The following is a 60,948-nucleotide window of genomic DNA, read 5'->3' as shown; positions in this document are numbered from 1 at the left end:
TATCACTGTCATGTATGGTGTGGAAAACAATCGGTGCATTGAAACCAATTCAATATTTGAACGAAACATTCTAAAGAAGCCTACACCAATTTATGAAGAAAAAAAAAACTGTTTGAAAGTCGTTGATAGCAAATTAGTGGATTTATGATTTCGATTATTCATAATGAAATTTTTGATGAAACCAATTTCTTATACATAATGATTTGTAGCAGTGATAAAATAGTGGAACGGTTCTAATTCTTTTAGATTGAAGGCACGCATGTTTGTATCAAATTCAATCTCTCCATGTTATTTGCCGTCGGAATCAGGAAGAAGATGTGAAAAGAACATACCATAAGGATTATTAAAAATCAATTATAGCCATTAATTATTATTAAGATGAAAGGTTTAGATTTGGAATAAGTCTTTAGACTTATTCTTGGAGTCAATATATCCCTCCCCTTATACGTATAAAGTTAATTGAAAAAAGAAGAGAACAGAAATAAAGGTTTTTTGATGGGCTAATTGAGTATTGTCTAAATTAAATCTGCAGTTTCGTTTGATTTTGATTGATTAATTTTTTTTTTATATATAAAAGGTCAGTCAATCAAAATCTTCACTTAAATCTATGTGATATAGGTCTCCAAGATTTTCAATTTGATAAAAAGATCCTCCCATGAATTCCAAATTTTGAGAGATTGAGAAACCTTAACTTGGTAAGTGAGTCTATGTGTTCAGAAATGTAGATACAAACTAATTATATCTCATGATCAAATACTCCAAAATTGGCAAGGCTTGAATTCTACATGATTACACCTGGCATTCTAGCAAGTCTTGTCCACAAAGATCAATTCTCTCTACATGACATGTTTTCTTGTTGCTCTCATATGCAAGAATCTTTGTCTTTACCACTCCATTTATACAACATGTCAAAGTATCAACAATGCATGAACGCAGGATTGCTGGATGCTCCATTCACACACAAACACACAACACAATAGTTGATGCTGGCATGCACAAACGTATTGACGCATGCGCCTAGGTGCAGTGGCGGTTTCACCACCCGGGCACGTGCTCGGGCTCCGGCCCAAATTTTTTATGTAAATTCCTCTGAATTCTTATATAAACCCCTATAAATTTGACAATTTTTTTAGATTTTTTGATTATTTACTTGCAATTTCTTATGTAAACACTTATAAATGTGTTGCAAATTTCTTTTGCTCAGGCTTAAGAAAACACACATTCTAACACAAAATATTTATTTGCAGTTGATTTTTTTTTTTTGCAGTTTCTGAAGTCTACACACAAAGTTTCCCCTGAGTATATTATTTTTGTTTGAAATATGTATTCTCTCTTGCCCAAAAGACACTCCTCTCTCACAAAATATACATGATTGCACCTAACTGCAAGGAACTCAAGTGCAGTAAATCCAAATCCAAAGTTTCCCATTCAATTATATTTTTTTTAGATAAAAAATACAAAGTAGTAGTTGAAAAATTGATGATGTCAACGTATCCTGTGCGAAATCAAGGATTTCTAGAGAAGTAAAAGTATTTTTAAGGGAAGAGAAGTGGAAAAATTAGAATGAGACTGAAATATAGATACATTACCACATTATCCATAAGACCAAATTAAACTAACTTAAAATCTCTTTTTTCTTGAGTAAAAAGAAGTTTTTTTTTTTTTTTTTTTTTATAAAGCAAAATTATGAACTTGCATCAAAGTGTCAATAGACATCCAATTAGGTTGGCATCAGCATATTCAAAAATTTATTAATAAAACCCAAGGCAAAAGAAATAAAAGACAAGGAAAAAAAAGAGCTATGGAATTGGGCAAATCGAGGTGATCCCTAGAAAATATGTCTCCTCATCCGTCGAATCCTATCCAAATCTAAATATCGTCAATCGAAAATGCAACACCCTTAATACTCCAAAAGAGAAACTTCATGAGTAATGTTTGATATGTTCACCCTTGTATCAGATATTATATTTGATGTTTTCAATATTGAGAACAAACGACGAGGAGAGCCAAAATTTTGAAATTATCATGTCAAGGCAAGATTTTTTAAAGAAGCGAGTGTAGAACGCCACTATAAATTATTATGTGTGGGAATAAAATTAGAGTCATCAAATTTTAAAGTTAAAGTTTCTTTCAAAAAAAAGTTTTAAAGTTAAAGTTTCTTTCAAAAAAAAGTTTTAAAGTTTAAAATATCAGAATATTCACAACATGGAAAGAGATTTCTCCTAAACATACGTTCTTTTAAGATCAAAATACTGAAACTCTGAAATTTCGAAGTTGAAATGTGTCTAGATTCATATATCATAAATGTGTTAGTTTCCTATGTTGAAAAACAAAATATTTCCAATCAGACTATCAATTTTTTTACTTAGAACTAAATAGTCTAGTTCTAAAAGATTTTCAATTTGACACTGAAGCCTGGAATCAAATCAGAATTTGATAGATTAAGATATCCTAACTTGTTAAGTGAGCCTGTTTGTTTAGAGATTTATCTACCAAAAATAATAATTCTACCTCATTGCTTCTAGTTAGGTAGAGACAACCAACGTCACCCCAGAAACTCCGGAAATTTCCTCTTATATCCTTTCTATTAGCCCTTTTGTGCAGTCTTTATCTGCCACTTAATACTTTCATTCTCATGTTTTAATTAATTGTATAATGTGTTGGAAATAAAGTAAAAGTATAGGGTAACTAACTAATGTGGGGAGTTAACTTAATATTATTTACAAGATTTGAGGTTTTTTCATAATATTTTTTGCAAAAATAAGTGTCATCAATTATATAATTTAGCTTCAATTTGGCACTTATTATGGAGTAGTGTTATTTGAACAACTCTTTTAGTACAACTTTTGTGACAACCTTGTTATTTTTTCTTCTCATTGATCAATAACAATGTAGAGAGAAAAAGGAAGAGAGAGAATAAAAAGATAATGTGAGTATGAGAGAGAAAATTGTACAAAAATTATACAAAAATGATTGTACAAATATCATTTCTCCTTATTATGTGACAAAAGTGCGTTAGAGCATTTCTAATGACAAGTTTATAAGGAACTTGAATTTGCTTCCATAACTAATATTAAGTGGCTCCTATAATTAATTACACATCACACTTATGCAACTCGGGCATATTTTACTCTAATGATAAAAAAAAAATTAAGCAATTTTTATGAAACACACAATTTTAATGATTTTTTTTTGTTTGCATCTAACTTTATGAAACTCGCTTTTAATGATTTTTCTTATGTGTCTTTATAATATGGTAGCTTATCAACCTACTTCAATCATCTCTTAGCTACCCATACTACCACATCATGGTTCCTCCAATGAGGAGAAAGAAAAAAAAGGTTTAATCTTTTTATGAAACTTGCTTAAACACCACCATTATAGATGTTGTTGGAGAGACTTAATGACACTGCTCAAGAAATAATGAATTGGTTAAATAAAAAATAAGTAATGGAAAAAATTTCAAATTCAAATAACAACTCATCTAAGAACTCATACGAAAAAAATAAAATGAGTGAAAAATAAAACGAGTATGACACGGTGCTCATAGCAATAGACCGTGACACCCAAGAGTGCTTAGATGAGATGGAACGAGTCTCTTCTAGCTTAACCAAGGTCTTGGGTTCGAATCCAGCCTTGGGCATGCAGCAACGTTAAAACCCTTAGGGAGAGCTTGTCGTCCATTTGGGTTCCACAATGCTCAAGGGATTAGTTTCCGCAGTTGCGCGCGGAGGATACCCGATTTACACCCAAAAAAAATAGCAATAGACCGTGACATTATTGCAAACCAAGTGACTATGGAGTATGGACTCAAATATTTAATGAGTTTCATCAAAAGACGAGTTGTTTAGGATAACTCGGTTTTGATTTATTGATAGAATAATTATTGATGAGACTATACTTATCTCACAATCAAACTTCAGATTACAAGAGCTCATTTCTCACGAATCTAAGGGTTAACACCAGTGATGTTTCCATATGTTGAAGTTGAGAAAAATTACTATAGTTTTCAGCCCTTTGGGTAAAAAAAATTTGTTCCATCTCGAATTAGTGGTGTTAAGGCGCCAACAAAGTTGAAATGTCGGAATCTAAGGACGACCTTGCACAATATTGGTCTTCTAAGTCAAGTCACGTGTATTCTTTATATTTTTGAATGAGAATTTTCAAAAATGTTTAGAACATTATATGAAGTCCTCCAAAACAATTTAATTAATCGCTTGTTAACAAAAATTTAAACTTTTGCAAGAGTGTATTCTATTATGTATGAAGAAAAAAAAAACAGTTAAAAAATTTGAAAGATACATGTGTGTTGACTTAAAAACGTACTTCAAAAGTGTGTTTACGAAATTTGAAAATTTTATAGAGATATTTAACCCTAAAATTTAGAACATGTGTAAAAGCTTAACCATATATGTCATGGGTTCGGATTATCTTTAAAAATGTAACAATGTTAAATATCTTAAGAGATATAGTTAGCCTATCCAAATGTAGGTAATTAATGAAACAATTTATATGGAGGTTATCGTCATTACCTCTACAAATTTTTACAGCAGTATTTTTAGCTTTTCAAAGGGTAAATGTATATATGTTGACCTCTTTTTACCAAAATTAGGAATACATGTTTTTATCCCATCCTTCAACACCTAAATTCAAGCAAACATTTTCGGATTCCTTCCTCCAAACCAAAGAAAGCAAAAGCTTGCTATTTCTTCTCCCACTTCTAATTTTTCCCTCAGGACTTTGCAGGCAGAGGAAACCCTCTCAGTCTTCACTCTTCGTTCAAATTCCAGAATCCTCAAAACAAAAAAATATTCACAAATTATAGGAACAAAATCGCACAATAATACACATTACACACATATTTGAATGTTTGTTTGTCATGGGAAGGAGAGTACCTCTTGGTAACATCTCATTAATACACCCATTTCTTCATTTCTCATTGTTTGCAGCAAGTTTTGCTGCAACCATTGCCATAATCACAACTATATGTAGTTTTCGATTCCGAAGAAAATCGGAACCAGACCCACCAAAAGCTGAACCATTAGAAACAACAAACGATTTGAATAAATCTAGCCCACCATCAACCAATGTAGATACTAAGGAATCTGTATCATCAAAACATGAACATGAACATGAAAATTCTCCTCCTATTGAAAAACCAGAAACAGAGAACAATGAGTTTATGATAAAGGAGTTACCTCTTCCACCTGCAATGTTGCATCCTAAGGAATCATTTTCTTCAAATAATATGAAAAGGGTAACTTCTGAACGAAGGACTTCTTTTAGTTTAAGCATTAAAATGCCAACTTTGCCAAGGAATTTGTCAATTGCGAAAAATTGGGATCATCTAAAGGAGGAGAAATTTAAACCATTGGTGAAAACAGAAGAATCTGTTTGGATGAAAACAATTATATTAGGTGATAAATGTGTTCCTGATGAAGAAGATGACCCTGTCATTTTTGAAGGGAAGGGGAAGAAAATATCAGCTTATCATCCTAAAACCATTAGCTCAATGTCAATGTCGATTTCTAGACAGAATTCTTTTCATGATTCTGATGCATTGTGTGCATCACAATCCCATACACAAGAAGACAAAATCAATAACATTTAACATTTTCTTTTCTTTTCTTTTTCTTGTGTTTGTTAGTTAGTGCATATGAAGCACGGATACAAACATGGATTTGAACATAATGCGGACATTGACACGCCGACATCCATAATAGTTTGAGAAAATCACATAATTTAATGTAATTATATGTGTCTGTGTCAAACACCAACACATGTTCGACATTGAGATCCACCTAATCTGAAGAGTGTGCTTGATTATTTTGTCACCATGAACAGATAGTAGGTCACAATTTTTCTGCATGTTGGACAAAATAAGAAAGTAGATTTGGTAGTATTTTATGGTGCATGCAGAGAATTTAATTCTCTGCCTTGGTAGTGAAATAATTGTTGATTTATTCTCTGCTGTTTAAGGAATGCATTAACGCGTAGCGTTAATTAAGGAAGTGAAAGCAAAATTTGTATGATTGTATCTACTATCTTGTAACATGAAAAGGTAGCAAAGCCAGAATACACGCCGCTTGAAACGTGTAGAAATAAAGTGTACATGATCATAGATTTCAAAGGGCCATTTATTTTGGTAGTGACATTTCATATTTGTTTTCTAGAGAACTATTTAAGGAATCTAATCTAATAGTAGTACGTAATTACAAGAATCACAATAATGGAGATGAAAAACATCAGTAGAGTTTAGAGTTTGTTTGAAGAAGGTAAAGAAAATTAAGAAAAATTAGCGATTTTTCATTCATTTGAAAAAAGTAATACAAAAAAATTATCCTTTTTTTTTAATAAAAATAATTTATTCTTAAATTTTGTTAGACAATTTTTATAAGGTTTCCTAGAAAACATTTTGTTGGACAATTTTTATAAGGTTTAAAAGTTTCATGATTGCTAAAAAAAATAAAAAATTCATGATAAAAGTATAAATAAATTTATAATATTCGACGCAAAGTGATAAAAAAAATATATGAACTTTATAAGATTTAATTTAAACCACTGGGTTGAATACAACAAAATATGCTAGAGTCCTACATAAATCAATGTTTGAATCTCGAATAGAGTTATTCATATTTAGTGATCAATAATAATATCAAATAGAATTATCTCTACTAAATAGAACATATGGAAATAAAAATAATTGGGTGAAATTTGAAATTTCAAAAAATTCAGGAAATAATTTTAAAATATAAAAAATTAGAAACAAGTATGTATATTTTTTTAGAAAAGGAACCGATATGAAAATTTACAGAGACCAATGTCGTAGATTTTAAAAAATTTATAGAGACCAGTTTACAATTTTTTTAAAATATATACGATAGAAATAAATTTGTAAAATTTGAATTAAAAAGTGACTAAAGTGTAAATTTTATAAACAAAGAGAAGTCAATTTGCATAATTTTAAACAATTATATGGATCAATTTAAAATCCAGATTACTCTGATGAATTTCAAATTCTTGATTTTTCGATGGTCTTAAAAACTGCTTAAATTTATTGGTTAAATCACAGATCCTGGTCTGCTATTTGAAAGAGATCTAAATCTTTCACCACTTAAATTAATAATCTATTATTGGTGTTGTGGTATCATAATTCATAAGGAAAAAGATAGGTAGACATCCTTTTTCATACACTTTTTATGTACACCCCCATGTATTATGGGTATTTGAGTAATTTTACATCATATCATCATCCTTTTTCATCTCTTCTTTCAATATTTTTGCCACGTGTCACAAATATATGTGGATGTAAAAAGGTGTATGCCACCTAAGATGATTCATGAATAAGAGTTCAATTCATAATTAATAACAAACAACACATTTTTTTTAAGTGAGATGTCTAAGATTTGATCCATGTATTCTTTAAGTTCACGGGAACATAATTCAAAGAGTTGTTCAAAACCAAAATGATGTCCAAGTAATTTTAATCTTTATTTCATATAATTGTTTCTTTAGAGACCAATCCAAACTGCAAGACAAAACATTGTACTTTTAAATAAATATAGCTAAATTACACTAGAAATCTTTTAACTTATTTAATTGTAAAGAATTGATCATTTAATTTTTTTTCGTACCGCTTAAGTCTTTTAAATTAATTGATTGTAATAAGTTAGTTTTTTAAATTCTTTCTGTACCAATTATGCCCTTTTTAAGTTATTTAAATGTAATGATTCCGGGGGATTTCAAATCTTAAAAATATAAGTCATCTGAATCTTAAAAATTTCGATTAAATAACTACGAAAATACTTAAAGGATTAGTTTGTTACAATTAGATAATTTAAATGATGTAAGTGACTTAAATGATATAAGTAGTACGAAGAAACTTAAAGAGAGCATGTTGTTATAACTTAAAATGTAATTTAGTCAACAATGGTCCAAATATTTTTTTTTAACAAAAGAAAAACGATATTCATTCATTTAAATTGAGAGTACAGAAGATACAATAACATGTTCAACATCGCTAAAAACGTAAAGGGTGAATTTGCGAACAAACTCACAACGCCTGCCTAAATTAATAGCATATAAAGGCAAAATGCCTACAGATAATATGATAAATTCTAAGTCACCGAAATGCACATGCTTCTGGATTTGCAACGTCGACGTCCAAATCATTGATTAAATTTATAATTGATTGAAGTTGATCTTTCAATAGGAACCAAACGAACACCACAACAAGATACGAAATCAAACGTCACAAGACGAACAACACAACGCCACACTCAGACGACGAAATCACAAAATAAAAATTTGATACGCGTGAAAATCATTTATTTAAATCAAAAGAAATAAGAAAAAGATGTTGATGAATGATTTTAGATAAAAAAAAATTGACATAAAACAATCCATCCGCGATGAAAGAAGAAATAGGAAGAAAAGAAGTTTGAATTTCTCTCGCTGAAGGAAGAACTAGGGCAGGCTCAAATCTCAATGGTCCAAATATTATTTAAAAATTGAAAAATACAAAAAAAAAAAAAGTCTCCGAGTCAATGGTATGTGTGTTCAATTCACATGATTTCAACAATAAAGCCATAATTTTCCAGTTGAATGAACGTGGACAAATGAGAAAACATGTGATGTGAGGTATGAGCCGAAAGCGAAGAAACAGGCCCATCGTTAACTCCCACGTCAGAAAGATACGCCATAATTGCCAACAAACCCAAATACTACTACTACAAAACGTAACGCATCTAGTCAAATCTCAAATCAAAATCAAAATCATAATAACAAACTAAACCTAAAACCAAAGTTAGGAGAACGGGTTCTCTTCTTTCTCCCCCAACCCGTTCTCCTCCCTTAAACGCCACCGTTTTGAAATCGGTGATTTTGTGTTGTTGATGAATCTAATTTTCTCTTATTCGAATTGGCTTGTAAACATAGCTAATTCTTCGGATACGCCGTTCTCTTTCTCTAGAAGTAGATGGGATAACGAGTTTTCTGAGCTTCAAAGTGGATAGATTGGTTTAAATCAAAATATAAAATAAATAAATAATCATAATGGATTCTTCTCAAGATTCTAGGTTGGCTGGTTTGGTGAAAAATGCTTCTATTAAGAGAGATGAATCTAGTTTCGATCGTGTTCCTGTTTATGTTAAGGAGTTAATTGCTGGTGGATTTGCTGGTGCCCTTGCTAAGACTTCTGTTGCACCTCTCGAACGGGTTAAGATACTGTGGCAGGTATATGTTTATGTTTATGTTTATGTTTATGTTTGTTTTTTATCTGATTGTTTCGATGATCTCCAGTGGAATTGATTTCGTCTTCAAAATTGTTCACCTATCATCAAACATACATTCGACTCACATTTACTTTGAATCAATTTCGTTACCGCAAAACCAATCACGCTCATTAACGAAACACTGCAAAATTATTTAAAAAGATCTTCATCCTGTATATATTCATTGGACTTGTGCTAGAAAATGGATTGATGGATTTCAATTTTCGTAAATGGAATTTCTCAGGAAAAGGAGTTAGGATTTAGGCTTGTATGAATAGCGAGAGAATGAGAGGATGTATGTTACCATGCTATGGTTCTATCAGTTTCTGCTCCTTGATTTGTACGGCTTTTGCTCGATTTTTTTTTTTTTTTTTTTTTTTTTGAAGTTCTTGATTTTGCAATCCTTGTAAATTTCCACTCTTTGAGTGAACTTTCAAAGCTTATTGCCTCCTTTCCGGTTTGAAACTTCCGGCAGAGACTTTTTCAAAACAAAAAAAAAAATATAACTGATAACTCTGGCTTTTAATGTTTATTTCTCTATTGTTTGATGTTACATAATACATAATCAATGGCGGTGTTTCTTTCCTTGTTCCTTAGTTACTCCAACCATTGTAGTCAAGTATGACTATAGCTTAGTAGAATTTTGAACTAATCGCTATTGTTCTGTGATATGTTATTTAGTACAAAGTGCTGTTAAGTAGTGGCTACAGCAGTGCTATGGCACTGTAGTGCAGCAGAAGTCGAAAAAAAATCATGATTTTAATGCGATCGACAATAGTGGCTCCAAGACTATTTTTTAAATGGGTGTATGTTCCTCTTTACGGCCTTCAATAGTGAGATAACTCAGAGAAGATTTGATTGCTATTGCTATTGTTGATGAATGTTCCTCTTTAACCTTCATTTTATTCTTGTTTTTTATTTTATAATTTTACAGACAAGGACGGGAGGATTCCATACTCTTGGTGTGTGCCAATCTGTGAATAAGTTGCTAAAGCATGAAGGTTTTCTAGGATTATATAAGTAAGACTCAAGTTATATCATATGATTTTTCTTTTTGCTTTACAATTCATGTGTGCGTGTTAACCTATGCTTATGTGGTGGTTGCAGAGGAAATGGAGCTAGTGTTATCCGGATTGTTCCATACGCAGCCTTGCATTTTATGACATATGAGCGGTACAAAAGTTGGATCCTGAACAATTATCCCATGTTAGGAACGGGTCCCTCTATCGATCTTTTAGCTGGCTCGGCAGCAGGGGGAACTTCAGTTTTATGTACATACCCCTTAGATCTTGCCCGTACCAAACTTGCTTATCAGGTAAAGATTTCCTTTAACCATATTTCAATCCTAAAAACCTGCAATAGTAATGAAAACCTTTTGTTTCTGATTTTCATTTAAACTTTTGGAACTCTTACCAAATTGCGATTCTAGCACTATTAGTTGTGTGTAAGAAATTGGTCATTTTCCATTTTATGAACGTATGAGGTGAACCTGTATAATGTTCAATTATATACATATATACTTTGGTGGTGAGGGGGCGGGATACTTTCTGAGGGAAGAATTACATGCAATTTTGAATCAGATTATAATTCATGTTTTTGTTTACAATTTTATAGGTGGTGGACACCAAAGGATGTATCAAAGATGGTATTAAAGCAGTTCATTCTCAACCTGTAGGTCCTGTACATAATGGCATTAAAGGTGTACTTAAAAGTGCCTATAAAGAAGCTGGGGTTCGTGGACTTTATAGAGGTGTAGGTATGTATGTCCCAGAATCTACCAATACAACCTTTATTTTTGGCAATCATAATTGGTTTTTGTTGGAATTCTAGTTTGCGGAACATGTCTTTCCATATAGCTCCTGTCTTGAAGTTGTAGGTTACTAAATAAAAGGAAGAGAGAAAATAATAAGAACCTGGAATATTATTTATATTGACTCGATAGTAGGTTGATACAAAAGACTAAACCCTAATCCCTGTTTATAAGGATACATAGGTTCAACCCTAAATGAATTCCTAGGAAATAACTTAAGATACTCGAATATAATTTCAAAGATATTATGAGATATTTTGTTATATCCTAACTAAAGCATGCCTTAGCTATCATTTCTTGCATTTTACTATAGTATCCAATGTTTTGAATACATTCATTGTAAAGTGTAAACCTCACCTTTCACTTTCATCAGGTCCAACCCTTACTGGAATTCTTCCATATGCTGGTTTAAAGTTCTATACGTATGAGAAGTTGAAAATGCATGTTCCTGAAGAACATCAGAAGTCCATTCTGATGCGCCTTTCTTGTGGAGCTCTTGCTGGATTGTTTGGGCAGACTTTAACATACCCTTTGGATGTTGTTAAGAGACAAATGCAGGTTGGGAGCCTGCAAAATGGAGCTAATGGAGATGCCGCATACAAAAATACATTTGATGGGCTTAGGAAGATTGTTCGAAATCAAGGGTGGAGGCAGTTGTTTGCAGGCGTAAGCATTAACTACATAAGGGTAATGCTCACCTTATCATATAATCTTATACTATTGTTAGCATTGTTTATTACTTTTCATGTTTCAAGTTTGAGTTTAAAGGAGATACACTGGAAGTGTAAGCCAGCTTTATACATGTGTCCAATAAGAATCTATCATTCTGACATGTCTGTCCAATCTTGTAATGAAATCTTAAACTAATGTTATGATGTGGCACAATATAAGATTCTCATTGGATGTTAGTGTAAAACTGATTTACTTGGACAATGTATGCTCCCTAATCTCTTCAAGTTTTGGTATTTGTTTAAACTTTTGATAAGCAAATCAAATGTCGCCTAAAGTACACTTTCTAGGTTCTGTGGAAAAAATGTCAGTGTCATTTGTCTTGTTCACTAAATTTGGGATACTATCAATCATCAAATTTCTATATAACACACTGCTCTGTTGTTTGGGAGTGCAAAGTAGTTTATCAATCATATAATTGATTTTCATAAGATGGCTTGAATAAATTGGATTGGAATTGGATGTCATTGTATTACAGAACAGTGGTAGATAGATAGGAGTGAACATTTCATAAATATGGCAAGTTAACTGGTACCAAATAGTAGATGTTATATGCAGAGATTCAAGAAAGCTTGGTCCTTTAAACCATATGACTAATGAGCCAAGGAATTGAAATTAATGGTTTGAGTGAATAGTGACAGTTTCTTTGTCAAACTTCGGAAACTGGATAAATGATGCATTGGTTATAGAAGCATTTAAATTTTGAAAAGCATGTCCATGTTATATATCATTTGGACCCGTTTACTTTGTAAAATTATTTTCTCTTTTCATTTTAGAAAATTTGAGTTCATTTTAACTTGCCAGTAAGAAGATGAGAAACTCTCGAAGTGAACGACTGTCTTCCTTTTGTTTTGTCTGGTTCCTGAAATTTTCTATTGTAAATTTGAAAGTTAGAAGATTCCTAATCATTTCCTTGGAGGCAACTATGTATTAGTTTGGCTCTGAAGTGGTGGTTCCATTCTTAACATTCCTTGCTCTGTTTCCAGATTGTTCCATCAGCTGCAATTAGTTTCACCACATATGACATGATGAAGGCTTGGCTTGGTGTACCACCTCAACAAAGGTCTAAATCAGTTTCTTCAGGATAATTTTTGGTGCTCACTTGTGATGGCAAGAATTTACCGTGACTGACTTCATTTTTACAGGGATGTCTCTTACTGAGAATCCCTGCTTACGACTTATACAAAATATTGATCAGAGGAACCCTTGTGAATAATTAATCAATACACAAGTTTGATTGTGAAGTGTGATATCATTTGGAGAGTTGCTTCACATCACTACTTCATTATTTCTTAATCCTTAGGCATGTAATTCGTAGATTTGTCAGAAATTGTGGATGCAATGCAATACTTATTTCACTAGGATTAATATGTCAGGTTTGCTAAGTTTATATTTTTGCATTCTAGTTAGTTGCACAGGAGTTTCATGAGGTAAGAAATAGATGACTGTAAGTTTATATTATTTGGTAAATGCAAGGGATTTGTTATTGTTTATGATCATGCTGATGCATGGTATTTGCTTGTTTGGAAATACAGTTATCTACTGCAACCGCACCCTCTGTCATTTTTGGGTAAATATAAGTTTACGTGGTGATTCTTAACAAAACCAAACACATGCATATTCATACTGCATTCAGAATTTAGTCGCTGCACATTGTGTTAGAGCATGTTTGTTCTGTATTATGATTCTGTTTTGTATCACTGCCCGTCTAAAACACCGGCTTTAAATCATGTTTAATAACATAATACCAAAGTTTTGACTTGACCAATAATACTTGAATTTTGCACGCCTTAGCAAGAAGAGTCAAAGAAAACCATAAACTTTTTATAATAAATTTACAATTTAAGGTCCTTAACTAGTGATCCGGAGGCACTAGTTAACATTTTCCATAGTTGTTTAATCAATGTCCTTGAACGCCCATTAACATTCTCCTTATTTAATTACTTTATGGTTGACAAAGTGCAAGCCTCCAAGAAAAGATAGCTAACAAACTGCTGAGCTGGTGTATCGGATGCTATAAACAATTGAAAACATAAAATGTAGTACTGTTATCTCCTTGCACGTTGTGTCATTGACTAACTGTCTATTTTTTTCATCTTTCTTTTTCCTCTCACTCTTTTGTTTGTTTGTTTGTTTGCTGTTTTAATATGGCCAGTTATTGTCAGTTTCCTTGATACTTCACCTTCTCAATTCCAAATTTTCAATATCAGTTTCATGCAGCCAATCAAACACGCGCTGAAGTAAAATAAAAATAAAATGCTTGCTAGCAATGTCATTGGATTCCTAAGAACATGCACAGCCTAGCAGTTGCCGACATGAATGCTTCGCTATTCTCGAAATCACAGGTAGATACAAATAAATAACTACAGGCTGCGCTCACTTCATTTTTATTTTTTTGGTGAATTGGCTGGCCACTTCATTTTGAATTGAATCCAAAAGTATACCATAAAAAGTAGGAGCCAAAATGTACATTTTTCAGATTTTTGTCACTATTTTTGCTTTATTTGTTGAAGTTGTCGCTGCTCCGTGCAGTATCCACGAGAATGCTCCTCGAACCAAATAAGAAAGACAAAACAGACAAATCAATGCCTCTAACTACTACAGTGTGGTGTCGAAAACTAAAGAATGAAGGACAATTTACTCTCATTTATTTCTCATAGGTTCCTGTCCTGCTTTGTTTGGTTACCAGAATAAAGAAAATGATAAGTATAATAAGAATTTAACAAAAATACATTAAAATGAAACATTGTTACCACGACAAGAGTTATTGGCCCCCACATGAAGGTCCAAAGCTTTGTCACGATCCAACCATGTGAAGATTAAAGAAAGGTCGTCCAAACAGTACTCGCATCTTGACTGAAATGAATGTTGTGGAAAAAGCACCGAGAGAATGTGGACTGTGCTCCAAGACCAGTCATATTCGTAGGAATTGTCCAACTATTAATCATCACTAGTTAATTTCCTTCGTAATGCATTTTATTTCGAATTATCTTAATATAATAATAATTATTATCATTTCGCTCGTCTATAGAAGTAGAATATGATAGAAATCAATGAAGTATTGTTTCTGATAGGGGAAATGTGTATTTAAAATAGTAGATAAAACCCAAAAAGTGTAAAAAAAAAACAAAAAAGGGCAAAAAAAAATTAATGGCATACTTGCCATTTGAAAAATATAACACAAAAAAAAAGCTAAAAAATGGCTTGCTCGCCATTTCAAAAGAAGAGCTTGAAAAAAAACTTCAAAAAAATATATTGCTCGCCATTTGAGTTAAAGAACAGACGGAATGTGCAGTAAAAAACCTGCAAGCGTGTAGAGGGTGTTGAAAAAATGCCATGTTCGCCAACCTAATTGAACAACAGGGACATTTTTATCAATAATTTTGAACTAGTGGCAGACATTAATTTTTTTTTGGTGATAGGGGCAGGAAAAAAAAATCACAACATTTGTTAGCATTACCTTTTGTGAAACTTGTGTATTCAACTATTTAAAGACAAATGTTAATTTGTACCTTCAAGGACACATGTTAAGAAACTTATTATAGAAATATACTTATTAAAAATCGCGCATTCAACTTCTTAAAAGTTGACATATTATGTTTTCAATTGCAAAATTGCTTTTTTAGATTGCTTAACAAGTTAGCACGACCCATATTTAAAAGTGTAGAAAATGTTATTTTTAATGTAACAGTAGTTAACATCATCCTCGGTGACTTCATAGGGAGTTTGGAGGTTTGGGGTGCGCCGGTTGAAAGAATTTAATTTGGCTTTATTAGGGAAGTGGTGTTGGAGGATGCTAGTTGATAGGAGTGGCTTTTGGTATCGAGTTTTAGTCGTCCGTATGGCGAAGTAGGTGGGAGGTTGGAGGTTGGGGGTTGGAGTTTTTCTTCTTGGTGGAGGGAGGTAGGGCGGATTAGAGAAGGGGGAGATGATTTAGGTGGAGGTTGGTTTGGGGAGTGTGTGTCTAAGAAGTTGGGGGATGGTTTTGACACTTTGTTTTGGTATGATAAGTGGTTAGGATCGGCTTCTTTGTGTGGGCGGTTTTCTAGGTTGTTCGATTTTTCTGAGAACAAATCCATTACGGTGGCAAACTTGTTCTCTCTTGGTGTTGAGCGGGGTGGGGAGGCGTGGAAGTGGAGGAGGAGGTTGTGGGCCTGGGAGGAGGAGGAGTTAGAGGAGTGTAGGGCCTTATTGACTGATGTTTCTTTGCAAGATTTTGTTTCCGACAGGTGGGTGTGGTTTCCAGACCCTTTGGTGGGTTACTCTGTTCGTGGTTCATATCACATGCTGACTTCTAGAGACGTTCCTCTTAGGGATCCTGCATCATCTTTGATCTGGCATAATCAGGTGCCGTTGAAGGCTTCTTTATTTGCTTGGAGGTTGCTTCGTGAGTGAAACAGTGCAACATTTGTTTCTATCTTTGTGATGTATGTAGTCTTTATTATAAACCACATACATCATTTAATGAATGAATCTAAAATGTTAATTTTTGTTTATAATAGTGACCGGAGGATGTACTTCTCTAGAGCGTACAAAGAGGATTTTTTTGCCGTTAATCTTCTCCAAAAAAGTTTAAAGAAGTTGCTAGTAGTGGAGTACTCCCTCCGTCTTTAGGGTGTGTTTGTTTAAAGTCAAGAAATTATATTCCTTGAAATGTCATTCTTAGGAATAATAATATTTTATGGAATAACAATCCTACCTATGTATTTGGTAAAAATTTAGATTTCCTGAGAATGTTTTAAAAATATTTAATTAAAAAATTAAAATGGAAATAAATGTTAGTGGTATTGAGAATTTATAGCGAGTTGATTTTATTTCCATGAGAATGTTAGATTTTTATTCTCTAAGCATGTGAATGAATAACAACATAAGAAATTTTCAAAACTTGAAACAAACATGAGAATGTTGCATTACCAATCTCAAATTTCCAGAAATCACATTATAAACCTTGAAACAAACACACTCTAAAAAGAATATTGTTTCCAAATTTTTTTTTTTTTTTTTGTAGATAGACGAAATGACAAAACCATTATAAACTCACACACACAAGTGGAGGTACTGGAGTTCGAACCCCGGTCATGACATCCGGCCTAACAATTTCGGCATTTTAGCAGTTGAGCTAGGACTTCTGAATCTCGTTTTTGTTATTCAATGCAATATTAATTATTATATTTTTCAATTATATTCTAGAATTTCTCTGAAAGAAATTATATTATAGAATTAATACTTTTTCCGATTCAAATTATAAGGAAAAAATATTTCAAACTTATAAAAAAACACTCCCTCCAATCATTATTTTAACCAAAAAAAACTATTTTTCAAATTCATTGAATAATTAATGTATGTAATGCATGTGTAGACCGAATACATTGTTTATTCAATGAACTTTTGTTAATAATATTGATCAGAGTGAATAATAATATGGAGTGAAGTTTTTGATATTTTTTCCTATAATAAGTTTATTGGGAAGATGTCCCCATGAGCTCACTCGATAGGAACATTGCATAATATATGATGGAGTCAGAGTTTTAAATGCGGACGCCTCAATGATGTTTTATAAAAAACTTGTGGATACCTTAAAATGGTGGATTCTAAGGTGAAAGTTCAATCAAGTCCCTCACCAGTGGACCATTATCAAAATTAATTAAGAGCCACAAAATTAATCAAACTCGTACACTCTATTATACACCGTATACATTATATCAGACACGTTATTTTTTTCTTCTTCCTCCCCATTCTCTTGTCTGAAACCTCCATAACAACCGTCGTTGGCCTTTTGTTAACATTTATGGGGTACTTTTGATTACACCCATGGAGAAGATAAGGAAAGGCCCCAAAACAATTTTTTTTTGCACTATTGGTCGTACCGGTGTTAGTGCCTGTTTGGTTCAGCGTTTGATGGCCCCCAAACGCGGTTCTGACACTCAAACGCGGTTTCAGCCTTTTTTATTATGTTTGGATAGCTGCAGAATCAATTCTCCAAAACGTGGTTTTGCTTCCAAACGCGAGTCTGTGAAAAGCTATAGATTGGAGCTTCTGCGGCAAAGCACAATTGATTCCAATCAATAATTTTCAATAACAAACATATTTTACCTAATTACCCTTAACCTCTTCTCCAATTTACCCAGATCCATCACTCCTTACAAAACCCACAACCACACAGATCTGTCTTTCCCCTCTATAAGCTTGAGGCCATCTTGCAAGAATTGAGTCATGGAGAGATGGTAGAGTGGGAAAATAATATTGAGAGATTTGGAAAGAAATCGAAATGATAGTGTAATGGAAGAAACACCAGAGAAGAGGGTTCTAGAGAAATCAGAGTGATGCTGGAGAAATGAAAGAGAGCACATAATCTTATTTTCTTTGATTTTTTTTACTATGGGTTGGGTTAATGTTTTTTTCTTTAATGGTAGTGTTATTTTACTATTATGTTTTTTTGCATACGCTGAAATTTTCTTTACACCTTTTGATTCTTATAGTATATTAAAAATTAGTCAATTGATAAAAATAATATTAAAAATAAATGTTATAAATTAATTATTTTAAAATGAATTTGTGAAGCAATAAAAATTCAAATATGATAAGTTCAAATAATTATCTAAAATGATATTTATTTTTAATAACATTAGAAGGATAATTTAGTCATTATACATTCAAAATCAATTTTAATTCAAACTATCCAAACAACATCAACTCATAAGAATCACTTCTGTTAACGTGTATCCAAACATAATCAATTTACATTCAACTCACTTTTAATCAAAATCAATTCTCTCAAACTCAATTCTATCAAAATCAATTATCGCCACCGCCCTACCAAACACACACTTAGTAAACTTGATTTAGGGAAATAGATCTTAGTTTGAACATGGAAAGGGAAACGGTGCCACAATTATTTGACCAATTTCCATAAGAAAATGCTAGTAATCCGTTCTTTGTTCACATCCCTTTTCATTCTTCAATTTAATTGTTTTGACCAAAAAAAAAAAATACAACTAAACATGTTGCAATGAAATGAAAAAAAAAAGGCTTAAATATGCTTTTCATCCTTGTAATTATAGGCCGTTTGATTTTTCATCCCTGAGCTTACTAATCCTTCCATTTTGCCCCTGTAATTACTAATCATTTGAAAGTTCGTCCCTCTTCCCGGATAATCACTGCCACGTCATCAAATTAGCAAAATGGCATGGGAATTGACAAAAATACCCCTGGCTTATTTTTAAAAATTTAAAAATCTGAAAATAATTTTAAAAAATAAAAAAAATTTAAAAAAATATAATTTTTTGAAATATGAAAAAAATATAAAATTATATAATTTTTTAAAATCTGAATATATAATTTCGAAAATTATTAAAAAATCTGATTTTTTTAAAAATCATAATAATAATTTCGAAAAAATTTACGATTATATAATTTTAAAAAATATATTTTTTGAAATATGGAAAATTATATATATTTTTTTAAAATCAGAATATATAATTTCGAAAATTATTAAAAAATCTGATTTTTTTTAAAAATCAGAATATTAATTTCGAAAAAATCTGATTATATATTTTTTCAAATTATGTGAAAAATTATTTCATTTTTTTCGAAAAAGTTATTTTCAAAATATTTTTAGAATTTTTTTAATTTATAAAAACAATTTTCAGAATTTTAAAAATAAGTCAGGGGTATTTTTGTCAATTCCCATGGCATTTTGCTAATTTGATGACGTGGCAGTGATTATCCGGGAAGAGGGACGAACTTTCAAATGATTAGTAATTACAGGGGCAAAATGGAAGGATTAGTAAGTTCAGGGATGAAAAATCAAACGGCCTATAATTACAGGGATGAAAAACATATTTTTCCCAAAAAAAAAAATGGCATTGTTTTGCTGCTCGCTATGTTTTAATTCGTTTAGACTCACGAGGAAGAAGAAAAAATAATGTGTCTCATTTAATGTATACGGTCTATTATAGAGTATACGAGTTTGATTAATCTTATGGTTCTTAATTAATTTTGATAATGGTTCATCGATGAGGACTTGATTGAACCTTCATCCTAAAATTCACCCTTAAAACTTGCAACATTTTTCTTATAAATAAATATAAATTTTTTTTTAAAATTTTTTTTTATGAATCATGCTAACTTGTGAGCATATATGTTAATTAGTTTAAAAATAAAACATTTTTTAAAGTTTTATGCATTCAATTAATTAGAAGTTTAAAAATTAAATTTAATGTACGAATTCTAATAAAATATTTCTTTATCTGACTTATTAATTTATATCTCAGGGATACATGTTAACATATTTTAGTTAAGAATAGGGGGAGTAATTTGTGTGAAATGATTAAATAAGTGATTGATTGGGGGAGTAATTGAGAAAAGAAGAAGGGGCTACATGGTGTATTTATATGGGGACTCTGGAATAGCAAGTGACTAATATGAGAGCTGCAGATCTTAAGTGCACCGTCTCTCTCTGTTTTTTGTGAGAAAAAACATGAAAGATCCTCTTGTCTCATACAACCATCATTTTCTTTATTTTTGCATAACTTTCCCTCTCTTTTTTGCCCAGTAGTACCTATCTCACTTTTTCCATCTCCAAAACGTTTCGTGCCTTTTTATACACTTTTCTTTTCTTTAACTATTTCCTCAACTCATGGACCCCACCTCATGAAAACTCAAAATTTGAACCGGCGAACGTGATTATGTGGGCAGTGTTCCAAGACAACAAACGAATCATCAATCCAATTCCAATCCAACTTGCGGGACCACCAACCTTATTTCTCTTCCTTTGTCCCGTTGCACGTTTTTGAATTTCAAATCTCAAAACACCAACTTCTAAGTTCTAACTACACCCCCTCCACCACATAACCACACTCCCCACGAATCCTTCTTTTTCTCTCTCTACTTCACAACTCACTTTATTGCACTTCATTCAAAGACACAATCAATCAAGAGTCAAGTACTTTGCCACTCTCTCTCTCTCTCTCTCTCTCTCTCATCTGAAACCAAAACTCAGTAACACTCATGGGTGCTTCTGGAAAATGGGTCAAAGCATTAATCGGATTCAAGAAACCAGACAAAGATGAACAGCATGTAAGTTACAGTTACTATTTTCATATAACCCACAAAAAAAAGTATGTTTTTGTTGTTGTTGTTGTTGTTGACGTTGTTTGGTTTATGTTTGAAGGTGAAGGAGGGTGGTAAAAGTAAGAAATGGAGGTTATGGAGAAGTTCACCAGGAGATAACAGTTCATGGAAGGGTTTCAAAACAAACCACCACAAAGCAGCTTCTGAAGGGTCTGAATCTCCAACTGCTGCTGAAGCTTACACTGCTGCAGTGGCTACCGTTGTTAGAGCTCAACCTAAGGATTTTAGACTTGTTAGGCAAGAATGGGCTGTTATTAGAATCCAAACCACTTTCCGCGCCTTCTTGGTATTCAATTTTTTCAACCTTCAACTCAAGCTTTTGTTTTTATTAAATTTGTGTTTTTGTTCCTAAGCATTAAACTTTTATTCAAAATCAACATACCCATTTAATTTTTTTTTTGTTTAGATTGGAAAATTTTGGACATTGATCTATTTTAGGGTTTACATGATAGTTTTTTTTTTTGGTAGAAGGTTTACATGATAGTTGTTAATGCTGTTCTTATGGTGAATATGAAGAGTTGTTTTTGAAACTTTAAATGTGTTGTGATGTTAGTGTATTGAACTATTTGTTCAAAGGAACTGTGTTTGTAATGAGTGTGAGGGTTGTGAGTGCAGGCAAGAAGGGCTTTGAGGGCATTGAAGGCAGTGGTGAGGATTCAAGCACTTGTCAGGGGTAGACAAGTGAGGAAGCAAGCTGCAGTGACATTGAGGTGCATGCAGGCATTAGTTCGTGTTCAAGCTCGAGTAAGAGCTCGTCGTGTGAGGATGTCTATGGAGGGACAAGCCGTGCAGAATATGCTTAATGAACGACGCAGCAAACTTGAACTTTTGAAGGAAGCAGAGGTATGTGTCGTGAATTGACAGTAGAAAACTTTATCTAGTTTTAGTTTTTGTTATGTCTAAGAATTTTATTTTGTGAATTGGCAGGAAGGGTGGTGTGATAGCATAGGAACATTGGACGATGTTAAATCAAAAATTCAAATGAGGCAAGAAGGAGCTTTCAAAAGAGAGAGGGCACTTGCATACTCACTTGCTCAGAAGGTAACAAATTAAGTTAGTGAGTCTCTTTTCAGTCCTGAGTAAGGCACTGTCAATTATTCCCTCAAATTTGTTATTTTTTAATCAAATTAGTCCTTTTAAATTGTTCAATTTAGTCTCTGAAATTTCAAATCATGGATGATTTGAAATTTCGATAGAGGATCAAGTTTAAGTTGCCCGACAACTTTAGGAACTAATAAATTGTTTATTCATTCAAACATAGTGGAAAGTAGAAACAGTTTCCACCTTTTTCTTTCCTTTCTACAAAGAAAGATGCTTACATTTTGAGATTTCCAGCAATGCAGGCCAACCTCAAGCACTAATTCGCGAACCAACACCTCATTTTCTACTCTCCGGAATCACGAGATGAACAGAGCTAATGGGGGGTGGAGTTGGTTGGAAAGATGGATGGCAGCCAAGCCTTGGGAGACTAGATTAATGGAACAGTCTCATGCCGAGAGCTTAGAAAAAACCCCACCACCACCTCCAAAGAAATTTGCAGAACCCTTTGTAAGCTCAAATTTGAAACCATGCTCGGTCAAAGTCAAAAAGAACAATGTCACAACAAGGATTTCTGCTAAGCCTCCTCCCCATATTGGACAAGCTACTCGTTCATCGTCAAGTCCAAGTTCTGAGTTTCGGTACGATGAGAGTTCTGCATCATCTTCTATTTGTACATCCACAACTCCAATGTCAGGGAACACTTGTGAAAGGACCGAGGATAGTTGTAACAGCACTAGGCCAAATTACATGAACCTGACTAAATCAACCAAGGCAAAGCTAAAATCGGGTAGTAATCAAATGTATAACAGAGCTCAAAGGCAACAGTCAATGGATGAGTTTCAATTTATGAAGAGGGCTGCAGTTTTCTCTAACGGAGATTCTAAAAGCATAGCTGCTTCTGATCATTCACTCAACTTTTCTAGGCCACTTCGTCTACCAACCCAATCGGACAAGAGCTCGGTGAGACCATGGTGAAAGAGGGAAATAGCAGCTGTGTGGATGATCAACATCTCTTTATTTATTTGTTTTTCCAAGAAGTTCAACATCTTGTTGTTCAATGTATTTTAATGAGTTAGTTAGCTAGCTTGAAGTAGAACTAGAAGTTGTTTATGTCCTTGATGTTACTTGTGAAGGGAGCCTCCATTTGTATAATTGTTCATTTGTGAGTATTGGTATAATACTCAACCTGGAGAGATTATCTGGACGAATTGTCAATTTATGTGAAAATCATATTTTGTCAACCATGTTTTTCATTCTATTTTGTTAGTGTTCATGGTTTTGTAGTCAGAGTTGACTAATAGATATTTAAAAGCTAGAAAATCAAAGTATTATCTCTTTCATAAACTTATTATTTGGTATACTACATGATTATTTGGTATTGTATCTCATCATACTTATTTCTAATATTAGTTTATGGCCAATTCTATGATGCACAAGACAAGTCTTGCATCATGCACAACCTAGTTTTTGCCATTGAATCAATAAATCTCACCATTAGATTATATATGGTGTGACTTATTCATTCAATAGTGAAAGAGACACTTGTGCATGGTCCAAGATATTTTGTTTCTGCATGTTAGACAAAGCCTAAGTTATATTTCATCCTGACTCACAAAGTACAAGTACAATCTTAACGGTTAATTTAGCAGCTCATCTCTGTTCTTTTTATGACACTGAACTTGACACCATGCTTGAAGTTGAGGACTATTCCATACTCGAGTTCTAAAGGGCTTTCCATATCAGCTGAATGCCGAAACAAGTATTTTTTGTATAAATGAATAAGTGAAAGCTTGATCTCTTGCATGGAAAATTTCTGACCAATGCAAGCTCTAGGACCAATTCCAAATGGTATGAAAGCATAAGGGTGTCTTTGTTTCATTTCTTCGCAGTTAGGGTCAAACCTTTCTGGTTTGAACTTTTCTGGCTCTGGAAAGTTTTTGTGATCTTTTGCTAGAACTCCAAGGGCTAACCAAACCCAAGTCCCCTGCTTATAAAAAACACTACATCAGTGACAGATTAAAAAACAAAAATTTCCTTTATGATTATGACATGTGCAGACAGAAGCATTGACGACCATGCAAGGAGAAATATATGTTTTACCTTTGGAAGAAGGTAACCTCCAATCTCTACTTCATTCGATGTTTCTCTTGCAACTAATGGTGATACAATGTAAAATCTCATTGCCTCTTTGATCACCTGGATTAATCAAATCGATCATTAAGTATAAGACTTTAATTTTGATACGCTATGTGTAAAAGTTTTACATCTCAGTAAGTTACAATTAATCATGTGTGACTTTAGAAGTAGTCATGTTGACTTTCAAACGTTTTTATGATCTGACGATTTTAATTGATTGTGCAAAAAATCTTTATGCCGACAGTGTATATGAATTAAATCCAAAGTATAATATATTTTATATTTATACGCTTAGCCTTTGCAAATTTAAACTCGATACAGAATTTTTTTCAGGATGTTCATTCAGTTTAACTAACCTGATCAAGATAAGGAAACTTGTCATGAAGATCTTGGGAAGTAGGTATCTGATCTAGTGAACCATACCCATCAATCTCTTCAAGCATCTTTTTCTCAACTTCTGGATGTGCAGCAACCAAATATACAACAGAAGACAATGTAAAGGAAGTGGTTGCTGATCCAGCAAGCAAGTGCTCATAAGTAACAGCACTGATATATTCAGGTGTGAAAACATTTTCCGAAACAGCTTTTGATTCTCTAGCATTTAGGATAAGCGACAAAAAATCCTTTGAACTACGTGTTCTATCTTTCGTTCTTTTCTCTACAATCTCGTCAAGACGGCCACCTAGTTTTTCATTAGTACGCTCAATTTTCCAATCCATGGTACCCGGTATTCGCTTCAAAATCTGCCTAAATGGTTCCTGAAGAATCGGAACAAGTAGACCAAGTATGATTGAGAAAGAACCTGACAAGTCCATCTTAAGTTGAGTTGTTGAGTATATGTGTTGATTAATGAAGTCAGTTACTTCATTACTACCACTTGCATTCATTAAGTCCTTGTTATCAGTAGCAACATTCTTGCTTTCGTTGTGAACGGAATGAGATTGAGAGAGGCCAAAGTTGACACCAAAGGCTGCTTGTCCAATCACGTCAGTCGCGAGTTTAAGTGATAAATTAGAAAAGAAAATGTCTTCTTTTTGTGAGTCAAGATTTTGAGTGGCAGATTCTATGAATGATTGCATTGTTGGCACTAATCTTGATAGGTGTGATGGTTGATATACCGACAATATGGTGTTTCTCATTGTAGACCATTGTGAATCCCTGCAACTCAAAGTGGCATGAGACTGTTAAGAAAATATTTTGAAATGATATTTTGTATATATATGCCGACAAATAATGTAACCTTATAGAGAACATATATGATTATGACTTTTGAGTTTTTTGCCACTTAAAAAAGGTAAAGTGATATTCAACTTAGTGGCTGCACCACTGAGAATCTATGTGCATATGAAATTTCATGTGAATCTATGTGCATATAAATTTGATTTTACTATCCATGCAATAGTTGAAATAACATAATACTGCTTTCCAATTTGAGTACCGGCTGAAGAAGAGACCCTTTTGGTGAAGTGGAGAAGCTTTAATAGGAGAGGGAGTGCTTCTGTTTGGAATGTCTTTAAATTTTTTGATTCCAACCTCTTTACACAGTTCTGCATCTGCTACTATTATTAGTGGCTGTCTTCCCATATGAAATCTGCACTAATAAATATTAGGAACATATTAATAACAATAAACAGTTTTTGCAGTAGACAAAGAAAGAATGTGTATTCTATAGCTGTAGAAACCGTTGGATTTAGAGAGAAAAATTAAAGATTATACATTCTCTGACTAAATCCAACCGGATCCAAACACCCCAAAAGATACAATCAAGTTAATTAGAGACAATAAAATTTCAAGACATGTTATATGAAGGTAGGAAAAGTTTATACATCTATCCTAACTAAGAAAAAAAGTGCCTCTAAATAGAAATATTATTTCAAATGATTAGATATATTTGTTCTTTTTTCCACATATACCCCTATTAATAATAGTAGGAGTAGTAATTTGTTTTGGAAACTTAAAGTCAGGGTTAAACACATTACACATCTATACATAAAAATGTACCGTAATATCCATTTACAAAATAGACAATAATTTCACGGAATATTTGTTCACAAGTCTTTTAAGTCAATTAACCAAAATGTTAAATTTGGTAGGCCAAACGATGTACGTGTGTGTTTGGTTCAGCTTTGAATATAATTGATTTTGACATAATTGATTCTGATAGAATTGATTTTGAGATAATTGATTTATGTTTGGATACAATAATGCAGAATTGATTAAACAAACTGAATGTTGTTTGGATAGTTTTTATCAAAATTACTTTTGAATATATAATTACCGAAATGGACATAGCTAAATTCAAGTAAATGTGCATAGTTGAATGTATATGTAGATCAATACTAAATATAGATATATTATTTAATTTAAATAAATAAATTTTCTATATATTAATTTAAAACATAATAAATACGATCATTAAACTAATTTTTTTTTACAAAATATTTATTCATATATTTTATATTTTTGATAAAATATATTTAAGTTAAATAATATTAGAGTTAGTTGCAAAAAATGATAAAATATAGCGTAAAATAAAAAATACAGTAAATCTGAATGGGGACAGCGTAAAGGAAAATCTAAAATTTGGTAACTCATGACCATAAACATTTTTTCGGGGGCTAATTTGGCTCGTTAAGTTTTCTGATTAAATTTGGTTCATGAAATTAATTACAAAGCAAAAAGAAGAAGAATTTATAAAGGGCAATAAAGAAAAATAATAGGTTGCAATAATCAAAATATAAAATTTAATGTAGAATTGATTCTAGGAAAGCCAAAAGCTAGGAATTGTAGTTTTAAGGAGAATTGCTTTTGGAGGATAGAAGCAATTCTAAAATGTCAAACCAAAAAACATTGAAAACTCAATTTCCACTTCTGAGGTTTGTAGAAGTGCTTCTTGTTGCTGAAAAGCCAAAACAAACAGAGACGTAATCGGGATTCAAACTCCTCATCCACTTGTTTGTATGAGTTTCCATTCATTATTGTCATTTCGTTTATCTAGAAAAACAAAATAAAAAATCATGACATATTACAATTATATTTAGGAATAAAAGTAGAAGGGTTAAATATGTTTTTGATCCCTATAAATATACCAACTTTTCGTTTTAGTCCCTCTAAAATTTTCATTCAATTTTTAATCCCTATAAAATTTTGAGTCACTACTTTTGGTCCCTATTTCAAAATAAATTTTAGTATTTTTTTAATGAAATTGTACAGAAATGTGTAGAATATTGTAAAAACATTTTCAAAAAAAAAAAGAGAATTTTTTAAGTAAACATAAATTATATATGAATTTTTAACCATAAATAATATAAAAATTCATATTAAATTCATGTTTTGTTAAAAAATTCTATTTTCTTCGGGAGAGATTCTTATAATATTATGAATTTTTCTGGAAAATTTGATTCAAAAATATGAATTCTACATGAGTTTACTTTAAAAGAGGGACCAAAAGTGAAGATGGAAAATTTTTTAGGGACTAAAAATTGAAGGAAAATTTTAGAGGGACTAAAACGAAAAGTTGGTATATTTATAGAGACCAATAACATATTTAACCCAAAGTAGAATGGATGTCATTTTAATTTTTTTATTAAAGGGAGTATTATTAAGGAGTCTTGTTAACGAGTGTCTCCGGGACACTCTTTAAGCATCCCCAATTTAACAATTATTCTTTTAAAAAGTCAACTATTACAATTTCCAATGCATTGGTTACCCAACATTTCATAAAAAACTTACTATTTAAAGTGATAAAAGAGTGTTCCGGAGATATTCGTTAACATTTCCCTTATTTAGTTTATCTATCAATTTCTTTCACTTACTCTCCCCATCACTCTTTGCTGAACTTTTTATGATATCATGGGCTCAGAACTCCTTTTAATTTGCAGACACCGTATCATTCAGATTCCGCCGCAATTTAAAGCCACCTTTTGGTTACATTCATTCTTTAGAAATAATAATATGATGATCAATTTTAGCAAGTGTTATTTTTAGTAAGCTAATCATTCACCAGCAAAGAGAAATACTGATGAGTTCAGAATATGATGATCATCACAGACACTGATTATTCCAAATTGTATGATTTTGGAATAGCAATAACCTTATGGTTACATTCATTCTTTAGAAACAATAATATGATGATCAATTTTAGCAAGTGTTATTTTTAGTAAGCTAATCATTCACCAGCAAAGAGAAATACTGATGAGTTCAGAATATGATGATCATCACAGACACTAATTATTCCAAATTGTATGATTTTGGAATAGCAATAACCTTTTGGTTACATTCATTATTTAGAAACAATAATATGATGATCAATTTTAGCAAGTGTTATTTTTAGTAAGCTAATCATTCACCAGCAAAGAGAAATACTGATGAGTTCAGAATATGATGATCATCATAGACACTGATTATTCCAAATTGTATGATTTTGGAATAGCAATAACCTTTTGGTTACATTCATTCTTTAGAAACAATAATATGATGATCAATTTTAGCAAGTGTTATTTTTAGTAGGCTAATCATTCACCAACAAAGAGAAATACTGATGAGTTCAGAATATGATGATCATCACAAACACTGATTATTCCAAATTGTATGATTTTGGAATAGCAATAACCTTTTGGTTACATTCATTCTTTAGAAACAATAATATGATGATCAATTTTAGCAAGTGTTATTTTTAGTAAGCTAATCATTCACCAGCAAAGAGAAATACTGATGAGTTCAGAATATGATGATCATCACAGACACTGATTATTCCAAATTGTATGATTTTGGAATAGCAATAATTATTACGAGAAATGATATTTGTACAACTATTTTCTAACAGTTTTTTGACAACTTTCTCTCTCATTATCACATTATCTTCTTATTTTCTCTCTTCATTTTTCTCTCTATTATTTTTAACCAATAAAAAGAGAGAAAACTAAAATTGTCATGAAAATTGTACCAAAGAGTTGTGCATATATCACTTCTCTAATTATTATAGGCTCTTTCCATGGGTCCATTTTGCCTTTTGGTGTGTGAGGACAACAAAGGAGTGTTTTCGACAAATGGATAGCAAATAAGTTGATATATCCTATTTTATTTATGAGAAATATTAACTAGTGTATGGAAGTACAAATTAAGAAAACTAATATAAACTTTTTGACTTAAATGCACGTTTGACCCCCCAAGTTTCACAAACTTGCAATTTTGCCCCCCTATTTTCAAAATAGCTCATTTGGTCCCCAAGTTTCAGCCCCTTTGTAAAACCATGGCCCCCTTGATTTTGACCCGGTCAAAGCTAACATGTCGCTTTTATTTTTATTTTTTTACCACATAGACTGCCTACATGAATTTTAGAATGAAAAAAAAATTCCCTCACGTGAAATCTTCTCCCACGATTATCATGTCCATGAAGTTACCAATGGAGACTCAACTCCACAGTAGCATACAACATTGCCTTTTCGTTTTCTACAAGAAGATGAAGTTGTATAATCATTGGGTCGAGCCATCAGTCACGAAAAATGAGGATGAATTGAGTGAAAAGGAGGAAAAACGAGTGAAAAGGAGGATTTGTGTGTGAAGATCGATTGAATCCGTGAAAAAGGGGAAAATCGATTGAGAAGAGATTTGTATGTGAAGAAGAAAAATGGTGTTTGAGAAGAAGGATGAACCAGATTTATGAGTGAAGGAGGAGGATGCAGATTTGTGTGTGAAGAAGAAGGATGAAGGAGAAATGGTTAAGGAGTGGAAATTTTATTTATTTTTCATTCTAAAATCCACGTAGGCAGTCTATGTGGAAAAAAAAACGCGACATGTCAGTTTTAACTGAGTCAAAATTAAGGGGACCATGGTTTTGCAAAGGGGTTGAAACTTGGGGGGTCAAATGTGCTATTTTGAAAATAGGGGGGGCAAAATCACAAGCTTGTGAAACTTGGAGGGCCAAAAGTGCATTTAAGCCAAAGAATTTACATTGAAAAGTGGTAAAAAGTGGGATGTTTAACTTTTTAAAAGTAAAAAAATTACTATTTTTTAATAAAAAAAATTATTTTTACTTTCTTAACTAGTGTTCTGAAGTCACTGGTTAGCATGACCTTTTATATATTCTCGTTTGGTTGAATAATTCAAAAGTAGGAATTGGTTGTAATTACTTCATATAAACTAGGTTTAAATATTAACCCATAAATATAATAAGTTAAGCTTGAATATCCCTTACAAATAAGTTTGAATATATGTGTAATTTGAATAAGTTTGAATATATGTGTAGTAAAAATTATTTTTACTCTTTTTTTATCAATGGAAATAAAAAACAAGAAAAGAAGGAAAAAAAACTAAACAATATGCTGTCTAAATACCTCAGAGATATCCGCAAGCATAATGATATCTAACTTTTAACTTTTCATCCTTCTTGTTTTGCTTTAGTTTATGTAAAATTTTATAATTCAAAAATGACCACCATAATATATGTAATAAAGGAATGAAGCTTCTAGCATATATTAGAAATAGTTAAATAAGTTTTTAGTCTCTAGTTTCAGTCTCTCTTAAATTAAAATTTGAATTGTTTTAATTTATAATTTTTTGAATTATTTTTCACAAACATGTTAAGAACATTATAAGAAAATATTTTATAAAAAATTAGAATTTTAACATCTAGTAAATAAAATATAATTTTTTTCATTGCCAAAATTCATGAAAACATTAACGAAAATATAGACCTAAAAATTAATTTTTGAGCTTTTTTTTTCGGATGAACTTTTTATAATATCAGTAATTTGTAAAAAATCGTTCAAAAGTTTAAATTTTTTTAAGCATAATTAAACAAATTAATTTATAGGGACAACAACTTTCATTATCTTATGGGGATTAAAAATAAAATTGACTATGTTTATAGTGATAAAACCCTATGAGAAATGAAGTTGAATCTTCAAATAATAGAAGAGGCGGAAAATGAGTATACTTTCTTCACATTCTTTTTTGACAAAACTTTCTTCACTTTTCTCAGAGTCATTCTAAATAGAAAAATGGTATTTGTACAATTATTTTTTAACAACTTTCACAACTTTCTTTCTCATACTCACATTATATTTTTACTTTATCTCTTTTTTGCTTTAATTTTCGTGTCAATACTTATTTTTTTATTGTAAATTTATGATTGTCGCATAAATTATTATCCAAATAATTGTTCAAATAACACAACTCTTCTAAATATTATCAATTGGGTTTTTTTTTCTTCTTTCCCTGGTTAATTAATAATGCTAGGAGGGTCAAGACAAAAGAAACATCATTGCAAGATCAACAATGTTACTATTGGTCAAAAGAAATCAAACAAGGCTATGCTATAATAAGTCGAACCGGCATTGACCAATATGAGAATAGACAACTATTAATAAAGTATTTTTCTTGATTGTTCAAAAAAAATAAAGTATTTTTCTTTCAAACAAAAAAAAAAACTATTAATAAAGTATTTTTTTTTAATGAAAAATAATCTGAAAGCATACGAAGCTGGTGCTCTCAGCTGGGCCCTTTGTATGATTTATTTTAGGAAGAAAAGAAGTAAATGAATAAACGAGAAATAAAAAAAAGAGGCAATTGGATTATAGAATAATCACTTGTTTTTATCAATTGATATATCATTTTCAATTTCCAGGGTCCAGAGACAGCAACCCACCAAGCTGCCCTCTTACCCAACCAGCCATCATTGATTCATGATTCTTCTCAAGACCATCCCCCAAAAGGATTTTGAATAGCTAGCTATCCATGTGCAACTAAGATCAATATCTTTTCAAAAGCAAAAGCTTTAATATTCTAAATCAGATTGAGTTGAAAAAAAAAAGAGAATAAGCATTTGAAATCATCCATTGACTATGATAAAGTGGTAGCTAGTGTGAGGTGGTACACTATCTACAATTCACCAAAGTAGTTACAATTGCGCTACAATATCAAATGCAAGTACATTTCTTGGGTGTATTGAAACATGTCAATCTATCCCTTGAATAATTTTAATAATTTGAGTGATTCTTTTGATCTTTTAACTCTTCGATTTCTAGAGAAAAGAATCACTAGAAATTCTTTTGATCTCTTCGATTGAAAAGGTATTTCCAGGGTCTAGTAAAATTTGATCAAATATCATTTTGGTAGGTATTTGAATCTAATACAATGATTTGTCTTAATTGAAGTTGATTGATCACTTGAATCTAATAAATTTGTGGGATTACAAGCAAGCATACACTAATTTAACCCAAAAAAGAAGCAACAAGAAAGAAGTCATGTAAACAAACCTGTAAATTGGACCATATTGCTTGGCAAGGACTGAGAAAACATCAGGGCCATGTTTAGCCAGCAAGTGAAGGTGCCCTACCAACGGCAGAGATGGTGGACCAGGAACCTTCCTTACCCTCCAATACGGCTCATACAGATAAATCAACCATCCTCCTGCTAAAGCCAATATTGTTGAAGCAAAAGAGACACTAATTGGAATTGGAAACAACCATTCCAAATCCATGAACACCATTGCAAATTCAATAGAGTAGAGACGGTAGTTTTGGTTATTGGAAGGTGAGTGCTCTAGTCTCAATTCATTTATAGTGCTTCAAGATTTTGGCTTATATAGAGAAATTGGAGGTAAATGGACTTTTTTTTTTTGTTGTCCGTATATGAATGATGACATATGAGAATTAGATACCTTTATACCCAATCCAATCCATTTTCCTAGTTTATTCCAATTATTATAATCAAATCAATAATATGGCATTCATGGGAAGACAAAAAATAATGGAGGATCATGAGTCACGTTGGGTTGAAAAGATACCTACGGGCTTGTGCATGTGTTTGTTTTGTACCCTTGTGAATGTTTAAATATAAAGTTTAGGTGAGGTATATAATTAAGTGCATGTACCCCAAAATCGAGAAGCACAAAAAAATTCCATTATGCATCCTATTCCTAACTTCCTGAGGGCTATGCACGATTGAACATAACTTAGATACTATAAGCGCTTCTTGTCCTACTCGATACGGAGGAGTCACGAGAGCTAAAATCAATGAGCAAGATGATAATCACAAATTTATTCTTTAGCCTAAAAGAATAATAATGGATAATTAGGAATTACTGTGAACACCTTTTTTACTTTAGTCATTTTGACTAGTATTTATGCTTTGCAATTGCTAAGGAATCAATGGTGTACGTTTAATTGAATATACTTCAGACAGAGTCACAGGTTTTATCAAAGAAAAAAGACATAAGTCGTAGGAACATGTTAGTTAATTAGTCCCATTTAATTAGGATTGGACTAAAGGAAGATTTGGGTTGAAGAGGATATTTCTAAGTATTATCTATTCTTCTATGCTGGATTTTATAATTAATTTATGAAAATTAATTTTTGTGCCACAAAATATAGAGATGATAGCCTTAAAAAAAATGGTTTTTTGAGGTCTCTTTAAACATGCTAAATTAAAAAATTACTTTTTGAAACTTAAAAAATTTCAATTTTCAAGACACTGATTGCACAAACTTTTATAAAGAGTTACTATTTGAGGTCCTTAACCAATGCTCCGGGGATACAAAATATATTATCCACAAAAAAATATAGGGATTAAAATTGGATACAAAATATATTATCCACAAAAAAATATAGGGATTAAAATTTGGATAAAAAAAAAGTAAAATGTTGTACGATATGAGTAATGTCAGACGAAATTTGACTAATGATATTATAGATTTTAATTTCAATAAAATCGGAATGGCGACCCACATATTACATACTAAACCCGTTCTCAAATTCATTATCAGAATGTGAGTTTCACTCAATATAAAAGTGATTATAAGAGAATATTAGAAAGAGAGTTCCAAGCATTTCTCTTTGGATAAATGTGAGTTTAGTACTAGGAATTTCTTTGATACATTGCATCTTGATTGATTATCGATATTCAGCAAACAAAATTTATTTTTAAATGAATTAAAACAAAAACATAACATTATTTAGCCAAACTCCAAGGCAACGTAGCGTTCACCTTAATATTGTTGCACCTAGTTTTGTTTCGTTATTTGCACATATCAATTAGTGCTTGATGAAGCAAACAAGCCCTAGAACCTTCATGAATCTCTTCATACAGGACCAACAGTATTTACTAGTAATGATGCCTTGTACTTGTCATCGCCAGTGCAAAATGAAGATACGACAAGAACAGGAATTTTACGTTAACGGGGAGGAGTGTGATAAATTGATAATGATAAAAATGACTTTATAAAATTTCACTATCGGCAATGACCCGGTTGTAGAAGGTCAACAAATTCATGTTTGGAAAGAAAACATGTTTGAAAAGTCAAAAGAATAAATTGGGTATCCTTTTGATTTGGTTTCACTAAATGATCCTACTTGCTGATTTATATTAGTAGTGGGTTTATTGAATTAGATTTGATTATGTAATTCAAATCAAATAACTATTATTGTATTTTACAAGTTTTATTAGGATAATAAGGGTTTCTAAAGGAAGTAGTAGTATTCGAAAAGATTGTATTCTAAAGTGAATTTTTTTTTAGGTAGCTTAGTGGCTAGAATTCACCTTATAAGGTGAATAAGTGAGGTGTCCGGGGTTCGAACTCCAACCCATACATATAATAATGCATTGTCTTACCAACTGAGCTATGCTCACGGTACCTTCTAAAGTGGATTTTATAGAGCCTTGTTGGACATTTTGGCGAATTTTTAGTGACAAAATATTACTCTACACATGAAAGAAAAAAAACAAGAAATTTAGCAGTGGAACAACACACCCCCCACTTAAATACAATCACCAATGCCTCTTGAAGCTAATCACCATATAATTATACAGGCCAACAACACACTCCACCTTACAGCCATCACAACATCAGGCCCCGTTTACAAGAAGAAAACACCAACACACAACAATGAGACTCTACTACAAAGTAAAAAATACAAAACTAAGGCTCAACAAGTCCACCAGCAAGCAACACTCACTTCACAATGCCACCTCAAAAATAAAGCTGCAGTTTCAAATCACCAATATTCACTCGATTGCACTACAATTTGCAAACGAAAACACTAACGAATAAGCCAAATCCACCATTCCACTAACAGCAAAACAACAAAGCAGAGACCACCATATTCATTTGTAAGCACTGAAGCAAACTGACATCAATCAACACCCTTAATAGGTGTATTGTCCAAGCCATTCGATTTACAATTCAGGCAATCCAGTAAACACCATATCCTCCTCCGCTGATATTAACAAAACAATCAGAAACTAAGAAAGCAAACTGCAGCTAATTAATAGACCTGCACAATTGCACAATACACCTAGACCGCTCTAACACGCGGACAATGTACAGAACACACAAAAACCAAAGACCAGAATTTATCCTGGTCAAAGAAATTTGGATCCTCTTTGACAAGTCTAAAGGAGCAGAACAAACACAAGATACATTAGAGATAAACAGTTCCCAAGAGGAACAAAATCAGCTCAAACTCAGAAAACTGTCACGGTGTCTGGGGTTTGTTGAATGGTCGTAAAAAATGATGTGTTGTTATGCATAAAACTAGCCACCAGCTCAAGAATCAATGTGTTTTTTTTAGTAAAAACAATCAACGTTACACTGCACGCTCTCTGAGTACACAATTTGGCAGTTTAATAAAGTAGCAGACTACAAGCCCAACTTTTCCCATTCAATCATCTTGACAATAGTATTTGCTTTACTTTGGGCAACGCCTGCAAAATGTAGTTAAGAACATTAGGACAGAATAAGAAATAGTATGGTAGTAGTAGAAATATTTATTTAGCACAACAAATTATTCAAACTGTTCCCACAATATGTTGTTTAGTTCAAAAATAAAGGATACACATGTGATGGCCTCTTCTGCAGTACAATCTTCCCTGCTGCATACAAAGCCATTCATATTCTACATCAATTACCATCACAGAAATTATTTATCAATTATCAATCATAAAACAACAACAATAACAAAGTTCATACCAGCAAGGTGCAACTCAAGTGACAAACAGACAATGATAACAATTCTACAAACGATTTCACTAAGGTTCAAAACCCATTTGATCAACAAGTTTCTGCAAATCCACAGTCCAATTATCATTCTTTTCTACCAAATCCTCCACAGGCACATCAATTTGAGAGAAATCACCAATCACAACTTCATCTTCTGGATTCCCACCCACCAACTCTTGGTTCAGTAAATCCTCCCACACAGCATCACCCAAATTACTCTCATTACCAGTTGGAACTGAACTCAATGCAGTGTAGTCCTTAACTTCACTGCTTGATTCATTATCATAAGCACTTAACAGTGTCTCCATCTCAGACTCAATAGTAGTCAAACCCTCTTGCTGTTCTTGACAAGAGTAATCAACCACAGATTCAATTGGCACAGCCCTTATAGCTCCAGAATCATTTTGCAAATTCTCCAAACTCAAACTAGCTGTGAGCCTCCGTTTTCGCTTCATTTCAACGCCTTTCAACTCTCTATTCTGTGCCAATTGTTGTATAAAAGATTGATTGCTGAGTGCTTTTGCAAGGAAATTCATCATCTGTTGATGTTTCTTCTCAGTAACCAACAACCTAGCTTCCATAGCAGATAATTGCTCCCTTGAATTATGCTGCTGCTGCCTTAACTTCACAATTTCAGCCATCAAAACAGCCCTATCCCTTCTCAACCTCTCAATCTCACCTTCAAGACCAAACTCCCCTAATTCAATACAGGAACCACCGGTTTCTTGCTGCATAGCTTGTGATTGTGTCAAATTTCTTCTTCTCTTGATTGTTTTCAACAAGTTCCTCTGTCCAGCCAAAAACCCTTCGTTCGCAAACTCCCATCGATCCGGATCAACTTTTCTAAAACCCTGCATATGAACAGACATAAAAAAATAAAAAAAAAATAAAAAAACATATTAAGTTTGATAAACACAAAGAAATACACAAACACCGGATACATCGACATTGGTAATAATGAAAGTAATTCCATGTAATTATTATATGTGTGGACTGAGCTAACTAATAAATACCAAATTTTCAACTAATTATAATTATAACAACGATCAAATAAAATCAAAATTCAAAATTCAAAAGTGATAGTTTACTTACATAGGTATTGAGTTGTCGAACGAAACTAGAGAAATTACTGTGTTTGAAGTAACGAGGTAAAATAGCAGTGGAGAATTTATGAAGATCCCAAACAACGAAACTGTTACGAGCTCCACTCCATGAAACAATCGAATCAGTGGATGGATCTTCAACAACATCAAAGGTTTTGGTGAGAAATGGAGGTGGACCCATTTCATGTAACCCTTCCATTGGTTTTGGAGTAAGATTAGAACACGAAGAGGAAGATGAAGATGTTGAACCAACAACACTGACATATGCTAATGTTTCTTCCTCTTTCACTCTAATTCCCTTCATTGATTTCTAAAGAAAGCTCGCTTGTGATAAGGTAAGTACGAAAGGTAGTTATGGTATGTTCTAGTTTGGGGATTAGGGAAGAGTGAAATGGAGCAACTTAATTTAAGGCGGTGGATGGTGTTGGAACTTTTTGAAAATTGTCAGAAACTTCTGACATTTGGTACTGTTACGTGGCATAAGATATTTTTTGGGACAAGTTCTGGAAAGTTCTCGACTGAGGAAATCGATTGACTGTGGTCGCCACAATTGTGCGCCAGCTACAGATGACAGACAACTCATTTCTGTCTGATCAAACTTAAACAAACGGTCTAGATTTTAAGACATTTCTGATTTTTTCTTAAAATAATTTTTTTTTTTTTTTTACTATGAATTTTAACAGTGATATCTCAAACGACCGTGATCTCAATTCTTGATATTGGGGTGTCAATGTCATCTAACATTTAGCATCCTATAATTGCTCTATAGACACCTATAGTTTGTTTTATACTCCCTCCGTCCCTTAATAAGTGACCTATTTGACCATTTCACACAGATTAAGAAAAGTGTAAAGATAAAAGAAAGAGAGTGATACTATTACTGAGCTGCCCTTGTCATTATTTTGAAACTTTTTCACTTTTAAGTAATGATTACTTTCTTTGTTCCACTACAAACTTTAACATGGGGACCACAAAAAGTATTTATAAGGGATAAATCTGTCAAATTTTGCTTAGAAATCTGAGAAGGTCAAGTATTATGGGACAAATATTTTTTACAAATAGGTCACTTATTCAGAGACGGAGGGAGTAGTTTTTTTAGTGACTATAAATAATATCTTACTATTTGGTCTCAACTATTCCCTTAGTTTCAAAATGAATGTCGTCTAAGGTTGTTACGCATATATTAAAAAATGCAATAATGTTATCCAAAGACATGACACTTTTACTAAAATAGCTGTTACTTATTGGTGCATTTTTCATTAGGATACTTTAGAAATTCTGTGCATAGTAATAATTTAAGAGTACTATTGTAAAAATATGTAATTAATAGTACATTGAAAAGTGAAAATGACATTCATTTTGAAATAAACTATTTGTGTTAAAGTGACACTCATTTTAAAACAGAGGGAGTAGTAGTTAATTGTCGTTCTATGAACGATAATTAAAACCTCTATTTACCATTATGTTCTAATCACATTCTCTTATGGTGGCGTAACCAGGGGTGTTCAAAACCGAATCAATCCAATAGAAAAACCGTAAATCAAACCAATTCAAACCGAAGCCGCAAAAAATCGCATTTGGTTTCCATTTATTCAGATCAATTTTTTACTTAACCACATGGTTTGGTTCGGTTTGCGGTTTTCATTTTACCAACCAAACCAAACCAAACAGCAATATAAGAAAAATACTAATAAAATATATATCACTTAGACCAATACTCAAAGAAACTTAATGAAAACTTTAATAAAATGACATATTTTTTCTTCTGCTAAGTTTCTTCTTTGCTATTTCTTTCAAAAATGTATTTATGTACTACTTGAACTCTTAGAGAATGATAAAAAAATGTAGTCTTTTGTATTTCTGATAAGTGCTCAAAATGATCTAATTCATGTGTTAGTTTAGGCATGTTTGATGAGTTGTTTTACAAATTATTGATGGAAAAGCTTCAATTATGTGGCTTAATGCCATTTATGCTTCGCATGCCTTACTTTACCTTTTTGTGCCGGAAAATACAAGCAAGGAGCAAGAATTGCCAAAAGTTCACAAGAAAGTCGCTATAAGCGAATATTTCGCTAATAGCGAAAATCTCACAGGAAGTTTCGCCATCAGCGAAGCTGGGGGCGAAGTGAGAAGCAAGATTTCAAGAAATTCGCCATTGGCGAAAATGTCGCTATTGGCGAAAATGTCGTTATTGGCGAAAAGCTCACAGGGAGTTTCGCTATCAGCGTAGTTGGAGGCGAAACTCAGGAGGATCAAGTGGATAAGAACCACATGGAGCAACTCCATTGGTGCAGAGGCATATTTCACACATTTCGCTAATAGCGAAATATTTAGCTATTAGCAAAATTTCGCAGAAGTGGCCCATATAAATAGTTTTCTCTTCTCTTTCTAACCATTCCATTACTATTTTATTTACATTTTTCTGGTTTTTAGAGAGAGACTAGGGCTTTTCTAGAGAGAGAAACACGAAGCAAGGTAGTTAGGAGTAGATTCAAGCCAAGATTTGTTGAGACATCAGGGATCTTATCATGGAATCTGCATCTTCACTTCATCCTATGCAAAGCTATCATAGACATATGTAGCTACATCTACTCTTGTGGTTTTGAGGTATTCAAACAAGCTATTATGTAATCTTTTGATCATTTAATATATTGTTTTAGCTATTTATTCAATATTGTTGTTATTCTTGCATTTAATGTTTTATTGAGATTCAAAATGACATGGACACATACTTTTGAATCTAGAAATAGAATAACAATCTATCTTAAGTTATCACTCTAGACATGGATGTTAATATTTGATAATCACTTTTAATCTAGGACTTAATGCTTTTGGGTAATTTAATCGGTTGGGAAATCGTCGATTAAACTATCCAATCGAATTTGTGAGCGTTTAAATGTTTGGGAAATCGATGTTTAAACGATCCCTTAGAAATAACGATATCATTTGAACACGAATGATATTGTCGAGTGATTGTGATAATATCGTTTAAAAAACTAGAATTCGTTAATCGATCGAGAGATTGCAGCCGTTACACTTGGTTGATGTCTCTGACCGCAAGCGAAATAGCCGTATCTCTTCTTGTTTTACTTTTTTGTCAAATAGGAAAATAGTTTTACGCAAACAAACAATTTATTATACCCAAACACTTAATGTGACAAATATTGTGAAAATGCTTATGAAATACGCAACTCCCTGTCGAAACGATCCTATTATACTTACGTATAAATAGTTTTATGACATGTAAAAATCTTACATCAATTTCTTACAAAACATGACTACTTTTTGTCCGCGTTTAAATTTGGTCTACGTAATTGGTAACATTGTTGAATGAACATAAAATTGTAATGTTGGATGAAATTTATAAATTGTTAAAAATATGTTGTGTTTTAGATTTTTAATTTCATTTTAATGTTGGAAACAAAAAAAAGTTATTGTCTATAAAAACCGTACCAATTGATCTAATACAAATCACATTCGTTTGATTTGGTTTGATTCGAATTTTATTTTAAAAGTCAACCGAACAAACCAAATTGCACACTTATCTATCTTGCAGTCCGAATGACTTTTTTCAAAATCGAATCAAGCCGCACAACAAACACCCATGGTTCATGGTTGTATTCGTCTCTTAAATTCTAATTCAATGAACCACAAAGCATCATAAATGAATATTTAGTGTGTTTTCAAAATGAAAATCAATTGGCTGAAATGACAGGAAAGAGCATCGTCATATTTTTTTTTTAAACAACAACGTTGTGTTGTTGTGTCGTTTGCAGTTTCTTTTTTGTGAACTCTTGTCTTCTGTCCTCGCTAGCAAGTGGCAATTTGAGGAAATAAACCTGTAGTTGAAGAAGAAGGAGTTGCATGCAGAGGGATTAAAAGGGTTAATAGACTTTTACACCCTTCCATTTAAGGATCTTTTGATTTATCCCTATGAAGAATTTTTTTTGGAGATTCTTCCAGTAAAATAAAGATTCTTTGGTTTTTATTTATGATGTGGCATGCTCACATGATATTTTATTTATTTTTTGATTTTTTTAATTTCCATGTGGCAGAATTTATAAAAATTAAAAAACAAAAAATCTTTTTATTTTGAAAAAAATCTGAAATTTTTGTAATTTCGATTTTTATCTATTTTTTGTTTTTTTTATTTTGATAATTAAATTTCAGAACTTTTAAATATCTTCTTAATTTAAAAAAAAATCCAAATTTTTTTTCTAATTTTTTAAATTTCGAAAAAAAAATCTGAATGTTTTTCTGATTTTTTTAATTTTTGAAAAAAAAAATCTGATTTTTTCATCTTGTTCATGACTCTCTTTTCCAACAATCTCTTCTCTCTTCTTTCCTGGTTGTTCCAATCCATCCTCTTCTCATCAATTTTCAGTTTCTAGATCAATCATTAACAACACAACAACAACACATCATAAACAACAAAGCACACAAAAACACATCATCTAAAAAAAATCTCTCAAGCTCATCAAACCCTATATCCTTCAAAACAACAACAGATCAACAACAACAGAATAACAACAAATCTCTCAGAAGCTCTTTCTTTCAAACCCTAAAATTCTACATTTGTTCATTATGATAAATTTGGAGAATTGAAAATTATAGGGATTTTTAAAAATTGAAGATTGTATTTCTTCTGGAATTGGAGAATTAGATATGGAAGATTTGTGTTGTGTGTTGTTACTGGGTTGTGTTTGTTGCTGGAAAAACAGAAAGCAAGTAAAGGGGGAGAAGAGAAGAAGAGGATCGCTGGGGAGAAGAAGAGGAGTGGAGAAAATAATTTGGGATTTTTTATTTTAGATTTTGGGTACTTTAGGTATTTCCCATCTTTAATATTATTTTTTGTAAAAGAAAATTATTGTGTCCCTACCGAGTTGTGTTTGGGATTTTTAATATTATTTTTCTCCTCAAAAATATTAATTTTTTAAAATTTAGAAGATATTTAAAACTTCTGAAATTTAATTATCAAAATAAAATAAAAACAAAAAATAGAAAAAAATCAAAATTAAAAAAATTTCAGATTTTTTTTCAAAATAAAAAGATTTCTTCGGTTTATAAAAAAGTGTTTTTTTAATTATGCCATGTGGAGATTAAAAAAATCAAAAAATAAATAAAATACTATGTCAGCACGTCACGTCATCAAATTTATCCAGTCAGATGCTGACTGTTCTGACTGTTGGCTGGGAGGGGGTAAACCAAATAATCTTTATTTTACAGGGGGAAATCTCCAAGTTTTTTTTCATAGGGGGGTAAACCAAAAGACCTCCAAATGGCAGGAAGTAAAAGTCTATTAACCCTGATTAAAATTACAATTTTGCAACTTGTTCTATTGTAGATTGCAAACCCATTTCGGCATTTTCTTTCCACTTGTGAATAGCGCAAGCATAAGACGATTTTTACTTTTTAGTCGAGGTTGAAGATATTTTCGTCGGTTTGAGGTGTCTGATTGCAAACGTAAACTATAAAGAAAATTGTTTTTTTTGACAATGAAATCTTCCTATTGACATAAGTAAAATACGTAAATGCCTCCAACGGCAGTTAACAACCGTTAAATGATTGGCCGACAGTTAACAACCGCTGGCACCAGCGGCAGTTAATAACCGCTGACACCAGCGGCAGTTAACTGCCGTTCATACCAGTTAACAGAATCAGGTTTTTTCAGGAACTTTGGCATGTTTTTGCATCCAATTGCAAATTAAAGTAAATAACCAGGATATGTCGGGATATTAAAACAAACGTTCAAAATAATATTTAACAGATAAAATTAAAACGCAAAAGATAATATAAAAGGTATGTCGGAAAATGTCATACAAATACCAAAATGTACGGAACATGTCATAATTATCATCACAGTAAAAAAGTACATAAAAAAACCCTAATCATAATCAACCCTGCTGCCTAGCATGCCTCGACCCCCTGCGCCGCCTGACAATCTGATACGTAAGGGCAGGGCGACCAGTACCGGCTATCCGCATCACCTCCTGGACAATATCCTCTTTAGTCATCTCGGCTTTCCTGGTCACAATATCATCAGTTATATGCACCACATCTCGGATGATCGTCAGTGTGTCAAACATCTCTCTGGTATGCTCCTCCTCTATGATCTGCTCCACGTTCGCCGCCCTGGGAGGAGATCCTTCATCAGGTGGGAGAATACGAGGGTGAGAGACTTTGGTATACCAAGCCATGTAGCCAGGCGCATGATGCCATGATCTCTCACACGCATCTCCCCAAGCAGTGAAGAACCACACCTGAGCGTTTTGCGGCACGGTGGTCAGCGAATGCGTAGGCACCTGAGCGACATATGATAGATGGGAACATCTTGTACATAGAAAAGCTGCCTCTTTACCCGCTCAGGTAAATGACGGTACATCATCTCCTTCCCGCACATCAGTCATCCCGAGTAAGTGACAATAAGCTGAAAAGGGCGTATCTCTCGGTGATCACCATAAGTAGAAAATCTGACGTCATTCACCTCTAAGCGATCAAGCCGTGAGCGGTAATGTGCACATCTTTATGCCCTTTGCATGTAAGCCATCTCCCAGCACATGGTCTCTCCGCGCGTCCATCCTTGTTTTTCTTCCTTGGGTACGGACCTGACAAATGCTCAAAAATCCATCCCTGCAACAAATAAATGATATACATTATAAAAGCTTCACATAAAAATTTAAATTAAATCCTAAATAAATGCAGTCTAACTTAGGAAAAAATAATCTAACATGATAATAAAAATTATAAAATAAATTCATAAAGAAATGAAGATAAATATTAAATTATTACTATAAAAAGAGTCATACTCCCAGTCATCGTTCTGTTATTCAGAATAACATAATCATCCAGATAGTCGTACAGGTACGCTAAGGCCATCCCTCCCCATGACCACTTCCCAATCGCCTGCAAGTCCGCCATACAATCAAGATATATCAAGTCGATGTGTCTGTTCGTTTTGTTAGTGAACAACGCACAACCAACGAGATATAGAAGAAAACTCCTCATACACCACTGTCTCCTCCTGGCTCTCTCCTGCAATTCCTCCCTCGTCTGTGGGTCCTCCAGCCATCTAGCCTCTCTCAGGTGGTCATCATAAACCCGCTTCAGTGTGGGATAACTGATATGACCAGCAGACCCAGTCCTAATCTCAGCCCTAGCATCATCATCTGACATGCCCAACAACCTGGTCATCAAATCAATCGCACGCTCCTGACCCATTGCCTCATCGTGGTCCAACATGCGGCCGTGAATAGGAAAGTGTAGGAGATTATGAACATCGTCCAAAGTGATTGTCATCTCCCAACAGGTAGATGAAAACTACTGGTCTCCGTGTGCCACCTCTCGCACATAGCACGTATCATGGCATGAGTCACGGTAGAATACCTCGTGTATATCAAATCATGTAGGCCAGACCCCTCCACATGCTCCCAAACCCACCTCAAACCCGCCTTCGGCTTACCAAGCTCTTTCATCTTTTTCCCTGCATTTATACACTTGTAACCCGTCTGATCATGCCACATCTGAAATTCAAATTAATTAAGACATTGTCACTATTTTATATAATTAAAACACTTACGCTACATAATATTAAACAATTAGAACACTTACGCTACATAATATTATATAATTAAAACACTAACGCTACATTCTTTTAAGTAATTAAAACACTTACGCTACATAATATTATATAATTAAAACACTAACGCTACATTCTTTTAAATAATTAAAACACTTAACTACATAATAATAAATAATTAAAATACTTACGCTACATAATATTATAATTAAAACACTTACGCTACATTCTTTTAAATAATTAAAACATTTACGCTAGATTATTTTAAATAATTATAATATTTACGCTACATTATTTTAAATAATCACTTTAAAGCATTTAAAGAATTTTAAATAATTTAAACACTTACATTATGATGGTTCACCCAAAGAGGGTTCGCCACGTGCCTCGCGTAGTCGGACAACAGTGACGTGGTCTCATCAGGTCCTCCAGGATAGGGAGGCTCTTCAACAGGATATGGCAGTATCGGTGGAACACAACGACGTCGTCGCTGAGTCTGAGGCTCAGGCTCACCCTCATGAATAACATTATCTGCCTCCATATAATCCGCCACAACAACCTCTGGCACCTCCTCATCCTCTGCATCGTCCTACGGATGATAAAACATTTTATCCTCCTCCATCCGATCATATCCAACAAAACCCTCCTCATACACAGCATCATCATGCGCTGGTGTCGGATCAACCACCTGGGAGGAGTAATCCATATGTGGTTGTGAGCTCTCTACACCTGGCCTCGCGTCCCTCCGCTTCTGAGCCTTTGGGACATACGGGTTTTGATCCACCTTTTCTCCCCTAGCGCTAGCGGTACTCGCTGCTTTGCCTTTGTGCATCCTATCCTCTCTAATAACCCGCTGCCGCTCCTCCTCGTCCCTAGCCATATCTGTTCAAAACAAATTTAAAAAAAACACAAATAAGTGGACAATGTATTTAAGCATTTCCTTAAAAACTATATACTTTTAAGGCATTTAACATAGCATAAAAATCCAACCAAGTAACATGTAACATATAAAAAATGAAACTTAGGCATTCAAAAAAAAATAAAATACAAATCCACACTTAAAATCCAAGCTTATAATATACCACATTTATATAACATACCACATTATGTCATTCTTCAAACTTGCCAAAAAATTTAAAAATCCAAGCTTATAATAATTATAACATATATACTTTATAAAATTGAAGATATTTGAAAAAAAATTACACAAAAAAGGCAAGATATCCTCACTTATGCATTTTATCAAACACCTTATGTGCATTCTAAATTAGGAGCATAATTAGTGCTATTTGAACATCTAAAGGGCTACATTGTACCTACATTGTCTCTAAACAACAATTACAGCATAAACAATCCATCAAAGCATCTAAATCATGCTTAATTTTCAATTTTCTAACCTAACCTAAAACTAACATTTTGCTCAAATTTATGAAAACTAACACCCTAAACAAACTACATTGCATGTAAATAGGAAGAAAAGAACTTACTTATGAATTAATTGATGAAATTTGGCGCAAATTCGTGAAGTACAAGTTTGGAGAAATTTGGAAGTTGTGATTTTAGTGTTTGTGTTTCTGGAAAATGGAAAAATGAGGGTTCCGTTCTTGTTTATTCGCAGAACTCAGCGGTTGTTAACTACCGCTAAGTTCCAGCGGCAGTTAACCGCCGGCAGTTTGGAGAACGGTGGTTAACTACCGCCGGAGGTATTTAATATAAAGGTTTCATTGTCAAAGACAATTTTCTAAACAAATTGGACCGTGTTCGCTACAGTCCATTATAGATGGGCCTATGTAAGTAGATTGATCGATCTGTATGCCACCATAAACCACATGATTCACAAACCAATTATTTGGCATTCCCATTTTGCTAATAGCATTTCTTTTACGTAAATTTTCGCTAATATCGTGTGTTGCATATAGTGCACTGTGTACTTTGCTACAGCATCTCCATCAATGCTAATTTCATGTACATCTCTTTTGAGTTGTTCACAAATCTGCCTCCACTTTTTGTATTGATAATATAAAAGTTTTATTATTGCTTCTATTGGTGTATTTTTGAAGGAAAATGCTAGATATCAAGAATGATTTTATAAGAAATATCCAAGAACGACATGACACAATAATCACCTTTAGATTTCAGTCTCATTTATTAATTTTTCATAAAAAAAAAAATACATAACACCCACCACCCCATGGTTTCCGGCTAGGCTGAGATTTTATTGGCTAATATTAATTTCAAGACTATTTCTTGATAAAATCTAAGGGTGATTATTCTGCCATATCATTCTTAAAATTTTCTTGATAAAATCTTTCTTGATATATAGCATTGCTCATTTTTGAAATGTCACAAACACCTTCAACAAAAAATATAAATTGTAGCAGAGTAGAAAAACACATAAGTGTGGGGATCAACTTGCTCCAGAAGCAACTATTGTAGAGCTACTTCACTTAATAACTCATACTCATAGTATACATCAAAATTCAACAAAGATAATCAATGAATATTTTTATATTATATTCATGATCATCCATACAAAAAAATAAAAGAAATTGGATATTTATATTTATGCGATCTTACAACAATATATTACTTGTATATTAAAAGTTATATTATACAACGAGTATAACTCTTTTTTTTTTAATACCAAAACTGCCAAAGAATCAAAACATAGAGGGTTGTTTTGTATTTAAATTAATTAGGGATCCATAACCGCAACTTTTGAAAAGATAGGGGTCCAAATATGCAATTAAACAAAAAAAAAAAAACTAGTCTCCTAACATGTGTTACAAGAGTATTATCATCCTTTATATAAAAAATACAATTCATAAACATATTGAAATATTTTTTTGGCTTAATTGCACTTTCCCCCCCTATAGTTTGCCAATTGTGCGATTTTGCACCCCATAGTTTTAAACGAGCGATTTTGCCCCCTATAGTTTTTCCCCTTTCTGATTTTATGGTCCCCATGACATTTAGTGTTGATATGTCTGTTTTTTATCAATTAATGTGTGCCACGTGTGTAATTCCATTTTTTAAAAAATAAAAAAAATGTTATTTTTCAGATTTTGAGAGAAGGAGGCACGTGATATTTCTTCTTAAAATCTGAAAAATCACGTGCCCCTTCTCTCAAAATCTGAAAAATACTATTTTTTATTTTTTAAAAAATGGAATTACACACGTGGCACACATTAATTGATAAAAAAAACTAACACTAAATGTCACGGGGATCATAAAATCAGAAAGGGGGAAAACTATAGGGGGCAAAATCGCTCGTTTAAAACTATGGGGTGCAAAATCGCACAATTGGCAAACTATAGGGGGGAAAAGTGCAATTAAGCCTATTTTTTTTTGGTTCTTGTGTGCGAAGAACGGGAAAAAGAAGTAGGACTCATGGTGGCTTAGGTGGGCTATGGTTACCCCTAATTTTTTCCTTCTTCTATATTTATTTTTATTTATTATTTAGTATAAAATAAACTTTTGGCACCTCCATTTGAAAGTACTTGAGTCAACTACATCTATGTGCCTTTAATTTTTTTGTTTACGTGTATTCTCTACAGCTATAAGTCAAAATGATCAATGACACCATTTATATTTTGTATTTACCAGTTGCTTCATATTTGCATGGTTTTGCTCATAAATTAGCACCGTGCTGTTTTTTTTTTGTTGGACTATATTTAAGAAAGAATGAGGTAGCAGAGAAAAGTGAAGAAGTACTGCACTTCCCAAATAATTTGAGAAATGAATTGATTATCTTTATTATTTGGTGATTTGAGTGAATTTAGTGTATTTGTGAGATAAATGATGAATGATTAAAATAGACTGTTTAAATCAGAATGAATGATTTGTTAAAAAATGAGATAAGAGATAAATTTACCAAACTCACCAAAATTCAAAGTAAACAAATAATTTGTATATGATGAACAATGGTGTTTTAGTTGTTATTATTTGATTGATTGATGTAATTGTACGTGAAATTATTGGAAGGAGCATACGTCAAGTTCAACTGGTCATTTATTAAGTATCTACTTTGGCCCGTCGGAAGGAATCAAACTTGGTTAAGGTCCGAAACCATGACATGTGACTTCCACTTTATGGGAAAATATGCTAAGTAATCAAGTTAGATCCACAAGATTTGTTTATTCCCATACATTTTGAGACAGAGACGGGGGTATTCACGACAGAATTAAAATGGAATGGAGTATAGGCATTAAGTCTGTTTATATACATAATTTATAATCAACCACTAATAAAAAGTCCCTGGTATTCAACTCAACCACCAGATGTCAAATCCATTAAAGCTTAATGGAATTCATTTGGTGGTAGTTATATAAAATGACATTTCTTGGTAAGCTTACTTCTAAAAGTATAATTATCGTACATTTTTTTAACTAATTCTCGTTCTGAATGGTAATTTCTTATATGTGATTCACTTAGTTGAGGATCGCTTGAATTTGTTTTTATAAGTTTAGGGTGTTGGCTACGGTAGGCAACTTTAATGGGTCTCCTACTGTAGGAGATTACAATTTTTACTCTTTTTTTTTAATTTCAAAATCGATGCCAGCCATTAGATTTAGAAAGAAGGTTTTGAAATAGCATATATTTGTTTGCAGCATGACCCACCCACTAGGATGGTATATTTAAAACATTAATCTTGAACTTTAAAAAAACAATTGAATTTGTAATAAATTTTTTTGTCATGAAGGATTAAGAAGCTTATAAATCCTACAATGTTACCACCACCATCCTCGCGTGTTTCCTGCAAGCTGCATACATTCCCAGCAAGCATACACTTTCAACATGTATATTTTCGTGTGTTCCCTGCAAGATGCATACACTTTCAACATGATATTTTTGATTTAGAATCTGCACTTTTGATATGGAGAAGATGAATAATCCATACAAACAAGATATCATGTAGCAAGGAACATGTGTTGTTTAAAAGAGGGTTTTTAATCTCAATCATTTAATTCTTATCTAAGGGTCAATAAGCACCCATATTATTCTAAAATAAAAAAATCATATTAGTTGTAAAAAAAAAAAAAAAGAGGTCTCCTACGGTAGGAGACCTAAGAAGGTCTCCCACCCTAAACATCACCTAAGTTTGGCAGTTTGATTAAGAAATTATCTAATCGACATTGTTATGTTAAGTTGCTTTATACTATCTTTTAAAAAAACGACTTCACAGTTAATTGTTTCACTAAGTTACAAGTTAGGATTTCTAAGAATTTGGTGGTTTCAGATGTACCATCTTCAGATTTATCATCTATGTTGCATGTTGTTGCTCTAGACAATTCTTTTGTCAGACATTCCTCTATAAACAAAAAAAAGTCATGAATATTTACTACATAAATTTTAGTTTTTTTTTTTTTAATCTGCAAATTTTATTAAGCAAGGCAAGCGCAAGCCGTACTTTACCCGCATAGGAGAAAAAAGAGTACAACATAAGAGAGCCTTAAAATGCCGGCATCTCTCCACCAAAGAAAAACTCAATAAAAAAAAACCCCTATGTTCCTACTTAGCAATATAAAACAGGAACTAAAACAGTCAACAACCACTAAAGCTACCACCAACAAAAACCAAACAGCCTCCTAGCTAGCTAACAACCAAAACCACACGGTTGCAGCTGCTAACAGTAACAACAGAACACAGGCAGCACCTGCAGAAAGCAGACAGCAGCACTCCCCAGCCAGCACAGACAACAGTAGAGCACCCAGACAGTAACAGCAGCAGCAAAATCAGAAAAGACAGACCACCAAAACGCACCAGACAGCAGCACAAAACAAAGGGGCCCAAACTAGACAAGCCCCCATTATCTTGATAAACATTCCTTTGAGTTCCAGCACCACTCGTAATACAAACACGGCTGCTTCAACAATCTATCCAAAGTCCAACACCAAGACAAGACCTTAATCTCATCCAGAAGGACGTCCCTAAGAATTCGGAGGCTCGGTTCCGGGAATAAAAAGAGGCCAGTGATAAAATCAAAACACATTTTTAAAAAAAATGCAATGATCTATTTATATTTTTTAAAAGATAAATATAAGGTGGCGGTACACCCAAAGGTGAAAATGACTACTGTATACATGAGGAACCCCCACTTAACATCAAAAGCAAGAGGACGTAATTCTAGTAGGCTTAAAAGGCTAAAACAAGGGGACAGAAAATGGCTGGGGGTATTAAAAAAAAAATTGGAGGGCATTAATACTAGTGGGTATTAAAAAATAAAATTTAGGCCCATGATTGAGGGAGGCCCAGCTCTGTTGAGCTGTTTGCACCCCCTCAGGGCCGGGCCTGCTCATCCACCAACTCTCCCGCCTCCATATGCAAGTTATTGAAAACTCTATTGCTCCTTGCTTTCCATAAAACTCAAATCGTCGCATGCCTCTCCGCAAGGTTCATCCTAGTTGGAACTCGATTGTGAAGAAGCTTCCAAGAGAATGCCACAACTCTCGAAGGCGCCAGACTCTTCCACAAATTACTAAACACCCTCTTAACCTTCTCACTCCAAATCTCTTTTCTCAACACTAAGCCTTCAAGCTTTTTATAGGTTGATTTAACTGAGAAAATACCCGAATCTTCTAAACACCACCTCCATCTATCCACCCCATTCATCCAACGCATCCCCTCCAAGTCCGCCAATAACCTCAAGTATAAATCTTCTTCCCAAGCAAAAAATTCCCTTCTCCAATCAAAATTCCAAACCGTAGAACCACCATCCACCATCCCTATCTCACCCACCACCGAGACTTTTTGGTTTCAAATCGCAAAAAGCCTAGGATATTTCCTCCTCAACAAACCTTCCCTACACCACTTATCATTCCAAAAACTAGTATACATACTGTCCCCAATTACTCTTTGCATCTCCGAATTAAACCACCCTTGAGAACCGAAATTTCCAAGATTAACCACATCCTTCCACCAAATTGACGCCGACCTCCAAGTTTGGTTCAAACTACCATCCAACATACTAGTGACACTAGGACCATATTTCTCCCTCAAAACCTCCTTCCACAAAGCCTTTTCCCCATCCAACAACCTCCATTTCCATTTCGCCAAAAGACTAATATTAACAACATAAATTTTAGTTTGTTTTACTGCTTAAAAGAAATCTATTTTTTTTATATTCATTTGATATAAGTTCGAAATTGCATTACACATACCATTTTTTCTGGCTAACAACATTACAAATAACATACTCATTAATTAGAATAAATAAATTGCAAATTTTGATATATATCTTTTACACATCTGCATAAGAAAAATGATATATGGATAGAATTATATAAGTTTTTTAATAAAGAGAAAATGGGATAATAGATTGTGTTATCATACGTGAAGAGATAGATATATGGAAAATTAAGCGTCGACGATCAAAATCACCAACAAAAAACTCATTTGATGATCAAATTAATTAATTGAAAAACATTGGGTAGTATATTTATAATTAATACATTTGAAAATTATAACCATATTGTGTCATAAAAATTATAACATATAAAATGTCACACATTGAAATATCAAAATGGCTGTTTAGTTTACCGAAAAGGTAAAGGAGCTTTAAAGTGGTTTAGTGGCAAAGACGGCATATATAAGATTAAGAAGATGAAAACACAAAATAGTACTTGCTGTAGTATGTGACTACGTGGCTAATCCTCTAAAAAACAAAAAAAGTTTATGTGGTTAATGAATGTTGGTTTAATTGAAAAGAAGACGATTCATTTACAAAATTAGGAGTTTAATTCCATATAATGTTGTGATGACTACTAATTAAGAATAATATATATGTAAATATATTTGTAAACTCTGTTTGAGTTTTTGAGATTTGCCTTAATCGTGATTAATTTTTGGAGCAAAACTCAACTAAAATTTATTTCTGCTACCAAGAAAAGTATGTGCCTACGCGATGTGAGCAAGCACTATGATTTCCTTCCATTTTCCATTTTCATTTTGTTTATAAAAATAGAATAAAAGGGAAATTCTACGGTGAAGTCGTTAAAATGACTTTTTTGGTGAAGTCATTAGAATGACCGATCATAATACATCTGTGTATTTAATGCATGTCACATCAAATTTTAGTGCGCATTGTACATTTGCTCATATGGTGTACCACTATATTTTTACTTGTTGCAATTGTGTCCTTGATTAAATCAAAATTAAACATTTTTTTATTATTATTATTTTTTACCAATCAACCTTGAATTAAATATAAACAAATAAATTATTAATCAATGAAAAAACTAAGTGAGATTGAAAAAATAAATGAAATTGGGGAAGGATTAGATGCAGGATTATGAACCGGTTCAAAGCAAGCAGAAGAACATGATTTCGAGCGAACATGATTAGATACAAGATTATGCGATAGAACAATCTCACTTAGTTTTTGAATGATACGAACCGGTTCAAAGCGGAATTGCATTTCGATTTCAAACCGCATGGAAGAACATGATTTTGATTTTGAATGGAAGAATTGGATTTCAAATGGATTTCGATTTTGAGATGAGGAACTCAAGATTTTGAATGGATTTCAATTTCGATTTCGATTTTGAATTGGGTTAAGAATGATTTTTGTCAGTGATGGTCATGTCTTCCATTTTGGGAAGAAGATGAAGAAAAATGAATAATATGCAGAACGTGAAGAAAGGTTGAACAAATTGAAAAGATGAAGAACAAATAATGATTTTATTTTTTTAGAAATTTTAAATAAAATAAGTTAATAAATCAATTAATGTTTTGTATGAGGACTGATTTGTAATAAAGTAAAATTTAGTGTTACAGTGGTCCATCACAAAGACACTAGCTGACATGGCATGAACAACTATGCTATTGGTTAAACAAAATGATTTTTTTAAAAAAGTCATTTTTTTAACTGCACCATAGAAGCTCCCAATATAAAAACCCCCTCCAAACTCTTCGCTACCTCCTAACACAACACTGATCTATATATATATATGCTGCAAAACCGTCCTCAACCTCACTGCTTCTACCATCATGTCCAACTCCAACTCACCCTCTTCATCTTCTCTATCCATGGACATAGACGAATCCACAGAAACTCGAATCAACCGCCTCATATCAGAACACCCTGTCATCATCTTCACCCGATCCTCCTCATGCTGCATGTGCCATGTCATGAGGAATCTCCTCTTCACCATCGGCGTTCATCCCACCGTTATCCAATTGGATGACAACGAGATCCCCGCCGTCCCCACCACCTCCGATCACTCTCTCACTCCCGCTGCTTTCATCGGCGGTATCTGCATCGGTGGCTTGGAGTCCCTTGTTGCTCTTCATGTCACCGGTCACCTCGTTCCCAAGCTTGTTCAAGTTGGTGCTCTTTGGAATTGATATCATAACTCATTCCTACTATATATTTATCCTTTCGCTCTCCCAAAAAATTGATGTATAATTTAGGGTTTTTTTACTTTCTATCTGGAAATGAAATTCCAATTTGTGTAATGGACGGTGAATGTCTGAGTGAATCAGTTAGTTAGAGAGTAACGAGTGAATTGAAACAGCCAAGTACTATTATTGGAAAATTCTACCTTGTTTAATCAATCAAAAGGAATAATTTTCATTTGCTCTCATTTTCAACATGTATCAAACAAATCGGACCGTACATATTTGGTAGTAACTTAACTGCTATGGATTTTGCTATCTATTGTTCTTTTCCACCTTCTTACTTTTTAATTCATTTTTGTTTGAACAAGAATAGGCATCTGGCATATAGCCATATACTGCTATGGGTGTTTGGACTTGAATTTGTGGGTCCAGTACGATCACCATTATGGCCATCAAATAAGTATTTATTTCCTTTTCCTTTTATTGTTGTCCGGACCCTGGGGTTAACCAGTTAGGCAACAAAGATGTCAAATCCAATTTTACTTTATGAAATATGAAATATCACCTATTTACTTTTGTATTTTTTATTTTATATATTTACTTTTAAACTCGTTTGTTAATGATCATTTAAAGAAACGTATTTAATTACATTTTTCCTTTAATTTTTAGCATAATTGAATAGGTACAGTGGGAATTTTTTAACATATTAGTGGAGATTTTATTTTATTGTTGTCTTTTTGATCGTATCCCGTATATATAACCATTTTAGTGTTAACATTTTTCTTTTTTCACTAAATGTAATGTCATTCAAAACTTGTCAAACACCAAATTTAAATAAATCCTCTATTCATAATTCGAACTTTGATTTTTTCTATGTTATGGGAATCCAACCTCTCCAATCGTTACTTTTATAATAACTTGAGGGATTGTTTGTTTCATGATTTCAAAATTTTATTTATATTCATCGGATTAGCTTTCCTAAGAATCTTAATCCCAATAATATTATTCTCATGAAGTTTGGTAAATTCTTGATAATGCTAGGAAAGTTGGTGGGTAAGATTTATTCTTAGGGATAAAAAATTCTCACTCTAACACGCGAATAAAAAGTTTAGAAGTTGTATTGTAAATTTTATTATGGGTATAAATAATTGTGAACACATTAGTATATTTTTTTGAAAAAAAAAAGTCATATTTTTTTATTAATTTATTTAAAAATCAAATCAAATTTACCAATACCCGTCCAAGCTAGTGCATAAGAATTCTTCATAAATAGTATCCAAGAACAACAAATTAGTAAACTTGTATCAAATATAATATAATAATATTGAATTCCTAATTTCACTTTCTCGGAATGTTTGTGGTAATTAGAGTTTACTTATTTGTTGGCCGAACTCTGAATTATCATAATATTTACACACTTTACTTTTTTTTTTAAAGAATTTACACACTTTACTTATTTGGTTAAAGTTTTTTTGGGATATAAAGAAAATAAAAAGATAAAAAAATAAAGCGAGTAAAGGGACTCATCGTATATTCATAGAGAAATGATATTTTGACAACCATTTTGTGACAATCTATGTGACAACTTTATCTCTCATACTCACATTATTTTTTTATTTTCTCTCTCTATTACTTTGGTTTTCGTGTAACTATATAGTATCTCCGTTCCTTTTTAATTGTCATTTTTTTATATTTTACACAAATCAATACAATCAATAAATATTATTACTTTTGATACAATACTTCATACTTTTACTATAATAACCTTATTCATTTGATATCTCATTTTATATATTTCTCTTTCAACAATAAATAACTAAGGGTAATATTGGTAAAACAACATTTAATGTTGCATTGAACTTTGAAAGTGACAGTTAAATTGAAACAAATTTTTTCTCCAAAAGTGACACTTAAAAAGGAACGGAGGGAGTGCTTTCTTTTGTAAATTAGTGGTTATCACAAAAGTTATCACTCAATTGGTTGTTCAAATAACACATCTCATTAATAAATAAGTATGGTTTCCTTGATTTTGTTTGAATTGACAAAAAACATATATTCTTTTGAAGACTGTCACGGAAATTTCAGCATATAAATAGATGCAAATCTAAAAAAAAATTGGGGGCAATGACAAGCTTACGTAGTTGTGGACATCAAGCCAAGAAATAAATTAAATGAACCGGTGCGTCATGTTATTCTTGCATTCAAGGCCATTAACGAGCTTGAGTCTAAAGTCTTCACAAATATTGACCGGGTGAGACTTTTATGTATCCTTTGAAAAAAAAAAATCTGAATTCGATTCCTGATAAAAATAATTCTTAGTAAAATTTTGCTTATCTATTGACCAAACTTTTGATTACTAGAAGATATTTCTTCTAAAAACAAAAGGGTTAACACCAAAAAAATCAGCTAAATCGCTTGGTTTAACATGAGTATAAATAAATAAAAGTATTAAAAACCAAAAAGTAATTTCAAAATACAAGGTACTTTTGGTTGAACCAACCATGGTTCAACCGGTTCAGTCTAGTTAAGCTCGGTTCGATTAGACCGACTATAATAAAATCCCAAAAGGTTTATGTTATCACATTAGATTACTAACAACAAACATATAAGTGTTATTTAAAATAAAAAAAACATATAAGTGATTTTTCAAGATCAACTTTTCTATTCACGAGAGATTTTTACTAACATTTGAAATACCAACACGTCCGAATTTCATTGGCAAACTAGCTTGAATGATCATCTTTGCACTATACCAAATCAACTACAAACCGCAGATCAAAGGTAAGCACTTTGCATTGTGCTTTCTTCCTTTTTACACATTTCATAAACAAATAGCAATATGTTGATGATGCATGAGCATCTATGAACATGAGGGTGGGGTACTAAGATCATAATCTAGGGTATGAGTCCTAAAACTTAACCCCACTTCCTTCACACAGTACAGTTTGTAAGTTGTGACCCAATGCTTCTCCTTTGAGTTGGGAAAAGACAGAAGGTAATGACATCAACCACTAATACTACTACAATTACAGCGACAATTAATCCCAAAGTCAGTGAGTGCGTGTTTCACTTTCTACATTTTCTACTTTCTTTAATGCGTATTTAGAGGTGGCAACCATGCTATGGTTTTGATTTTTAACATTGGTGTATCTATTAGAATCTTACATTCTCACGTAAGCTTCATGATTCTATTTCCACACAAGTATGCTTTTAAGGTTTAAAATGTACTAATAATCTATATAGATGTTTTAATATTTATAAGAGTATTATAGATAGAGCTTAACTCAACCCCTACGATACATGTTTGTAAGGTGACGACCGCCTCATTCATAAATTTATGTCTCGTCCTTATCAAATTAAGGACTATTGGCACACTACACCATTCATGTCAAAGGCAAGACATCTTGAGTGTCCTAAGTGGCCATGATAGTGTGATTTGGTAGATATTGTCCAATGAATTTTATGTGCTTTTATATTATATTAGAACGAGTTTACTTAACTCAACTCTTACAAGCTGATTTGTAAAGTTAGAATTTTTTTTCCTTTTAAAGTTATGTTTAAGTCTTATTTTATTCAACATAAAATTCTTAATATTGTCTGTTATTGATTAAATGTTTATATGAATCCCACCAAATTTACATAGAAATCTCATAACTAATGAAGAAGTATGCCGAAAAGTTCGTAGTCTTAATAAAATGCATAAATAAACAAAGAGTTTAATTATTATACATTGACAATGTAAAATTATTTTATACATTTTTTAATGAGGTGTTGTTACGTCAATAAAATTGGTAACTCATTCGTTTGCATATTAATTGACAATGTATAATTAAAGAGCGTTGCTAAATAGCCCAACAGATTCAAGCACGAAATTGCACGACATGTTCAGTCATAGGCTATATACTTTATCAATGACTTCCTTATAGCTTATGTTATATATATGCTTTTAAGTGATTTTGCATGTAGTATATATTAAAAAAAATACTGCCACCAAAGAAATACATGGATAATCCATCCATTCTAGTTATAAAACACATGCAGAAGTGATTTGGATAAAAACCACCGCATAAGAAAGTGTTTTGTTGTGATTTCTCATAAGTAAAATTTAGGAAATGCAATATTTATCATTTTGGATCAAATCAAAGTTAAGAGAAAAAGCTAAATGACAACTATAGAACCATTCGTGCATAATCCACGACAAATATTGTCGTAGTTTTGATCATTTTCCATAATTAAATGCATGTATAAGTAATTCTACACTAACAATTTATACTAATTAAATCCACAAAAATGGCAATAAATATTGGACTTTGGCTTTGGGCGGCCGATGTCAAAATCAAGTGCTCCATAATGCTCGGGTAAACTTTAGGTAATGCACTCTCATCTCAAAACGTAGTCCTACTCCAATATGAAAAAAAGCATCTTACTAATTAGTTTATGGTTGTGAACATAACACCAGTACATATAAACAGTAACAATAAAAAACAACGAAGTAAATTAAGGGGGTGTGAGCATCCCTTGTAACTTTATTTATAATATACACTCTTTATGGAGTTCCCACCACTCCTCTTCCACTTTTTCCTCTCATGTTGTCTATTTATTTAGGTATAAAATCATAACATGGTGAATTTTCTTTTTAAGTTTTATATACATCCCTTTTTCCTTTTTTCTTTAAGGTGACGTTACTCTCTATATACAAATAAAAAGAGTGACGTTAGTCTCTTTTTTAAAGAAAAAAAAAATTAAGTATATATAAAATACATCGTATACAAAAAGGAGAATGAGGATTAGTTGGTTAAATAATAGTCCACATATTACTTTTTTTGTTTAAAAAATATTATTCTTATTTCTTTCTAGGCTTGTAAGTACTTTTGCTTCCATTACAAGTTTGAGCTGCTTGTTCGTATTTTAAATTTTGATTCAAAGGTTTCACTTGGGTGTGTATCGATCCTGTCACCTGTGCATACTAATATTCTGTTGTCTATTTGTTACTTGGAGAGATGCTGTGTAATGTAACCATAAATGTATTATTTCAAAGTTCAGTTGTAACTTGACAAACATTTGTTAGTTGCTGATCTATCATACTTATTCAAAAAATTATCAAATACAATAGTTTACAAGGAATGATGACAGTTGTCAAATTTTTATATTCCAATCATAATCTTATTACTACACCCTCATCAATCATTGGCTTCTAATCTAGTCCCTGGGCCATGACAATATTTGCTTAACTAACCTTTTTAAATTGGTGACTATGCTGCCTTTGAGTTGAAATGCCATTCAAGATGCATTTTCAAATGAACTATAATGGAGCTCACTTGTACTTTACAAAATTATCCTAAACCTCGATGTAATGTATAAAAGGTTGTAATGAAAGTAACCGGTATCAAAATGAACTCAGTTAACTAAGTTGGTTTGGTGCTTCTGTTACAACCTTCCCAAGTTCATAAATTTCTTGACCTCATCATACAAGACTAAGATAGCTGCAGCTCCAGTGCTCCTAAACACATTCGAAACTGCCCCGCGGTAAAACGAAATCAATCCCTCTGTTCGATAGATTTTCCTCCAGCAGTCGAGGGTGCTATTGTACACCGGATGTTCCATGCCAGACTGCATCATCATTCTCCGACGAACTGTGTCTAGCGGATACGATACCAGACCGGCTGAGGTTGTAACTGCTTGAGCTACCATCCATCGCTTCCACAACGCCAACTCGGGTTTTGATTCTTCAGACAACATCTCTTTTATGGTGTCAAACCCTCCGAAGTAAAGACCTCTGTGTATCACCATACCATGCAGTGATGCAGGAAGGCCCCTGTAAATCCCCCGTACCCCGTCTTTCTGGAATATAGTGGCTAAGAAATGGTGAATGCCTCGGAATTGACGCACTTCCGTCCTTCCGATGTCAGCGGCAAGGCGGGTGTGTGCAATATCAAGGGGGTAAACCAAGATGAGTGATGTACAACCTGCTGCTGCTCCAGCAACAAAATTAGCGGATGCTCCAGAGAAAATATTATCAGGATTAGAGTTTCCACCCCTTAATATGCTTTTGTAAAGATCCTGTTGAAAAAACACGAGACAGTTCATCATGACTTTGCATTAAGTGTAACAATATAGATTTAGCTTCGCTTATAATCAATTTTCATCAATTATATTAGTGAGTGAGAAGCAGAACAACATCAAGAAATATGCATCGAAATACATCAGTTGTGGAAATGAAACTTCATAATTCATACATTATTTATAAAGCCCAAAGTTTTAGCCTATGTTGATATTCCATCATCTTCTGGACATAAAAATGCCACTAAAATGTGGTTTTGGCCACATTTCACAAACTTCCGTGCAGAAATTTGTTTTCCATCTGTCACAACATTACTAATGCATGGCCTTATGAGAACGATGCCTACATCCATACCTTGCTTTTTGTAGTAAAAAAAAATGTTGACATCAACTTCAACAGCAGCAGCAACTTTAAAGTGCAATTAATAAGAAAACGTTCAGAAATTTTCTCAAATTCCTTTAGCCAGAAAAAATTTCTGAAATTTTAACAAAATCCACCTGACTGAAAAGTGTCCTGTTTCCTTTTATGTAAGCAAATTTCAAGTCCAAGATGCCAAGCCCACGATGCATCAGTTCCTTTTTCTCCCATTAAAAGGTGTAAATTAAGTTATAGTTTGACGCCTTTTTAATTTTAAAAAAAGGTTCATTTCATTATGACATGGATGGATTAAACCAATTTGAGTGTTAAACTAAGGACTTATAGCAAGTTATGCTGAAACATTCCATTTATTTTGTGATAGAAACTGGTACCA

General features: G+C 32.7%; 6 protein-coding genes and 1 long non-coding RNA gene across 9 annotated transcripts in view; 3 read left to right on the top strand and 4 right to left on the bottom strand.

The window, feature by feature from the left end:
• The first annotated feature begins 8,604 nt into the window (after nt 1-8,604).
• LOC11434730 (mitochondrial carrier protein CoAc1) lies at nt 8,605-13,341 on the top strand. Its single transcript, XM_003603118.4, has 6 exons — nt 8,605-9,234; nt 10,207-10,292; nt 10,380-10,587; nt 10,887-11,028; nt 11,456-11,769; nt 12,798-13,341. The coding sequence occupies exons 1-6, from the start codon at nt 9,055-9,057 to the stop codon at nt 12,897-12,899; spliced, it is 1,032 nt and encodes a 343-aa protein (XP_003603166.1). The 5' UTR covers nt 8,605-9,054; the 3' UTR covers nt 12,900-13,341.
• Nucleotides 13,342-20,357: 7,016 nt separating this feature from the next.
• LOC11431406 (protein IQ-DOMAIN 1) lies at nt 20,358-23,242 on the top strand. Its single transcript, XM_003603115.4, has 5 exons — nt 20,358-20,889; nt 20,984-21,229; nt 21,559-21,786; nt 21,871-21,984; nt 22,279-23,242. The coding sequence occupies exons 1-5, from the start codon at nt 20,821-20,823 to the stop codon at nt 22,957-22,959; spliced, it is 1,338 nt and encodes a 445-aa protein (XP_003603163.1). The 5' UTR covers nt 20,358-20,820; the 3' UTR covers nt 22,960-23,242.
• Nucleotides 23,243-23,288: 46 nt separating this feature from the next.
• On the bottom strand, nt 23,289-32,724 carry LOC11430637 (cytochrome P450 711A1). Its single transcript, XM_003603114.4, has 5 exons — nt 32,379-32,724; nt 25,559-25,711; nt 24,477-25,278; nt 24,085-24,180; nt 23,289-23,968 (listed from the first exon to the last, which is right to left on the bottom strand). Exons 1-5 carry the CDS (start codon nt 32,609-32,611, stop codon nt 23,627-23,629), a joined length of 1,626 nt encoding a protein of 541 aa, XP_003603162.1. The 5' UTR covers nt 32,612-32,724; the 3' UTR covers nt 23,289-23,626.
• LOC120579460 (uncharacterized) lies at nt 26,827-30,638 on the bottom strand. The gene is made up of 2 exons (XR_005645332.1): nt 27,936-30,638; nt 26,827-27,114 (listed from the first exon to the last, which is right to left on the bottom strand). It is a non-coding gene; the product is annotated as an uncharacterized lncRNA (long non-coding RNA).
• Nucleotides 32,725-34,828: 2,104 nt separating the features above from the next.
• LOC11431841 (heat stress transcription factor A-2) lies at nt 34,829-37,670 on the bottom strand. Of its 3 annotated transcripts, none has more exons than XM_039831809.1 (3): nt 37,211-37,670; nt 36,089-36,969; nt 34,829-35,988 (listed from the first exon to the last, which is right to left on the bottom strand). In XM_039831809.1, the coding sequence occupies exons 1-2, from the start codon at nt 37,523-37,525 to the stop codon at nt 36,148-36,150; spliced, it is 1,137 nt and encodes a 378-aa protein (XP_039687743.1). In that variant the 5' UTR covers nt 37,526-37,670; the 3' UTR covers nt 34,829-35,988; nt 36,089-36,147. The 3 variants fall into 3 exon arrangements, with proteins under 3 accessions (XP_039687743.1, XP_039687744.1, XP_039687742.1); XM_039831810.1 differs by having other exon boundaries at nt 34,829-35,823; XM_039831808.1 differs by having other exon boundaries at nt 34,829-35,991; nt 37,211-37,669.
• Nucleotides 37,671-53,716: 16,046 nt separating this feature from the next.
• Nucleotides 53,717-54,381, top strand: LOC11423246 (glutaredoxin-C10). Its single transcript, XM_003603111.4, has one exon. It carries the CDS (start codon nt 53,786-53,788, stop codon nt 54,140-54,142), a length of 357 nt encoding a protein of 118 aa, XP_003603159.1. The 5' UTR covers nt 53,717-53,785; the 3' UTR covers nt 54,143-54,381.
• Nucleotides 54,382-59,200: 4,819 nt separating this feature from the next.
• LOC11425746 (probable ADP,ATP carrier protein At5g56450) overlaps nt 59,201-60,948 on the bottom strand; it is a 4,506-nt gene continuing 2,758 nt past the window's right edge. Inside the window, exon 2 of the mRNA XM_003603110.4 lies at nt 59,201-60,196. Within this exon, the coding sequence (XP_003603158.1) occupies nt 59,564-60,196 (633 nt within the window). The 3' untranslated portion in view covers nt 59,201-59,563. The remainder of the gene's footprint in view (nt 60,197-60,948) is intronic.

The sequence above is a fragment of the Medicago truncatula genome, chromosome 3 (genome assembly GCF_003473485.1).
Source record: "Medicago truncatula cultivar Jemalong A17 chromosome 3, MtrunA17r5.0-ANR, whole genome shotgun sequence".
Taxonomy (NCBI): domain Eukaryota; kingdom Viridiplantae; phylum Streptophyta; class Magnoliopsida; order Fabales; family Fabaceae; genus Medicago; species Medicago truncatula.
This window is presented reverse-complemented; position numbering and strand designations above follow the sequence as displayed.

Bases quoted from the DNA above. Each gene is read 5' to 3' on its own strand.
- LOC11431406 (XM_003603115.4), top strand. From the start codon at position 20,821: ATGGGTGCTTCTGGAAAATGGGTCAAAGCATTAATCGGATTCAAGAAA. The intron at 21,230-21,558 runs GTATTCAATTTT...TTGTGAGTGCAG, and splicing joins CCACTTTCCGCGCCTTCTTG to GCAAGAAGGGCTTTGAGGGC. The intron at 21,985-22,278 runs GTAACAAATTAA...TGAGATTTCCAG, and splicing joins CATACTCACTTGCTCAGAAG to CAATGCAGGCCAACCTCAAG.
- LOC11434730 (XM_003603118.4), top strand. From the start codon at position 9,055: ATGGATTCTTCTCAAGATTCTAGGTTGGCTGGTTTGGTGAAAAATGCT. The intron at 10,588-10,886 runs GTAAAGATTTCC...ACAATTTTATAG, and splicing joins GTACCAAACTTGCTTATCAG to GTGGTGGACACCAAAGGATG. The intron at 11,770-12,797 runs GTAATGCTCACC...CTCTGTTTCCAG, and splicing joins TAAGCATTAACTACATAAGG to ATTGTTCCATCAGCTGCAAT.
- LOC11430637 (XM_003603114.4), bottom strand. From the start codon at position 32,611: ATGGTGTTCATGGATTTGGAATGGTTGTTTCCAATTCCAATTAGTGTC. The intron at 25,279-25,558 runs GTACTCAAATTG...TTTGAGTTGCAG, and splicing joins AAGGGTCTCTTCTTCAGCCG to GGATTCACAATGGTCTACAA. The intron at 23,969-24,084 runs GTAAAACATATA...TTTTATAAGCAG, and splicing joins GAGGTTACCTTCTTCCAAAG to GGGACTTGGGTTTGGTTAGC.
- LOC11423246 (XM_003603111.4), top strand. From the start codon at position 53,786: ATGTCCAACTCCAACTCACCCTCTTCATCTTCTCTATCCATGGACATA.
- LOC11431841 (XM_039831809.1), bottom strand. From the start codon at position 37,525: ATGAAGGGAATTAGAGTGAAAGAGGAAGAAACATTAGCATATGTCAGT. The intron at 36,970-37,210 runs GTAAGTAAACTA...GTTCATATGCAG, and splicing joins TTCGACAACTCAATACCTAT to GGTTTTAGAAAAGTTGATCC.